Below are 64,477 nucleotides of genomic sequence, written 5' to 3' on the forward strand. Positions count from 1 at the left end.
TATTCTGATGTCTTTCCAGAAGTAGCGTTTATGTTATGTGAATGCTTAAATATAATGCAGAAATTAACAGTAAGGAAAAGTGGAATAAATTATTGTGTGGATGTAGCCTCCAGCTCTCTGCTGCTCCTTCCTTGTTAGATTTAAAGCACTGGGTGATGCCAAGTGTTCACTGTACAACCTGATGGAATATTTTATGTTCATACGGAACAAAAATTTTTAAAGGGAAAGTAAGTCTGCATACATGAAATGTCAGTGGTATAAATAAATAAAAGAAATTAACAGTTCCAGCTCACGTGTGGTCAATTTCTGAACTGATTTGTATTTGGGGGGAATCTGGATAGCTTGTTAACTAGCCCAATTCTCACCAAGGCTGTGCCACATCAGACAGTGAAGCTGTGACTAACGGCACCAGGTTATACTATAGTCACCTTTCAAGCCTCAAAAGTGTCTGCACAGGCTGGCAGCAGCCCTCCAGGGTCTCAGGCAGAGGTCTCTTGCATCACTTAAGTGTTTTAACTGGAGAGACACCAGGAATTGAACCCTGTATGAGGGTAAAGCTGCTTTAAGAGATTGGATAGAAAACACAGCCAAAATGATATTAGAAATGGGGAGTGTAGCCAAAAGAAGGGAGAATGGATGGGTGGGGGAGCAGAGAACAAGTTGGAAAGTTAACTAAGGTGCTAAATCATGGTGAAATGTTGGTTGTGAGCATACAGCTGTTTCCAGCATCACTTCATAATACAGAGATTGAGACCCAGGGAACATTCCGAGCATGTACCCTACCCAAAGGCATCTCTTACACCCTTGGCAAGGAGCTGTAACGCACACACAGCCTGAAAAAGTCACTTTACTAAAAAAGCAACATTAGAAATTACTACATTTCACCCGACTCAAGTACTCACAAAGTGTCTGGCGTGAGGGTGAGGCAAGGAGGAAAGGTGATAAAAAAATCCACAAGCCTTTCTCTTGTGCATGGTCTCACCATGACAACAGCGGTGCATCGCCACACAAACATGCACCGTAGTCTTCATGCTGTCTTGCCATTTCTCCTACCGCTTAGCTGCCAGCTCTTCTTTAAACTCATGGCCTTTACACAGATAACTGGAGACAGATTTCTGCGATGATTTTTGCACACCCGCACCCAGACCTGCACCCCTGGCAGGGGCTGATTTTGCTAACCCCTAGGTAGGCCTCTGTCTTTACCACTGCCCCTTGCCTGTGCTTAGTCCCAGCATGCTGCCGTATGGTCTGGCATAAATGTATGTACAAATGTAATTATATAGGCCTGATTCCACCTAACAGTCTAGAGATCAAGGAACTGTTTCCTTTTCTCCCCCACTTTTCTTTTTACCTGGAAGAGCTATTGCAAGGATGAGGAAGCCACGCCCCCTGCCTGGCCAATGGCCAGAAATGGTGGAATTTGTTGTCCAGCGAAATCTGGAGGGCCACGGGTACGCTTCCTCTGCTCTGTTGGGCTTGCCTCTGGTTCATTCTGACTTGATAGACACTTGCCAGCTACCTCTGAATGGCAGGAAATTCAGGGCAGCCTTTCTAGGGTCAGACATCTTTGAAATGGCATTAGTTAACATGCAATGGATGTTTAGCGAGTTTAACTGTTCTCATTTAATAATGGGGAGGGGTGAAAAACCTGGGGCTCTCCAAATGTTGGAATCCATCTCTCATCAGCCCCGGATATCATATCATGACTAATGGTCATGGAATTATGGGAGTTGTAGTCCAGTAACATCTTGATGGACACAGGTTTCCCACCCCCATGGGTTAGGGAATTTTGCTTAAGACTACACAGAGTTGTGCAAAGATTTGTATGTAGCATAGCTTTTCCAGGCTATGTACACACTCTCATTGACTCGGCAACTAGCATGCTCCCACTACTGGTTTGGAGAGCCATATACAACAAATAAATAGTCACGATCTGTATCTATCCTGTTGTTTCTGATGGAATACTTCGTTTTGAGCAGAGCTCCGAACAGAGAAAAAAGAATGGCACAGCTGCATCTAAAAACTGGTAATGTGTAAGCAGCCCCAGTCCTTGGTAAAAACAAAAACAAACAACCCTCTGCCAATCACATCATTCCTTGATTTCTCTCAATGCCAGCCACCTTGAAGGATGCAAAGATAGTAGTACAGAGAAGAACAATGGCATCACCTTCCTAAAACCCAATTTACAAAGAGCAGCAATCCCATAAAACACAACTGAACTTTCAGGACATCTCGTAACTGCTCATAGTTGTCCCATGCAAATGCCTCAGGGACATCTCTGAAGGGAGGAAACAGACTTGTTCCAGACAGTGACTAACTTGTTTGGCCATGAGGGCTCTGTCAGTGGAGCCAAAACAAGCCCCAACTTTAAAAGAATAATTAATCTGAGCATGCATTGGCCCGGCATTTGGTAATGTGACAAAGCAGTTGTTCTAATGCAGGAGGTCTGCTTCTTTTGCAAAGCAAGCATTTCAAACCCCTGGGATCAGCCTTGTGGGCCAGGGCTTTAGCTTTCCACATTCTAGAGCTGAGAGACAGCTTTACCTGTGAGCGAAAGGCAAGGGAAGTGGAGGTGGCCAGCCCTGAGAGACACTGAAAGAGGCATGACTCCATCAACTGGATGGACCCACAGCAGATTTGCTATTCTGTGTGTACATTTCAGACCATATTCACCCAATAAGAGAAATCAAACAAGTCTGGCTCTCTGAAGGATGGAGCTGGAGCAGACCTTCTCCAAAACCATTTCTCCTCCCAGAATGTTGATGCTGATTATTTCCCAGGTATTCACTGACTACTCCAGTACTGAATGATTTGGGGCAAAAATAAACCTAATTGCTTCTGGAGCAGAAATTCTAGTCAGCATACTAGTCATCTCTTGCTGAGGCTACTGCAGTCTTCTTAACATTTATAGCAGAACTTTCCAAACTGTGTATCGCGACATGTTAGTGTGTTGGCTGCAGTGTGTAGGTGTGTCGCACAAACGCTCCCCGTGCTTCTCCTCAGGCTGGAAAGGGATTGTCCCCAACATAAAAGTTTGGAAAGCTCTGATTTATAGAGTTAGGCTTGAGTTTTCAGCCCCAACTCTGTTGTGATCTCATTGGACTGACTTGGACCAACCTCTTCCTTTTGAGCCTCAGCCTACACATCTGTAAAACAGGATGAATCAGAAGCTTACTCTAAAACTTAATAAGTTGTGGATACACAGCTCAGGTCCAAGCTATCTGAAAGACCATATTCCCTCACATGAACCTGCCTGGAAACTCATATCTCAGTCCCACCACCCTCACAGGAACACTTGGTGGGGACACAGTGAATGTCCTTCTCGGTGGCTACTCCCAGACTCTGGAACTCCCTTCCTGGAGATGCTGGCCAGGCTCTCTCCTTGTTGTCCTTCCACAACCAGGTGAAGACATTCTTTTCCTGCAGGCTTTTGGGTACTGACTGCTTTTAATGATAGGACTTGTGCTGTGCTTGTTTTATTGCACTTATTTGTAAATTTTAAACATATTATATATGTGTATATAGTATTAATTAGATGGATTTTAATTATTTTTTAATAATTTTTCTTCTATGTTTCTAGCAATTCTTGCTTTTATTTGTAAGCCACCTTGAGTCCCACTAGGGGAAAAGGATTAATAATAATAATAATAATAATAATAATGCTACCCTGAGCCTTATTTATAGAACAGATTATATATCTAAATTAAAAGGGGACCATTACAGTTTAGAAATTAAAAATATTGTTTCTCCTGTGCTTTCATTTCAGTTACGCTGTCTTGTGAATATATCCTGAAACTGGGACAAATGGATCTTATTAGGGTTTTCTACAGTTAGGAACAAGCTAGCTGACACATCTCAATAAAATGGACAAACACTGACATCTGGAGGCCAGATAAAAGACTGCACAGTTCCTGGGATACATGTGTCAATTAATTGTAAGAATCTAACTTTTGGACAACTTTCCTGTTTGGGTCATTTTTTCCTCTGCTACAGTAGCAAGAAACAGGGGTGGCATCCATCTAAGCTTTATTCAGAGCAGACCCACTGAAATTAATGGACCTAACTTTGTCATGCTCATTAATTTCAAGGGGTCTCCTCTGAGTAAAACATAGTTAAATGTCATCCATTGTTTGTTGTATGTCAGTAGCCATGCTGCTGCTACTGCTACTAACTAATCGTCAATACAGACTTTCCTTCTTGAAAGTTTTGTATCTCCACAAAGAGCATTCTATTATTCTGACTCTTTCTTAGGGCAATTTTGAATTTGTTTAGGATTTCAGTGGGTGTGGTGTGTTGAGCTTAAGTTATCATTGCAAAGTGGACAAGGGTAGTGTGTGTGTGTTTTCTTTTTTCTCTCTTTCCTGTAAATGTTTCTTCATCACTCTGCAGCCTCCCCAGCTGCCCACATTTCCTGATCTGAAAAAGCCCCATGGGAGGTGTTAACTCACAACACCTCCCCCTGGACTTTGGTTTAAGTGTGGGCACCCAGAAAGAGCAAAGAGTGCAGGCCACCTGGTGAGATGCTTTGCAGAACAAAAAGGATGGACTCTTTAAAAAAAAGTGGGAGGGAATTTGGGCACAGGTGGCACTATAGTTTAAACCACTGTGCCTAGGGCTTGCCGATCAGAAGGTCGGCGGTTTGAATCCCCATGACGAGATGAGCTCCCGTTGCTCGATCCCAGCTCCTGCCAACCTGACAGTTCTAAAGCACGTCAAAGTGCAAGTAGATATATAGGTACCGCCCTGGCGGGAAGGTAAACGGTGTTTCCATGGGCTGCTCTGGTTCACCAGAAGTGGCTTAGTCATGCTGGCCACATGACCTGGAAGCTGTCTGCGGACAAACGCCGGCTCCCTCAGCCAGTAAAGCAAGATGAGCGCTGCAACCCCAGAGTCATCCGCGACTGGACCTAATGGTCTGAGGTCTCTTTACCTTTACCACTTGAGAGAGACTATTTTTATGCATTTCATTTATGAATGGCTTCCTATGAAGCACCTCAAGGTGATCTCACAACACAACATAAACACATATGAAACTATTGTTTGTTTGTTTGTTTGCTTGCTTGTTTCTCACCTTTCTCCCACAACTGAGACTCAAGGTGACTCACGCAAATAGAAACAAGTAAAAATAAAACACTCATGAATAAAAACAGATAGAAGGCTATAGGCTCAAAGGTTACTGAGCTACCTATAGCATTAAAACGATGTAAAAAAGGACAAAGTGGATGGATCCAGTCTAGTCTCCCTCGGAAAGTCATTCCAAAGTGAGGAGTCATTGGTGACTCAGAGTTCAACCGTCATGTGGCGCAGTGTCTAACAGACACAGAACTTAAACACACCCATCCATAGGTTTCAATATACAGTGGTACCTCGGTTTATGAACACAATTGGTTCCGGAAGTCTGTTCATAAACCGAAGCGTTCATAAACTGAAGCGAACTTTCCCACTGAAAGTAATGGAAAGTGGATTAATCAGTTCCAGACGGTCCATGGAGTACTTAAACTGAAGCGTTCATAAACTGAAGCGAACTTTCCCATTGAAAGTAATGGAAAGTGGATTAATCCGTTCCAGACGGGTCCACGGAGTACTCAACCTGAAGTGTACTTAACCCGAAGCATGGGTGTAATTGGTTCCAGAAGTCTGTTCATAAACAGAAGCGTTCATAAACTGAATTGAACTTTCCCATTGGAAGTAATGGAAAGTGAATTAATCCGTTCCAGATGGGTCCGCGGCGTTCGTAAACCGAAAATTCGTAAACTGAGGTGTTCGTAAACCGAGGTTTCACTGTACGATGAATACAAAGATGAAAGAATAAACATCCTCGCAGAAAGAAACAACAATCCCACAGTCACTGTGAAATAAGATGAAAAGCTTTCCTTGATTTAAAAAAATAAATAAATGAAAAAGACTTTGGAGGGTAGGACATGAACCAATCAATTCAAAATGGAGAATCTGACAAAACATCAGAAAGAACTTTCTGGTGATAAGAGCTGTTTGACAGTGGAACAGACTCCCTCGGAAGGTTGTGGACTCAGTACCAATTTATTCATACATAAGATATATAAAATTTGCTCACAGCTCTCTCACATCATTTCTACTTTCTGCTTATACTCTTGGCCACATTGGAGTGTAACAGCTTCCTGGGAGCCACTTGCTTACTGAGAATCATGGAAGATTTAGAGACAGATAAAATAATCCTCACTGATTATAACTGCACTACTTCACTATGTCCACCAGATGGAGGGCCATTTTCAAAACAGAGGGTGCTGAGGCTAAGCATTCTACACATCAGGGGTAGTTTGAGCTAGGGTTACCAGATGTCCCCATTTCCCGGAATGTCCCCAGATTTCATTAAATGTCCCTGGGAAACATGATACCCTGCTCTCTTGGAGTAATATGCAACTGGAGGGGTGGGAAGATAGTTTTTGTGCAGGCAGAGGCAGAGGTGGCGGATGGGGGATCGAAGAGTGTGAAAGAAGAGCTTTGCACCTTGCCCAGCAGAGAAACCACGCGCCTTGCGCTCCTTCCAGGAAACGGCCGCCTGCCCGTGACGCCCAAGCCTCCCCCAATCTTCTGCCCCTTCCCCCTTTGTTTTGAGAGTTTCACAGGGTGGGAAAGAAGAGCTTTGCACCTTGCCCAGCAGAGAAACCATGTGCCTTGCGCCCCTTCTGGAAAATGGCTGCCCACCCGCGACTCCCGAGCCTCCCCTGGTCTGTCAAAAGGAAGGGGAAGGGGGCAAGAGATTTGGGGAGGCTAAGGAGTTGTGGGCAGGTGGCCGTTTCCCGAAAACCCTTCTTTCGCACTCATCGATCGCCCCACCCACCTCTGCCTGCCCCCTTCCCACCCCTCACATTTTTCTAAGGATGGGTGGCAACCCTAGGCACAATGCACTCTACTGAAACATAGGGTTCGCTGCCTCCCCCAATCTGTCAAAACAAAGGGGGAGGGGGGAGGAGATTGGGGGAGGCTTGGGAGTCATGAACGGGTGGTGCACAGTTGCCCAGGAGGGGCACAAGATCTGCGGTTTCTCTGCTGGGCAAGGCACGGAGGGGTGAGATGACTTCAGACCCTCGGCCAACTGGAGTGTCAGCGGAGCTGGCACGAAGCCGGGCAGCTGAGTCTGAGAGAGAGCATGAATAAGAGCGTGTCTCCGATGGCTGGGAACTGCAGAAGTCAAATTGGAGCAGGGAAGTCTTACGTTCTTTTAAGTTGAGGCTGCTTGAGTTGAGGTACCTCCATTGCAGGGGGTTGGCCTAGATGCCCCTCAGAGGTCCTTTCCAAATCTGTGATTTTGTGATCATCCCACAGTCGTATTCTCAAACTCTGCTTCCCACTCCACCCCCCAGGTTTCTCTCCTCCTCCGGATTTCTCAAGACAGCAAAACAGCTGATGTATAGATGTAATTAGGGATAATAAAGCATGTAATTATTTTTGTAAAAAATGGGGTCCCTGGATTCATTGAAAAAAATCTGGTAACCATAGTTTGAAATGAATGAGGCAAAGGTGCACAAATGTCAGCTCATGGGGATTGAGGTGCCATGTTTGTTATGGGATGGGATGGTAATCCTAACCAGGAATGCAGACTAATAGTGTATGGCTGAAATAAAACTGTGGTTCTTCATGTTGCTCAAAATCAGTCATTATTTACCTCGGCTTCAACAGATTCCAGGTACAAACCCTACTTTTCAACTTTAAGTAGAATATCTACCCCATGTTGTTATAATCCCATAGGCAGCACCGGGGGGGGGGGGGGAGAGGGCCAAGCACCTCCCCTAAACAAGGAGCTCGCCCCACTTGTCCTTCCCCCCATTTCTGAGCTCCTGTCATTAACATATCCTGTTTTTTTCTCTCTCTTGTTCCCATCAAAATATACTTTGCCTCTTCTATGCCCTCCCCCCTTTTTTCTGGTGTAGCCACTGTGTGACTCCCATATTATCTTTCTTCCAAGGAGCTTTGCAACCAATCACAGATTTCAACCTGAGTCTCTCAAGGTCTTATCCAGCCCTCTAACCCAGGGATGGGGAATCTTTCTCAGTTTTAGGGTCACATTCCCCCTCCTTTCTGGGGGACGCATGCCACCGTGGGTGGGGGACCAGAGGCAAAAGTAGGTGGAGCAACAAATCTGATTCTTACCTTTGCAGAGTGACTTACATTCCAGTCACACAAAGACCAAAGGGCATTGCTACATCCACACAACCACAGATCTCGTCAACCCAGGCAAGCATTATCACCGTTCACACATTCACACTGAAATTCATTCCATTTGCCAACTTTCCCCTAATGGTTCATTTCCACATTATATTTGAAGTTCCACAAAATGTGAAATCCATTTCCAAAAAACCTAATGGAATATAGCACATGTTCAGTTTTCATTTCCATGTTATTTTTTCCCAGGAAAACTCTGTTTGCAGTCACCTTAATGTGGAGAATCATGGGAGTAGAGTGACAAAATTTGGGGTGCTATACCAGCATGGAGTTCTTCCCTGATGTTTCCATGGGGGTGGGGGTGTCACGGGAGAACAGAGGCACGCACAGGGCAGTCTTGAGCAGGTCGTGCACCCTGGTGCTGAGGGGCGGAGATCGCTCCGGCGTCCCCGCCCTTGCAGGGCGCAGCATGGTTTCTGCGCGGCAAAGCCCTGGTGCACCGCACCACCGGGGGTCTACCTAGAGCTGGCCCTGGGCACGCATATGCGAAAAGTTTAGGAGAGTAGTGACATTGTCCCACGACATTTGTTGATGTGTCACATCACACCTACTGGTGTGACGGAAATGTAGCACGACATGCCGGTCTATCAAAAAGCCACAGTTCCATAACAGAACGGGTGCTGCAGTGTGAAAGGGACAATAGAACATAATCAGGAAAGTAACACAATATCCCCCACACTCTGAATACACCTGCAGTCCGGAAAGGAAAAGTTTTCCCAAAACATATGTGGTCTGGGGCATAGCATCACCTGGGGACAATCCTGATTTACAGTTCTGATGTTCTCAATATTACTCTAACCACTACAATACTTTCTGGAATCTTACATTCATAGATTGGAAAGACACAACTGCTACAGGAAAGGCTATCTTGTTTATTTCATGACAGCAACAACCTGCCCAGTTACAGATAGCCTATTATAAGATTTATTCCACACAGTTCTCACTGCAGGAGCAGAGGCACGAAATCTAGTCTCTTGCCCTAGAAAAACCTTTTGGGAAACTTGCTGGAAACCACAGAAGGGGAGAGTGCTCTTGTGCTCGAATCCTGCTTGTGGGTTTCCCTTGGGGGCATCTGACTGGCCACTGTGAGAACAAGATGCTGGACGTGATGGGCCCTTGGCCTGATCCAGGAGGCTCTTACGTTTTTTTACGCAAAGACCTCTTACTGAGTAATGTGGCCAGTCAAAGAGGTGTAATACAACTGCCACTTCTTCAGAAAAGATTTATTACTGATACACCTCCCCAGCTAAGCAGTTCCTGCTGGCCATTGCTAAGTGGATGTTTTCATATGATTAAGCTTTATTTTATTTATTTGTGTGGTTGTTGTTTTTTTAAAAAAAGCCTTCCCTTTTTTTAAAAAAAATAGCAGGTGAACGGGAAATACTGTAAACTGCTTAAATATTTCTTCTTTCTTAAGCTTCGTGTTTCCTTTTCATTCTTCCTGTTTTATTTTGCTCTTGGCTTCTCTTATTGGGAGTGTCGAGCACGGCACAGCTCTTTTGTTTATCACATAAACCCATATATGGGGTCAGAAGTGGCTAGGAGTGACTTCTCAGGAAAGAGATGTGGGGTTGTGGTTGACAGCTTAGTTCTAACATCAGGTTAGAAGAGGCAGTGAAAAAAGGTTCCAGGAGCCAGGGATGGGTTTGGCTAAAAAGGGAAATATTTTCCTTCACCATCACGATTACAACAAATGACACCTGTATAAGAGACTTTGCTATCCTGGTGCCCTAAAGATGTATTGGATTACAGCTCTCATCAGCCCCAGTCAAGGGTAGGGGAGAAATTTGGTTCGGTTTGCATTTAATGGCAGGGTTACCTAAGTTACACTTTTCAAAAATGAGAACTGAAACACAGTCATCCTTCAGTTTATGTGCAAGATTGCCTTACTCCATATAAGCTCCCCGGAGCGCTCTGATCTGCTGAACTGGCACCTGTTGCAGGTGCCACATAAAACTTATTCTGCATTTGTTATAAATTGATCTTTCAGCGCGGCAACACCTACACTTTGGAAATTATCACCTGCGAAAGTCGGCAGAGGAAGCTGCTCTTAAAAGGCAGAGGAGCAGGTTCCGGTCAATAAGTTGGTAACTGTCCCAAGCAACCGCAATTTAGAGTCCTAAGACAGGTGTTCCAGCATAGCTAACCGACCTAAAATAGCCATCGCCGGCGAGAGTCCGCCGAGGAAGCTGCTGTTAAAAGGCAGAGGAGCAGGGACAGGTGGAAACGTTGGCAAATCCCCCCTCCCCGCTCCCAGGTTGATAGATTGTGCGCAGGCGCCCTGGAGATAAGGAGGAGCGAGCGCCTTTCGCCGCATCTCCCGGTTCTCCTTTCGCCCGGCCGCGATGACTCTGTGCACAGAAGCGGCCGTGGCGGCGCTGGGAGGCGGATCTGCAGCTCAGGCGGGAGGCGGCGGCATGTCGGAGCCAGCGCTGCAACCGAGGGCGGTCTTCACCTTGCCCAGGCAGCAGTCGCTCGCCTCGCCGCTGGTGATCAACCCCTTCGTGCAAGAGACGCGCCTGGATGCAAAGGATAAATCCCTGGTACAGGGGATTGACAGCCGCTGTAAACAGACCCCGGGGGTGGGGAAGGAGGATGGCTGGGGGCAGGCGGGGTGAACGGCACGGGGGCAGCCTGCGAGCTTGCTAGGGAGGGGCTTAAAGGGGCCCTTTTCAAATGCGTCTTCAATGATGATGATGATGATAATAATAACAATAATGCGCGCGCACGACGCTGCGCTTTGCAAACATTGGCAGGCGTTTTTAAAGCAAAAAGCCATGCTGAAGATTGCAGAAATTAAATCTGTTGCAGTTATTTCTGGGTCTCCATTTGGTGCCTGCCAACAGAGAAGGGGGAGACGGTGGTTTCTGGCTAAAAAGAGTCTGCCCTTCTTATTACATAAGCAGGCGAAGAATGCGTTCTGTTAGAATTCCTCAGAGCCCCACCTGCCTGGCGCTCCCTGGTCAACTTCCTGCAAAAGAAAGAGGCAGCTTCATCCCTCAGTTGATAGCAGGATGCAAACCGTTTGCACCCTTTCTCTCTCTCTCTCTCTCATTTTTTGTATAGATCATGTGAGGGTTCTTTGGGGGGTGGAGAGGGTTTGCCCTGATCTCAGCCAGGGCCTCAGCTGATTGATCCGTGAAATGGGGATAAGGCATCATTTATAAGTGAGGCAAAGAAAATACATGAGTCTGGATAGTTCATACAAATCTTCTAGTTAGCATTGCCCCCCTTTTATGGTTCTAGTGTCTTTTAATAGTTTAACTCCACATGTGCTTAATTAGACAAAATCTATTTTCCACATGTGCTTAAAAAAACAAAATCTATTTTCCTGGCCAGCAATATGAACACGTGAACTTGACTAGAGTCAGACAGTTTCGGACTTTGATTGGTGGACAATATCTGGGGTCCTCAGTGGAGACCACTCTTCAATGCACCCTTTAGCCAAGCTGGAAATGTCAGCATTGGACCCTTCTGGTTGCAAAACCTGTGCTCTGCTTCTGTGGCCCCTTCTTATACACGATAGGCTTCTCCAGGTGGGATGCTTATTGAGCATCCTGTTTTGCTTGAATGCTGTGGTTAGGTTATAACTCACTTTATTTATTTATTTATTTATTGGGGAAGTGCTATAGATAATCCATTTTGCACACAGAAGGTTCATTCTCTGGCATCTCCAGGTAGGGGCTGGACAGGTCCCCTACCTAAAAACCTAGAGAGATGCTGCCAGTCCATGTAGACAGTACTGAGCTAGATGGAAGAATGCAGTAGAAGGAAGATTCCTATGTTCCTTCTATTTAAGGGCAAGGGTGGAGCATCTGCTCTGTAGGTAGAAAGACTCGAGTTACCGGTAAGTCCCCAATGCCTGGAATGGGAGAGACTCCTGTCTGAAGCCCTGAGAAGCCTCTGTCAGTCAGTGTAAACAATACTGAGCTAGATAAGGTAAAGGTAAAGGGACCCCTGACCATTAGGTCCAGTCGTGACTGACTCTGGGGTCGCATTATTGGCCGAGGGAGCCGGCGTATAGCTTCCAGGTCATGTGGCCAGCATGACAAAGCCGCTTCTGGTGAACCAGAGCAGCACATGGAAACACCGTTTACCTTCCCGCTGTACCTTCCTATTTATCTACTTGCATTTTGATGTGCTTTCGAACTGCTAGGTTGGCAGGAGCTGGGACCAAGCAACGGGAGCTCACCCCGTCACAGGGATTTGAACCGCCAACCTTCTGATCAGCAAGCCCTAGGCTCAGTGGTTTAACCACAGCGCCACCTGGGTCCCTACTGAGCTAGATAGACCAATGTATTTTTTGTTTTGTTTATTTATCAATTCAATGTATGTACTGTCCTTCGTCTGAAGATCACAGGGTGGTATACAACATAACAATTCAAAATGAGAGTATAAAATTAATAACCAAGAACCAAAAAACCCCACCAACAAATTCAAAAGGCCAGAGATAGTTTAAACAGCCAAAGGCCTGATTATAGAGGCCTGGTTATGTTCTGACTTGATATAAGGCAGGTTCCTATGTCCACACAGGTGTGGCAGGAAATTGTTGCCATTCTTATTTTCTATGTGCAATAAATTAATTTGCTTCCTTTTGTTTCCTTACTGCTGCTGTTAGGTAAGCCACTATTCTTTCCATTTTAAAGATGAGAAACTGAGTCCATGCTTTGATGGAGGCATGCAGGCTTCAAGCCTGTTGGATCTCCGAAAAGAAAAGAAAAGAAAGAAACCTAAGAACTACCAACAGAAAGCATACTGTTAGAATTAAAGAATGAGCCTTTGAGCATGTTCTGAGCTCCAAAATTTTGTTTTCAATGCAAGAATGTGAATTGAGCTTGCAGCCCTTTAAACACAAAATAAGATCATAGCTGGTTTGCTTTCTGCATTCCTGTGGCCTAATTTAGAAGTGGGAAAACTATTTTGCTGTTACTATTTTTAAATATTTGGAAAGTTTTGCTGATCTAAGGCAGATTGCCCACAAATCTTATCAGTGGTCACTGTCCTGTTTTCTCTGCCCCCCCCCGGACCAATGTATTGGGAACAGCATAGCTCGGTATTACCAGAATATATTGCCGATTGTCCAAAGGTAAGGGTTGCAGCTGTTTTTCCATCCACTTTTGCCTCTTGCCACACCCACTACTGGCATGCAAACTTCCCTACCCCTTCCCCCCACCCAGCCTGGAATATTCAGGGGATACAGCCTTCCAGCTGACCATATGTAGATTCCCCACCCATGAAGTAGGCAGTTCTGGGACAGATGAACAAATTGTCTGACTTGATAGAAGACAGCTTCTGGTGAACTTAACTTTATAGCTAATGGGATCAGATCTAGACATGGAATCTTCATCTCATTTCACCTTAGTGTTTCTGGAATTATACTGCATTGTGGTGGGCTTTGATCATAAATAGGAGATTTTGGCTTTATGCTGACATTCTGATACAGTATTTTTCTTACTTCTGTTTCAAGCCCAGAGTTCTCGGAGTCTGGTTCAAACTTCTGCTTTCTCACTTCTCAGCAAAATTCTCTACCCCCCCCCCCAGTAAATGTTTCCAGTATTTCCGTATTGTAATTTTCTTTTAGAGGAAGAAGAAAAAGAAGTTTTATGTGAAATGTTAACCACAAGAAAAGTGCCACTGAAGTGACATTTACCACAGATAGATGCAAGCACACATTCAACTATGGTGTGGACAAGCGCTTGTAATCAGAATGAATGTTTAATAAACAGGGAACATTCGTTCAGATTTGTTGAAAGGATGAGACTATGTTCTGCCTCCACTTGTTGGAGGCAGCCAGTAGACACTACTTATGTTAGAAGATTCAGGACAGGTAAAAGATATGACATTTTCATGCAGCACATAGTTAAAGCATGGAACTTGCTCCCACAGAGGGCAATAATGGCCACCAACCTAGATGGCTTTAAAAGATTGGACAAATAATAATAATAATAATAATAATAATAATAATAATTTATTATTTATACCCCACCCATGTGGCTGGGTTTTCCCAGCCACTCTGGGCGGCTTACAACAGAAAAATGAAATAAAATAATTAAACATTAAAAGCCTCCCTAAAGATTCATGGAGAAAAGAGCTAATGATGGCTATTAGCCATGATGGCTGTACTCTGGCTCCACAACACAACAAAGAGGTGCAAAGACTCAGTTCCAGCTGAAAAAAGCCCTGCCCATAGGCATCTGGCTGTTGTTGTTGTTGTTGTTGTTGTTTAGTCGTTTAGTCGTGTCCGACTCTTCGTGACCCCATGGACCATAGCACGCCAGGCACTCTGGCTGGCCACTGTTAAAACTGAATGCTGGACTAAATGGGCCATTGGCCTGATCCAGCAGGCTCTTCTTATCTTTTTAACATCTGATGTCATATGTAACCTTACTGCAAACTTTGGATAAGCATAATGTGTTGAATGCTCAGCAAGAGAGCCATCTGGAAGTAACCTGTGTTGTTTTTAGCATTGTAGCATAGTGGATGACAGGGACGTGGGTGGTGCTGTGGGTTAAACCACAGAGCCTAGGGCTTGCCGATCAGAAGGTCGGTGGTTCGAATCCCTGCAACGGGTGAGCTCCTGTTGCTCGGTCCCAGCTCCTGCCAACCTAGCAGTTCGAAAGCACGTCAAAGTGCAAATAGATAAATAGGTACCACTCCGGCGGGAAGGTAAACGGCATTTACATGCGCTGCTCTGGTTCGCCAGAAGCGGCTTTGTCATGCTGGCCACATGACCTGGAAGCTATACGCCGGTTCCCTCGGCCAGTAAAGCGAGATGAGCGCCGCAACCCCAGAGTCGGTCACAACTGGACCTAATGGTCAGGGGCCCCCTTTACCTTTACCTATAGTGGATGATCACAAACTCTGCATACAGGAAGTCCTGTGTTCTATTGCCAAATTCTTCAAGTGGGGTAGGGAATACCCCTGCCTAAAATTATGCAGGACACAAAGACACACACACACACACACACACACAAACACACACACGGTGTCACAGAGTCTCCACCTCTGCCTTAGTGGCTTTCTAAGGTTGTTCTCATGTTGCTAGTTTGCCATGGACCTCTGAACTACACCCTGAAGAAAGGCACCCTGCCAACATTTTCTGAGGTCATTTTAATCCAAGGAAGATGACAGGTTGATCCAGAGCATCTAAATCATGGCCATGGAATGTTTTCTGCAGCATGTCCTAACAGATCAGTGCTTTACCGCACAGTTTGATACAGGTCTACACGGAAGTAAGTGCCACTGACTTCAGTGGGACTTCACGTGTCGGGGATTCTTTAGTTGTGATTCCTGCATTGCTGGCAGTTGGACTGGATGCCCCATTGTGTCCCTTCCAGCTCTACCATTTTATGATCCTATGATCCTATGTATGTGTTGCGTTTGCAGTCTAAACTGAGTAGTGGGGGCACAGGGCATGCAAACCCCGTCAACAAAACTAGACGAGCAAAGAGGAAGCTTACAAAACTGTATGTGTTTCCTTTATGCGGCCGGAAAAGAGGGCTGACACCCAGCCAGTCTTATGAAACTCCCCCCCTCCGGACCCACGTTCCGTTTCGTTGAGAAGTGTAATGCTTCTCTTCCATCTTGTAATTTCTAAACTAAAATAAACCACTTCCCTTCCAGTCACCTCCCGTACTCCAAAAATATCGTACCTGATGACTGGGAGATAACGTCCTTCCTGCTTCCTGAAATTGCTATCTTCCAGGGCATCTGACTGTTTTTTAGATGCTCTTAATGCGTTTAAGTGATTTCAATGTATTTTTAACCAGTTTAATCCAGATTTACGGTTTCTGCAGGGTTTTTTATAAAAAAAAATCTATCCAGATTAAATGGAAATACAATATGGGGTGACAGTTTGGTGAGGATGAGGTCACAATTAGACCACACAATAAGCTGCTATGTGGAAGTACCCAGAGCATATCTGCCTTGGTGGCAAAGAGGGAGACTGCAGAGTTTTCAAACCCAGGCTATCAAACCAGAGCCTGTTCTCTGCCCTGCTTCCACCCTGCAGATCTTCTGCTTTTTTCAGCATGACCTGCAGTAGGGATGTTCTCAGTGCAAATTGCATATGCTGCAGCAGCAGGTGGCATTATGTGTTTTTTTTGGGGGGGGGAACCTATCAGCATATTTGAATGTTCAAGAAAGTATGTGGGATGGTCCCTTCAGGACTAAACCACTTCCAAAATGCAGATTGAGGGTGTTTATATTCTGAGTACTCTCCCAATATATCAGAGGTGGTGGGTCTTTTATGTGTGGACCTTGGGACTCTGCCTAAGGCAGCCTGCTGTGCCCCCTAATTGAGAGTTTTTGGCTGGCTAGGATGCGTCCTTGAATGGCGATAGTGCCTATTCCCTGCCAGGATGGAAGATGGAAAGGTGTAAACCTCTGACTTTCCTGTGGCTAGAACAAGAGCCTCTTGTACAAAATTTTAAAAGTGTCCATTGTTCTACCCACTGTTGCCTCTGGCCCCACCCACCACTGGTCTTCAGCCCCCAGAATGTTTCATGGATTGAAAAAGGTCCCCCACCTCTTCATTGCAGAATGCTAAGTTTTTCCTATGCAGAGGAAAGGTTGCCCCCCCCCCCCCCCGTTCTGTGTATGGAAATTATGTTTTTGTTCTCTCAAGCAAGTTTTTTTTTAAAAAAAAGCTCTAGCAAACATTTTTACAGAGCTTTTAAAGAAATTGCTACCTCTAAATATGGTACTGAAAATGAAGAGAATCACAGGCTTTGCAGGCTTTTGGAGCAACGAGTAATGCAAAAGTGCCTTAGAGCATTAATGAACGTTTACAAGACTTCCTCAGAATGTCAGGTTATACCTGCTCTTCGAGGAAACATGCTAGTCCTGCAGCCATATGAAAAACCGGTGATCTTTGGTGGTAAATAGGTAAATAACATTTCACCTTGAACAGTATCAGGGAGTTCTGACCTCTGTAACCAACAGCTATCACCAGCTGCAGCAACAATGGCTCCATTATTGATTTCTTTATTTTTTTTAACAGCAAAAGGAAGCCAATAGCTTCTTCCTCCATAGTTCAGCAGATTTGGCCGAAAGTTGCCTTCAGGGATCTGAAGATAGGCCACTCCATGTGATTGGAGGCTTCTTCATGCACAGGTCCTTTTTACAGGGATATACGAATCTTCTCCGTGAAGACAGTCAAGTCCTTCTTTGTGATGTGTTGAAATTGGCAGACTCTTTGGCCTGGGCAGCTTCATTAATAAATACAGTTCACATTCTGCTAGAATTGATAAGTGCCTGAATATGCCGTTTCTCCAAGCTTGAATGTGGTGAATGGCAGAAGTGATCTGTGTTTGTGGCTTCACACATGCGGCTTGCTCTGTGCCACCCATTTGCTGGGAATCACAAGTGGGGAGAAGGCTGTTGCACTTGGGTGCACGGTTTCCAGGGGCATCTGGTTGGCACTGTGAGAACAGGATGCTGGATTTGATGGGCTTCTGGCTTGACCCAGCAGAACTCTTCTTAGGTTCTTATCGTGGGTGTTGAGTCTCCTGCGTGCATGTTTTAAAGTCCCATTTTTCAGAAAGGAGGTCTTGTGGATTCCACAAACAATTTCAGTTGTCTGTTTTGTCATGGAGGCAACCTGCGGTTGCATTCGTATTGCAGTTTATTCTGTATTCCTGACGTCCCCCTGACTGTTGATTTCCACATTATAGTTCAGCTTTCATATTACATAAAAGCCACTTCAGGAAATATAGTGGAATGTAGCACACTTTTAGCGTTCAGAATAAACCCATTTGCATATAACACGGAAATGAGGGCTAAACCTGCCCTATATTCCACTATATTTCTGAAAGTGGCTTTTACTTTGTGTGAAAGCTCAAATATAATGTGGGAATTAACAGTTAGGGCAAAGTTGGGAAGACAAAGTGAGCTGCCGTGTGAATGCAGCCAGAGAATGCTGATTCTCCTCCTCAGTCAGGGAGGCCCAAGCATCATCATTCACACCCAGGGAATTGGGGGAGGGAGTCTGTGGCCATCTAAGTGCTGATGGACTCCCAAATCCTATCATCCCTGACCGTTGGCCATGCTGGCTGAGGCTGAGGGGATATGGAGCCCATCACAATCTGCTGGGCCACAGGTTCTCCACCTCTGATGTGCATGACATTTTTACATCAGACACAACCTTAGGATGCCATTGTTTTTGAACATAAGAACAGCTCTGCTGGATCAGGCCAGTGACCCATCTAGGCCAGCATCCTGTTTTCAAAGTGGCCAACCAGATGCCTGTGGGAAGCCCTCAAGAAGGGAGCAGAGCACAAGGGCACTCTCCCCTCCTGCAGTTTCCAGCAACTGGTACTCAGAAGCATTGCTGCATCTGACAGTGGAGGTGGGCATGGGCCACCCAAACTTCCCCAAAGGAACACTGATGGAATAACTCGAAAATAGGAAATGAACCTGGTGATCCAAAACTGTACGGCTAACCTTTCTTGACCTTCATGAGACAATGCTACAAATGTTTTGTACTGATAGGAAATTGTGTTTATTTTTCTGTAAGCTGACTTCAAATGAGGGGCAGCCACCCCCTTGTTTTGGCTTCATCCATTAGATCATCAGCCCCAGCCTTTTGCACCAAATATCCAAAGCTTCTCTGTGAATCTGTAAACTTGTACTGAACACCTCACAGGAAGGGAATTTTGCAACTTCCTCAGAACTTCATTCTGCTGTTCTTCCTATAAACACCAAAGACACACAGTCTTTGAAGGTGAAATGCAACTGGTTTAGCTGCAAGTTAATAATAATAATTGTTACACTTGTCAGGGATACTAATTGGCCCATTATCCTATTTGGCATAAATAAACTGCATTTACCTGCCTTGCCCCTGTGTGGGTTTGCCCCTTTGCACTCGTTTTAATTTGGAGGGAAATTTGCTACTGTCTTTCAAGTTTCTCATTCAGTGTGAGGTCGGTTTGTGTGTTCCTGAGTTAGTTAAGTAACTTTGGTGTATTGTGATCTGCTAGGCTTCTACCTACGGTAATCCTATTCTGCCTTTGTCCCTGCAGACCTAGTTGCTGGGAAATATGAGAGAAGGAAATTGGCTGGTTAGAAATAGGAAGTTTGGCAAGGGTTGTGACTTGAGACTTGCTCAGATGTTACGCTGAGCACAGGTACAAACTAGTTCTACCCGTGTACAAATGTTTGTGTGAAAGCATGCAGTGGTGGTGGTACAGTGGTTAGTGCCAGGATAGAACCTTGGAGACCAGGGTTCAAATCCCTTTTGTGACCCATGAACCAGTCATCACCTTTCAACCTAACAGGGTTGTTATGAAGATCATCAAATGGAGTTGGGGGTAGGATAACGATGTCTGCCGCTTTGAGCTCCTTGGAGGAAAAGTGAGATCAAAATGCAAGGAGAAACAGAATCGTAGAGTTGGAAGGATCCACTGGGGTCTTTCACCCAATGTGGAGCTCAAACCAATGACCCTGGGATTAAGAGTCTCATGCTCTACTAGACTGAGCTGTCCAGCCTCATGGACCACAAATCAGAGTGTCTGCCAATGAAACACCTGTGCACTTCAGAACCTCCTTTTTGGGGGGGGGGGGTTCACATCAGTTTACATGTGTCAATGCTCTTGAACCCTACTTCATTCTGTGTGTGCCATCTGTGACCATAAATCCAAGTATAGGTAAAGGGACCCCTGACCATTAGGTCCAGTCGTGACCGACTCTGGGGTTGCGGCACTCATCTCGTGTTATTGGCCGAGGGAGCCAGCGTACAGCTTCCAGGTCATGCGGCCAGCATGACAAAGCTGCTTCTGGCAAACGAGAGCAGCACACAGAAACGCCGTTTACCTTCCTGCTGTATCTATTTATCTACTTGCACTTTGTCGTACTTTTGAACTGCTAGGTTGCCAGGAGCTGGGACCGAGCAACAGGAGCTCACCCCGTCACGGGGATTCGAACCGCCAACCTTCTGATCGCCAACCCCTAGGCTCTGTGGTTTAACCCACAGCGCCACCCGCGTCCCCCCTGCCACCCAATCCAAGTATACAACAATGCATAATGCTCTGTCAGTATGTCTTCAAATATTTACATTAAATTTGCTTTGAGTTATTACTTTCTTTAAAGCAACAATCCCATTCCATGTTAGAGCCAATGCCTAGTCAAATAATGCTAATCAGGAAGTTACTTTCTGTGTATTTTGGCAATTGGTCAATGATTAGGTAACCAGCAAGTTATTTCCGGAGACATCTCTGCCTGGGACATAACCAAAAGACTAGCTGGGAATTTTAAGGGTGTAGGGAGCCTAATAGCAACCTAGGCAGAGCATCTAGTTCAGTACTGCTAACAATGGCTGGCAGCAGCTGTCCAGGATTTCAGACAGAAGTCTTTCCAAGTCTGACTCGGAGATGCCAGTGATTGAACCTGGGACCTTCCGCATGAATAGCACATGCTCTACCATTGAACTGTCCCCAGCAATCTTCTGCAATGCCTAAATAAACTTGGGACTTTTGCCTGCTACATTCCCTGTATGCCTGCACGTTACTGGGTTACTTGGCCTTTGATGACTAGACAGCCTCTATTGGAAACCACAGCATTTTGAGGTTATTGTGCTGTTTTATTGCTTTATATACATCTTAGTTGCCAAAGAGTCTTCTAAGCCATTTACAGGTAGTATAAACCCAATTACAGGGGGGGGGGGGAGATAAGCAAGCATAATTAAAATACATGATGAAACTAGGCTACCCTGTGAGAAATCAGGCCCATTTCGAGGGATCTGGGCCTCGTTCAAGTCAGGTTGAGAAGGATAATGTGAATGGCCCAGGATCATCCAGTGCCCTTCATTGCTGATTGGGGATTTAAATCCTGATCTCCCAGGTCGTAGTCTGATGGCTTAAGCCATTATACCATGCTGGCTCAGATGGGTTATCAGTGGTTTGTTACTGAGTTGGTAGATGTGATCGCTGATCACCGCTGTACTTCTGGCATGTGTCCTTTGGAAACAAACAAGTGAATTGAAAGATCACTTGTGGCCTAGCTGGCTGGTTAACTCTGTCTCTTTATATATTTTCCAGGCTTTCTTGTTCGGGCTGATTCTGGTCCCTCTCCGTGTCCTATGCATGCTCTTCATTTTGCTGGTGGCTTGGCCGTTTGCAGTCCTGGCAACTTCCTGCACCCCTGAGAAGGGGACTAAGCCACTTCTGGGATGGCAAAGGTAACACAGCTGTTGAGAACCTCTGAATAGGGAAGGCTTGCTGAATACAGCAGGACTTGTCCTTGTAACTGCTCTGCACATTATTTGCAAGGACCTCTTTGTCCTCATCCTGGAAGGAAGCAACCTCCACAATCACGAGTACAGCATCTCTTCACAGACTTCCAGGAAATAAGAGTGGTTACAGTCCTAAAAAAGCAGTCCTAAAAAAGCATTGCCTAGGGAAGTAACTCACATTGAACTGAGGATTGGGTTGTGTAGGCCAGCACATTTTGCAAGGCAACCCAGTGTTTTTACTGCCTTTGTGATGTAGAACTTAATGTGGGAGAACCATTGCTGAGAATGTCCTTGTCTTTTTGAAGCACTGGGATCTGCAAGAACCTTAACTTTGTAGCATATTCATATGGCACCATCAGATCTGCCCCTTGGCACTTAACGAGGTCTTGTGTCCTTCCCAGTTAAAAATAACAAGAAAGGCTTTTTGGGGTGCCTCTTTTGCTGGGGGGGAGTTTAATATGTTTTTTGTTTTTGAACGTGTGCAGCTGTTTTCCCTGTAGTTTTTGTGTGGGGCATGTGCATTTCTGAGTATTACCAGTTTTTCATCCAATTGTGTGTATGGGATTGCTGCCTAAGTCTATGTAAGGTGAATGATGGTAATAGTCACCAACGTAATTGTCATCATAATAAAAGAATAATAACACTGACATACCTGAGAGGGGGTTGCAACAATATTATGTCTGTTGAAAGATTTGGGACAGATAAAATAAAGGACTGTTCACACAGTGAACAGTTAAGCTATGGAGCCCACTCCCACAGGAAGCAATGATGGCCACCAACTTCAGTGGCTTTCAAAGAGGGGTAGACAAGTTCATGTATGACAAGGCTATCAGTGATGACTAGCTGTGATGGCTCTGCTCTGCCTCTGCCTTTTACTTCAGGAGTAAATGCTTCTGAATACCAGTTGCTGGAAACCACAGCAGAGCAGAGTGCTCTTGTGCTCTAGTCCTGCTAGTGGGTTTCCCAGAAGAGGCATCTAGTTGGCCACTGTGAGAACAGAATGCTGGTTTAGATGGGCCATTGGCCTGATCCAGCAACCTCTTCTAATGTTCTTAATGCAGGTTAAGCACTTCATGAATTTAAAAAATGGCATATATATTTGTTTATACGGTGCTCTCAGTATATACATAACAACACAAAGCATGTGTTGGGAGCTGCAGACCCGGGGAGCTAATTGATCTTGGTGATGAGTAATGATCCTGGTGATGAGTGAAGTAATGAGGTTCTCAATTTTCTTTTTCCTTTTTCCTTAGGAGAGTATGCTATGTCAGCCTCACGCTCTTAGGCCGTGCCTTATTTTTTGTGATGGGCTTCCGAGTCAAAGTGAAGGGGGAAGTAGCTAGTCCTGAGGAGGCACCGATCCTTACTGCAGCACCACACTCGAGCTTCTTCGACGGGATCGTCTGTGTTCTGGCAGGCTTGCCATCGACGGTGTCTAGGCAAGAGAATCTCTCTGTGCCCATTCTTGGGAGTAAGTGTTGTTACGAGGCTTGAGGGAACGTAGGCTGGTTTCCTCCAGTTTAAGTCTGGTCTTGCACACACACAGGGGGGGGGGACAAATGAGGTGGTAGAGTTCTTGGATCATAGAACAAAATCCAGGATGATGCAGCATTCTGAAAAGAGATGGAGAATCCTCTGGTCCTCCTGACATTGTTAGACTCCCAACTCCCATCAGCTGCATACAGTGTGGCCATTGGTTTTGACATGCCAACTTGTTGGTAAACTCAGGACTGCACTCCAGATTCTTTCCTTTGACATAAAGTCATGTGACATCTTCTGATTGACAGGAAGGTAGCCCTTAGCCATCTATTAAAATGGCACGAGTGGGAGCTCAGGATCTGGCCCGCCTGCCAGTGTGTGGCAGCTGTGAAATAGGTGAATTCCATGCTAGGGATCTCCAGGAAAGGAATTGAAAAATAAAACTTCAGACATCACAATGCCATTACAGTGGTACCTTGGTTCATGAGCTTAATCCGTTCTGGAAGTCCATTCTTAAACCAAAGAGTTCTTAAACCAAGGTGTGCTTTCCCATAGCAGCAGGGGACTCGGTTTACAAATGGAACACACTCAACAGGAAGCGGAACATGTTCTTTTCCAAGGCAAAGTTCATAAACCAAAACACCTACTTCTGGGTTTGCAGCATTCTTAATCCAAGTTGGTCATAAACTAAGCTGTTCTTAAACTAAGGTACCACTGTATACAAAGCTATGGTTGCAACCACATTTTGAATACTGTGTACAGTTCTGGTTGCCTCACCTCAGCAAGGAAGGATACTGTTGGAAAAGGTTCAGAAAAGAGCAGCCAAAACGATCAAGGGGATGGAGCAACTCCTCTGTGAGGAAAGCTTGTGACATCTGGGAGTTTTTAGTTTAGAGAAAATGCGAGTAAGTGGTGTCGTCATTTAAGTTTGTAAAAATATGCATGGCATGGAGGAAGTGGATAGAGGACAGTTTTTTCCTCCCTTTCTCTTAACTCTAGAACTCCAACTCTGGAGTGTTGGAGGATTCAGGACAAAGTTAAACTATGGGACTTGCTCCCAACTTGGATGGCTTTAAAAGAGGAAGATAAGGCTATCATTGGCTCCTAACTTTGATGGCTGTTCACCGCCTCCATGGTTGGAGGCAGTATGCCTCTGAATACCAGTTTCTGGGAATCACAAGTGAGGCGACTTGTGTGGCTGGTAGTCTAGAAATGTTCTTAATAAATAAACCAATTTTGACTGGTGCTTAGGCTCAAGAAATAATTCCTAGATTTTTGGGGGTGGGTGGATGGGCCTTGTAAATGCTTGTACCACCCAGCAATGATAAGAACCAACCTTCCTTCCTTCCTTCCTTCCTTCCTTCCTTCCTTCCTTCCTTCCTTCCTTCCTTCCTTCCTTCCTTCCTTTTTGCTATTAAACAGGGATCCTCAGTGCTCTCCAGCCTGTTGTAGTGTCCCGTGTCGACCCTGATTCCCGGAAGAACACAATCAAAGAAATAACCCGTCGAGCAACTTCAGGGGAGCAATGGCCCCAGGTAAGATTTTTCAGATGGTTTAGCTGCTGAAAAGCTAAACCATCTTTGTGCAAATTGCTCCTCCAGGCTCTTCATGACAAATGTTGAGAAATGAATGGTGCCAGCTCTAAGGAGTCATCTGAGATAAATGGATGATGTTGTAAGCATAAATGAGAGAGCCCTGCTGGGGTCCAGGTAAACAGTTGACCTAACCCCATCTGCATTATACATTTAAGGTAGTTTCATGTAATTGTAAACAGTAATGGCTTCTCCCAAAGAATCCTGGAAACTGTAGTTTATTGAGAGTGCTGAGGGTTGTTAGGGGACCCCCTTTTTCCTTTCTATAGGTTCAATTCCCAGAGTTCCCTGGGGGAGATGGATTGGCTGTTAAACCACTCAAAGTATTGTGCTTTGAATGATAATTCATTCAAAAATTATTCATAGATGGTACCTGATTCCCTGTACTCAAGTGCTAATAGCCCACTATGCGGGAGAGCCTAAGGAGAGTCAGGTGCCTATATTCATAAGTGGTGATCTTGTGAAAAGATACAGGAATGTTGGAAAAAAAATATAGATATATATTATGAAGTGGGACTTATCATGGATCGGATACTGGACTGGCATTATTATCTATATTTGATTAATATAGGGTGGCATTATTATCTATATTTGATTAAGAAAGTCAAAACAATGGTTCATTACAATCCATGACATGCTTGACAATAGGTAGAGATAATAAGTTTCTGGAGGCAACTTGCTGTTGGAATGGTAACAGCAAATTTGGAAAACTGCATCAATGGAAAAAACTGACACCAAAGGTGAAAGACAGGAATATTTTTTTTAAAAAAAAATGACAGAAAAGAAGTTCCAAATGATATACTATTTCCTTATTAAACATGTAGCACATGCAGACTCTTGTGGAACAACTGTGTAAGATGACACTAATAAACAAAAATAATTTTGGTTATAAGTAAAGAGGCACCAATGTTTTACAGCAAAAGATAGATTCAATCAATGCTCTTCACTATATGCTCCTTACATGTTTATGATCATGTATATTGGGTAGTCCCCCCCCCCAAGCAAATAAAGTGATTTTTAAAAAACAAAACACTGCAGGTTTGAAAGGTTCAGTCAGCCATCTTATTTCAAAATGGTGCCCCATAATATCCAGACATAGGAGGAAACCTGCTCTGCCATCTCAGGAGCCACCATGCAACATTTGGTTATGGCATCTTAAGTGGTGTCCAAATGTATAGCAAACAAACACATTCCCAAAATATGTGGCAGATACAGCATATGGAAAGTGGAATGGAACAATAGAGCCTTCTGCTCTGTTAGATCAGGGTTATGGAGGTGAAAAGCTCTGACAGTGATCCATGGTTTGAGAACTGGGGTGTTATATGGGTGTTCCTGTTTTTCTTCCATCAGATTTTGGAGGATATGTATTGCAAGAAACAGGACAGTATTCCTGGAGTGTTGCTACAGGTTCTGTTATTGTAGGGTCTTCCCCGGCCACTGTTCCAAACAGCCCTCCCCAGCATCTGGTATCTCCCATCAGCCCCAGCCATTGTGGCCAGTGATCAAGGATGATGGCCCACAGATTAAGAAAGAAAGGTTCAGAAGGATGTGTACCTCCCCCGCCCCCATTGCTGTCTGAAGGAACCATTGCCAAATGAGCCTTGAACAAGAATTGCTGGATTCGTGGGACAATTTAAATTAATGGAATATGCATGTCGTTTCCTCTTTCTTTCTTTTTTGATCCCAGGTATTGATTTTCCCAGAAGGTACATGTACAAACCGTTCATGTCTGATCACTTTTAAACAAGGTGAGGAAGGCTGTGTCAGATGCATTGTTGCTGAAAAGCTAGAGGTGTGGTGGGGGGGGAGTGTGTACCGTTTGAAAAGCAGATTGAAAGCATGAATCTTTTCAGAGGAATGGAGGCAGTGTATAACCCTCCAATGCATTGCAAAGCAATCCTCCAGGCTACAGATTCTGAATTGGACCCATGAATCAGAGTTCTGGGGCTGCAAGGTAAAGGTAAAAAGTAAAGGACCCCTGGATTAAGTCCAGTCAAAGGCGACTATGGGGTTGCAGTGCTCATCTCGCTTTTCAGGCTAAGGGAGCTGGCATTTGTCCACAGACAGCTTTCTGGGTCATGTGGCCAGCATGACTCAACTGCTACTGGTGCAATGGGACACCTTGATGAGTGCCAGAGTGCACAGAAACACCATTTACCTTTCCGTTGCAGTGATACCTATTTATCTACTTGCACCGGTGTGCTTTTGAACTGCTAGGTTGGAAGAAGCTGGGACAGAGCAACAGGAGCTCACCCCCGTTGTGCGGATTCAAACTGCCAACCTTCCGATCAGCAAGCCCAAGAGGCTCAGTGGTTTGGACAACAGCACCACCCGCTAGCTGGCCCTACTCAGAGTACACCTATTGAAATCAATGGAATTATTCCAAGTCTACTCTGAATAGGAACAGCAGTGAACACATGATCTGCCTGGATCAAATCAGGAGAGTCTGCTTTGGAATATGAGTTCAATTCCTCCTTCATCACTTACCAGGAGTGAACTTTTTATGCAAGGTAGTGATGTTCTAGTACTGAAAAAAATGTATTCTTGAGCTCAAATGTGCCCTGTTAATCCCAATTGCATATCTTTTACACCTGGCTCTGGTTGGTACGGCAGATCCTTTGGGGTTCTTGTAGAAAGCTAAATAACAGTACTGGAATGTGCCCATTTCTGGAATAGATGTAATCTGACTTGGTTTAAGGCAACGTTCTGGCTTCTGTATGTGGGGAATGTTTCTTTATATGGAGAGTTTCCCCCTTGTGGTCTGAAGCGGTACAGTCCAGAAATGAGCCTAGATCTCACCAACACAGTATACAGTACTTCCAAAAGGCAATAGACAACCAAAAGAGTTGGTGTGCTTTTCTGCCTAGGGAGGTGAAACCGATCTGCACTCGGTTGTTATAGGGCCTTTAGAACAAAACAGAAAGGGGATTTAGGTGGCAACTGTATAGCTATGTATGCTTTATCTGATGAATTTCATTCCCCCCATTGCAATCTTTAAAATAGGAATGGGGAACCTTTGGTTCCCAGATGTTGCCAATCTGCACCTCCCATCAGCCCCAGAAAACTTGGCCCAATAGCCAGAGGTGCTGGGAGTTCAGCAACATCTGGATGACCAACAGTTCCCGACTCCTACTTTAATGCCCAGGCTTCAGTTCCGCAGACTTCAGCTGCCTATTCCAGTGAACATTGAATCCCTCCACTCTTCTGCTGACAGCCACCCAGCTCCAAGGTAGTGGTGAAACTGAAACTGACCCGGGACAGGATCCCATACTATCAAATTTGCCTAGGTTGGTGGTCTTCATTCTTCAACCTGGGATGCACCTTTTAACCATGACATGGTTTAGGAGACCCAATTCATTTTAGACCACATATTTGGTGATAGCGCTTCAGTTGTGATCTACCTTAGATCAGGAAACTGGTCCAGTAGTAGATCCACCAACATGTGGATCTCAATAACAAGTTTGTTAAGGATGTGGCTCCTAACATCTGTGATTTCCTGGGATTTGGGAGTCTGGGTGAACATGGAAAGCCCTTAACTCAACATGTTAAACATTAGGAAGAACTTCCTGACAGTAAGAGCTGTTCGGCAGTGGAATTTGCTACCAAGGAGTGTGGTGGAGTCTCCATCTTTGGTGGTCTTTAAGCAGAGGCTTGACAGGCATATGTCAAGAATGCTTTGATGGTGTTTCCTGCTTGGCAGGGGGTTGGACTGGATGGCCCTTGTGGTCTCTTCCAACTCTACGATTCTATGATTCTATGTTAAACTGAATGGTTCTTGGTGGTAGTGTCCATTGATTATTATTCCTGAGTATGGTTTTTTCTCTAGGCACAGACTATAGTCCATGTAATTTCTCCCCATGGTGATTTTTCTTGCCTGGCTTGCATTTCCAGGGGCCTTTATTCCTGGCGTTCCTGTTCAACCAGTGCTGCTTCGGTATCCAAATAAATTGGTAAGTTCCCTCCCAATTATTTTATTGATAGAAAAAGTTGGGTAGGGAACCTCAGACCTGGGGGCCAAATGTGCCCCCCTGAACTCATTATCTGGCCCAAAGAAGTCTTCACAGGCCACACCCCTCATCACCCATGCTGTACATCCCTCTTGGGTGTTTTTACCCAGCTGGAATGAGTCCTTGAACTCTGATAATGCCCCTCGCTTGCCTGTATAGAGAATAGAAAAGAGCATATTAACACATTTCGCTTTGCTTTTGGTCCACCTACCCACTCCTGGCATGTAGCCCTCAGAAAGTTGCCAGAAATATGGCCCTTGGACTGAACAAAAAAGATTCCCCACCCCTTTAAGAAATCAAAAGTCTTGACTTGTTGCAATCCCTCTAGAATGATACATTTCCCTGATACAAACTATGGCCACATCTGCACTATACATACATTTAGAGTTCTGCTTTGTTCTGCTTTTAACAGTTGTGGTTTCCAAAAAAACAATAAAATAAAAAAACCAGAAAGTGTATGTAAAGAGTGCTTAGTGTTATTAGGAGACCCCTTTTCTGCTCACAGAACTACAATTCTCAGAGTGCCCCTGTGAAGAGTGATTGTTAAGCCACTCTGGAAATTACAGCTCTGTGAGGGGAATAGGGGTCTCCTAACAACTCGCCACACCCTTAACAAACTGCATTTCCCATGATTCTTTGGCAGATGGCATGATACTGCTTTAAATGTATAGTGCAGACAAGGCCCCTAAAAGCATTGTTTGCCTGAGGTGATCTGAATGTTCTGCCTGTGGTTCTGAGTCTGGGATGGCCCATTCACACATGCAGACCACCATTTGGGTGTGCGAACTATCCCAAGATAGGCTCCCTCTATGCATTCAGTCATGCTGACTAAGAAAACTCCACCTGAAATACAGCTGAGAGCACACTTCCATCCTCTCACCACAGACACCACCGTCACCAAGGGTAGGAAACTGGTTAAGGTTTCCCACCCGTGGTTTTTGCAAGTTAAACCTCTTGGCATTTCCACATCTAAGTAAATGACATTTATTTGCTCCTGTGAGGGAACATAACAGGCCTGTGTGGTCTTGCCTCATATCGTGTTAGGGTTGAGGAACCTTTTTCAGCCTGGGGGCTGTGTTCCTTCTGCAGGGTCAGAGACAAAAGTGAGCAGAGCAGTGGGTGCAAATGGGGGGTGGAACCCATTGTTCAGGCAGGCAGGCAGGCAAACAGATTTTTCAGAGTTCAAGGACACATTCCAACCCAACAGAAAGAGTCAAGGAGGGTTCAAAGCAGGGGTCAGATAGAAAGACTCAGGGGGCTGCATTTGCCTCCCTGGGCCAAAGTCTCACCACTCAAATGTTATGGTTTGGAAATTTTGGTTCTGATGCTCTATATCTTGTCTGTTAGCTCACAGTAGGGATGGGAGGATGAGCCAGATCCAGCCCTCTCAGCTTCTCATTTATCCATTCTTGAAGTAGGTTTTCTACATTTCTGCACCAATTTATGTTTTCTTTTTAAAACATTAATCCCCGTGAAAATTCTTCAAAGTGATAGTGTGAATTTCTCCGCTTGAACACACTTTTATAATGTGGTTTTGATGAATGTACACATTTCACCAGCAATTTTTCTTAACATAACACCTTTTTTGCATGTCATTTCCACCAGCACATTTTAATGCACAAATTTTCCCTCTAACACATGCATTCTTGCAAACATTGACAGGGACCGCAAAATTCAGATGAGTGCAAATTTTGAAAGATGCCTGTATTTCGGTCCTTGTGTTGTTTTGGAGAGTGAAAATGTGATAAATTTTGCTTTAGGTGCAAACAGAATCAGATTTTCTCCACCATTCCTTCTCAGGAGCCACAAACCAATTGCTGTTTGTTTCTTTGTTTGTTTAGAGCATTTTTACCCCTACACTTCAACCAAAAAAGGCTCCCAGACTGACTTATATACAAACAGTTAAAACAAGACAGCCTCTGCCTACAAGCTTAGAAGCTAGAAAAAACACCACATACTGTAGAAGGAGAAAAGCACAGGGAAGGGATGATGGGTGGGGAGGTCAAATTCTGGCACCAGTTCTAAAATGGTTGTTCTTATAATGGCTAGTTGGCACAGTTCAGGGGCAGGAGGTGTCTGATGGAGGTGGGCTAGTGGCAAAGCTGATGGAGTGAGTGATTCCTGTTTGCCACCTCTCCCACTGAGGTAGGCTAGCGAAATTGCTGTCCCCATGTGACTGCTGAGGGAGAGGAGGCCTGATGAAGTGAGTTCTGCGTCTTCCCCTCTGTTACATCCTCCAGGTGTTGCTAGATTCCAAGTCCTATGAGCCCTGGCTAGTGTAACCAGTGGTCAGGGATGGTGAGACTTGGTCCACAGCCTCCGGAGAAGCACAGGTTTCCTGCTAGAGACTTGCTAGTGAATCACGCCCACTTCCTGGTCTCGGCTGTGCTTTGCTTTCCATTTGTCTAACGAGCTGTTTATAACTATTCATTTATTTTGTTTGCTTTCCTCTAGGATACCGTGACGTGGACTTGGCAGGGCTACAATTTGTAAGTGGCACCACCCTAATGACAAACGTTCTTATCGCCGGCGGCTGTTGACAATACTAGTTGCAGCATCTTTGTATGTGCTGCATATACAGATCTTTAGATATGGGTGCCATGTTCAGAAGGTTCAGAAGGTTTATATCGCAGCAATTGTATACTAATGGGGCAGCGGTGGGGAACCATTCTCATCCCAAGGGCCGTGTTCCCTTCTGAGCAACCTTTGGGCTAGGGGTGGGGGACATGCTGGTAGTGAGCAAGGCAAGAAGCAAAAGTTGATGGAGCAACACATTAACTTGGTCACTCATCCCTCCCTGTCCTCCCTCCCTGTCCTCCATCCAGGTAAGCCAAAAATTATCCAAGTTCAAGGACAGGCAAAAGCAGCATCTTGATTGTCAGCCAATCTGGAAAGGCCTTGCATAAATTGCATATATTGTTAAAATGTATTAAATAGCCTATCATCTCAAGGCTGTAGCAAGGATTACTAGCAAGGATGTGAAAAACTTCATTGCAAAGCCTACTTATCATTACAAGGGCCTTCTATTTTTTTTTTTTAGATCTGCTTTATTTGTGATGTCCATTTGAAAACTTAGCTGTTTAAATGTCACATTTAAATGGATTGATTTGAAAATGGTTTGCAACCTTTGTTTTATTTTAATTCTTTTCCAGCAAAGAGGCATTAGTCTTGACTTTGTGCCAGCTGTTTACAAAAGTTGAAGTGGAGGTGAGAACCAGAGAAATGCTGCTATTTTAAACCTGAATGTGTTGATTAGTTTACAAGCAATTGGTTTGCAAATGTTTGAGAACTGACATTGAGCAATGATAGAAAAGCTTCCTTTCTCTTCTTCCCTGCTAAATTGGACCTAGAGGGTTTGCCCCTCTCCCCAATCCTGTGCTTTAAATAATATCTCTTTTTATTTTTATTTTTAAAAAGCACGTACAGCCCTACACTAGTGGATAAATTGTTGTTGTTTAACCCTTGGCGTTTGCCAAAATAATTGGAAATACTTGGTTTGAGAAAGATACATTGACTGGGAGCACTGGTTACAGAGGTTTTTAGTACAGCTAATGTTTGCCATTGAGCAGTTTGCTTTTCTAATATATATGGATGTGCTGCCATCTACTGGCAGACCTGCTTATCTTCCCCAACAGATTTCATCAAGTTTGTATATTGCATGGATGCATACACACAGAGGCCCTATACTGCACTATACTTTTGAAGCAGCATCATACCACCTGAAACAGCCATGGCTTCCCCAAAGGAATCCTAGGAGGTGTGGTTTGTTAAGGGTCTTCAGTTGCTAGGGGACTCCTGTTTCCCTCCCAGAGCTACAATTCCCAGAGCTCCTGGAGGGGGGGATTGATTGTTATACCACTCTCGGAATTGTAGCTCTGTGAGGATTAGCAAACTAGAGCTCCCAGGATGCTTCAGGGGAATCTATGACTGCTTAAAGTGGTATGATATAGACTCATTGATAGATTTTATATAGGTAAAGGTAAAGGGGCCACTGACCATCAGGTCCAGTCGTGTCCGACTCTGGGGTTGCGGCGCTCATCTCGCTCTATAGGCCAAGGAAGCCGGCGTTTGTCCGCAGACAGCTTCCAGGTCATGTGGCCAGCATGACAAAGCTGCTTCTGGCGAACCAGAGCAGCACACGGAAACGCCGTTTACCTTCCCGCCGGAGCGGTCCCTATTTATCTACTTGCACTTTGATGTGCTTTCGAACTGCTAGGTTGGCAGGAGCTGGGACCGAGCAACCGGGCTTACCCCATTGCAGGGATTCGAACCGCTGACCTTCTGATCAGCAAGCCCTAGACTCTGTGGTTTAACCCACAGCGCCACCTGGGTCCCTTAGATTTTATATATGCATACATAAATAGATATACAGGTGATAGCCAACAATTGACATACATTAGACCTGTTGAAATAAATGGATTCAAAGTCCATTGATTTTTGTGGTCCTGAAATATAACCTACCCAGGTTATTAAGACTCTACTGGCTTGTGTAACTGCTTTTTTTAAAATTATTATTTCAGTTTCTTCCAGTCTACATTCCATCCGAGGAAGAAAAGAAGGATCCAGTCCTTTTTGCCAGTGGAGTCCGTAACAAAATGGCAAGGTGATGTGGGAATCCTTTTGCAAGGTTACCTTAAGGCGGCAGGTGGCTGGTGTAAAATTATATCAGGCTTGAATCCTTCCAGCCTGTGTGAGTGCCACCACATAATTGGTGGAGAACTCCTGGCTGGGGGCCAAACATGGCTCTTCAACCCTCTCTATCCAACCCTCAGGACTCTCCCTAAGCCAAACCCCTTCTCTCCAGGGCACACACAGAGAGGTCTCCTAACTGTCAGCACCCTTAATAAACTACAGCTCCCAGAATTCTTTGGGGGAAGCCACGGCTGTTTTACGTGGTACAGTGCTTTAAATGTACAGTGTGTCAAACATTCCTCAGCCTCCTTGAAAGGGAACATGAGCACATCAAAGGCCCTGCATCACACTCAAGAGATGGCCATCAAAATGTTTACTCTCTTTGATGATTTTTCAATGTAGTTTTGTTTCTCATTAACTGATGGCAAACAATCAACCAAAATGTGGGGAAATCTTTCAGCATAGCGCTAGTTTATACAGTCAGTGCTTTTACTTTGCCTAGAACAAGAAGATGAGCTTACCTTCTAAAGTGGTGTCATACATATGTTTAATTTCAGGGCTTTGGATGTGGCCACTACGGACCACACGTATGAAGACTGCCGCCTCATGATCTCGGCTGGACAGCTGACCTTGCCCATGGAGGCCGGATTGGTGGAATTCACCAAAATCAGCAAGAAACTGAAGTAAGTGTTTTGCTTTTGCTTGGTTCAGATGCAAGATTTGTTGGCTGTTGGATGCTTGACTTGAAAGATGCTCTGCTTGTATCCAACATCTGGAAGGCCACAGGTCCCTGCTGCATATGGATGGCAAACTCGAATGTGGCTCCTTGGATAGCTAATCCATCCATGCACAATAAAGAACTCCAGGGTTTGCAGATGTACAAGGGAAATAATGGGGCAGGGGGATAATCCAAAATAGCTCAAGCAGGATTGAGTGTGTTTAGTGGCCATGGGATGTTGGCTGACTGTAGGAAGAGGGAGACAGAACCATAAGGTGAAGGGGGAATGGAATGGAATGGAGCATGGAATGGTTCTGGCTGGCTGGCTGGCTGGCTGGCTGGCTGGCTGGCTGGCTGGCACCGTGAACAGGAGCACACTACTTTGCTACTTTTCTTTTACTTTTGAGCTCTCAGTGGCCTTTACTAATGGCAAGTGGGGCCTCTGGACTCTTTCTTCCCTTTCAATAGTCTTAAATGGGACAGCATCAGAGAGCAGTTGGACCAGTTTGCTGCGGTCGCCAGCACCTCCAAGGGGGGCAGGATTGGAATCGAGGAGTTTGCCAACTACCTGAAGCTGCCCGTCTCAGATGCTCTCGAACAGCTGTTTGCCCTATTTGACAGGGTAAGCATGCTCCCCCACTCCCCCCCATAATCCTTTCTGCAGAAGCTGTGCTTGCAATTCAATCCTCATGCAGTCTTCTTCTTCTTTTATAAAAAGAATCCAAATTTACCATAAGGAGGAGAGATGATGGGTGAGTAGGGGAACAGCATAGAATCAGTGCAAGGAAGGAGGCACATGGAATGAGGTTAAAAAGAGTCTGGTGTCTCCAGGGAAAGGGTTTGCAACTCCAAGTGCACAGTAAGAAGCAGCTGCCTTTGTTCATGTGCAGCAGAGGGTGGAGTTCTGCAATACCCATGAATTCCAACTGTGAAATATGACATGTATGGGCATGGCAGGCGGTAATTGCTTTGACAGATCAGTTGCTCTTGTAGCGCACACCCAACTGTGCTCTTCTCAGACGCCCTCGGAGCTTTTTGGAAGGTGTTTGGTTCTCTCCGAATCTTCGCCATGTTCCTCGTTCAGGCTTTGTTGGACACCGCTACCGGTGGCAGTGGTGGCGGTGGTGGTAGCGCTGGAGGAGCCCTGCTGAGAAGCATTGCAGGAGGAGGTGGGGGTGGGGGTGCTGGCGGAGCCCTTCTGAGAAGCATTGCAGGAGGAGGTGGTGGCGGTGCTGGCGGAGCCCTCATGAAAGGCCTCGGAGGCGGAGGTGGTGCTGGAGGAGCCTTGGTGAGAGGCCTCGGGGGGCTCTTGGCAGGAGGAGGAGGAGGAGGTGGCGGAAGCAAAGCAGGGAACATTATGGGGATCGTCGGGGGGATCGTCAACATCATCAGCGAAGCGGCAGCTCAGTACACTCCTGAGCCGCCACCGACCCCCCGCAGCCATTTTGCGAACGTGGAAGCCAACGAGAGCGAGGAGATGCGCCAGTTCCGCCGCCTCTTTGCCCAGCTGGCTGGCGATGACATGGAGGTGTGCCCCACGGAGCTGATGGAGATCCTCAACAAGGTGATGGCCAGGCACCAGGACCTGAAAGGCGGGGGCTTCAGCCTGGACACCTGCCGGAGCATGGTATCCGTCATGGACAGTGACACCACGGGCAAGCTGGACTTCTACCAGTTCAGATACCTGTGGAACAACATCAAGAAGTGGCAGTGCGTTTTCAAGCAGCACATGGGCCCGGCGGGGACCATCGAAATGGCCCATCTGCCTGACGCCTTCAAGGCTGCCGGCTTCCACCTGCACGAGCAGATCTACGCGCTGATCATCCGCCGGTACGCCGACGAAGACGGCAGCATGGATTTCAACAACTTCATCAGCTGCCTGGTGCGCCTGGATGGCATGTTCCGAGCCTTCAAGTCCCTGGACAGGGCTGGCGATGGCAAAGTACGGATGAACGTCCAGGACTGGCTGCAGTTGACCATGTACTCTTGAAAGCAAGTCAGGGGGCGGTTTCTAGCTTCAGACTGCAAGCGCTACTTTTTAGTTACATAACTGGACTCTGTTCCTTTCTGGAAACGAGGCTGACTCTCTTGCACCATCGTTATGTTTTAGGCTTGCCAGGGAGATAGGCAAGGTAGGGGAGGTTGTAAACTTACATCTAGCTTTACTCAAGGTGCTCGTTTTAGCTTTGTTGTCTATGATTTTCACCTTTTTCCTTTAAGTGCTTTTGTTTAAATAATGAGAATGGCTGGTGTGTTTTAGAAATGCATTGTTTATCATTTCAGCAGCATGCATACACATTGCTTGTGTAAGCTGTACTTATGTCTAGGACCAAAACTGTGTATTTTAAAAAGTGCCTAAATTGGGCAGAAAAGAATGTTGCTTTTCACAGGCAGCAATAGTGTGTTGAAGGGTGTGGGGTGCCTCTGATATATAGTGTAGTTATACTGCAGCAAAATGCATCGCTGTGTGAAGGCAGAACTCCTGCCCCCTCCCAAAGAAACCTCCTCAAATCTTTCCCCTCCCTCCGCAGATGTTTACTGTACACCATCAGGGTCTTGCAGAGACCAGTTCCCATTCCCATGCCACCTCCCATTTTGGTCCCTCCCCCCCCCAACAGACACCTCATCATTCTGTAACTGCTAGCTTGTTTTTGGGTGGTGCTGTTCTTCTGAAACGTGACTGGCACTCAGCCACCCAAGTCCGCTGTTAGCTGGAATGCTGTAAACTTAGACACAGGAATGGGTACTGGGGGGAGAGCGAGTTGCAAGCTGAGTAAAGTTGTAGTCCGTAGCTTTTCGTTCGGTGTTTTCCATCATTTTGCCCAAGGGCACTTTTGAATCCCAAGCAAGCACTGACAAAGTAGATATTCGGCTAATTCGTGGTCATGAAGGGGTGAAAATAAGGGCGAATAAACTTGGGTCAAAACAACAAAGAAGGAGATTTCTGCCATTTATTTGATCATGTTGCAGCCCCAGGGAGGGGGTGAGAGAAGCACCGGAGCGATCTCCACCCTTCAGCACCAGGGTGGCCAACCTGCTCGAGACTGCCCTGGTCTTATACCAAACGAGGTCCTTTCTCCATGGCACCACACTGGCATTGCAATATGCAGCAACATCGCCAGTCTACATATTTGACGTTCTGCTTTTGAGGATTGGGGAGAAGGAAAAAAGGTGCACAGTCACAGAGAGATAACACACACAGAGAGAGAACACTGAACTCCACATTGTAAACTCTCTGCTCCCTTTCTTGTATGTGCCCCAGGTTTGCACCTCTTCTAAAACCACCTCTTCATGTTTCCACCATGTTACCAGTTCTGACTTTATGTTGAATCCTGGCTCCCTTCTTTTTCTTTTTCAGACCTAAACCCAGGTGTTTGCGTGTTTAGTAAACGGAGTGTGCCGGGATGATTCATATTTTCTTGGCAAGTCCTTTCTCAAATTTAAAAACCCAGACACCTATTTTTGGCATGGCTCATCTCCCCACCCAAAGTGGGAACGCCCTGCCATGTCCATTGTTCATATCGGTTTTTGGAATGGTGTTATTTGAATAGCTGCAGCTGGTCTGGCTGGGAGGGCCTCTGTAAGCATTGTATGATGTGCACAGCCAATCCTTGCTGGCTATTTTCCTCTTCTTTTTGTAAAAAGAAGCTGGTTTTTTTGGGGTGGGGGGCATTTGGAACTGGAAAAGTAGGTGATGGTGGAGTGGGGAGATAATCACTGACTTAGCTGTCTTTGCAACAGGTGCTCCATCTCTAGGAAGTTCCAAATTTATGTTTGCTCTGTCAAAGGTGCTAAAAGCTACAACATTCAAAATAATTTTAATTATGATTACTGCTCACTCCAATTGCCAACCCTGCCTGCCCACCAAGCTCTTTGTCAACTCACTTCCATTTACACATCACCCACCCCTCCCTCCAAGCCCTCCCCTGACCACTTGCTGCAACCCCACCCCTTTTTAAAGGAGAGGGGCAAGATTCAGAGAGCAGTTTGCCATATCACGCTTTGAAGTGTGTCCCCCTTTCTGTTAAAATGATCACCTGGGCCTCCTGCTACCCACACAGCTTGCTTCCTCACCTGCCTGCCACCTGTTGGCAGGCAGGTGAACTGCAGCGTGACAATTGCCTTACATTTATATGCATATAGGAGGAATGAAGGTTCATTGTGTTTTCAGTTTTGACTGTTAACCTCTATCTTATGAAGCTTCACTGGGCACTTTCTGCATACTTTCTCTGCAGCTTTCGTATTTGCATCCTTGAGGACATAAAAATGCAAGCATTATTGAAGATAACACATAAAATTGCATGTTATTATTCCATTGCCTGTCAGGATTGCCTATATTAGTCAAAACTGCATGTTTACCAGGAGACATTCACACTAAATGCTGGTGAATTTCTAGAAGGTTTGAAAAGGAAATTTGCAGATTGCTGCAGTAGTGTGGAGAATTTCACTTTAAGACTGAAAATAGGAGAAAATATTAACTATTTCTTCGTGATGGTAATGGCAAAAGGGGTTTGGCAGGTATCTACCAACATCGGCTTTTGATGCCAACTCAACACACTAGTACCAGTATGCTACAAATCTATCCTTTATTTTAGTACAGGAGGCAGAAAAGAAGAGAAATCAAGGCTTGTGATCTTTGCTACATTAACAAATAAAATAACTTTTATTTGTCTTTGCAAGCCAGTTCCCCCCCCCCCCGAGGATCCCCCCCCTTACTGGGGATGCAGATGGGGGGGAGGCAGTTAAATGTGCTAATTCCAGTTTGCACACATTCCATTCTTTTAAGGCAGAGCCCATCCCTTCCTCTGCCTTAAAGTCTGGAAACTGGCCAGTCTCCTGAGGGCTGGTATGCCAGCCTCTTTCAGATGATGTGTATAGCCAGTGGCTTGAAATGGAGCCTGCCCCTTGCACTTGAATATTGTGTGTGGGTACACACACACACACACACACACACACACACACACACCACATATAAATGTTTACATAAAGGATATATTTTGTAAGAAGAACAAACAAATAAATAAAAGCCTAATAAAGCAAAATAAACAGAAATGTTAGGCTTGCCATACGTCCGGGAATTTCTAGACATGTACTCATTTGGGGGTCCTTCATGCACATCCAGGGGAATTTTACATTTTAAAGCAAATGTCTAGGATATGGGTTGTGTGTGTGTGTGTGTGTGTGTGTGTGTGTGTGTGTGTGTACGTACCAGCAGCTCTGGTTCAGGCTCTGGCACGGACACAATTGCCCTAAAAAAGTTCAACAACTTTTTGTGTCCAGATTTTTTACCCCTTGAAATATGGCAACCCTAAGAAATGTATAAGACCCAAAACATATTAAGCAGTCCAATCTTATGGGTCAGGGAATCATCACAAGATGTCTAAGCAGTTGGTGGTTGCAGCTTTATGTATATAACAGAGGGGAGGGCATTCCACAGAAGAGGGGCAACAACAGAAAACACCCATTTTTGCGTCACTGCCCTGTGATATTCTGTAGGGTGTGGTGTGACAAGTAGAACTCGCTGTGAAGATGAATTGATGGTTGATCATTTTTTTGGAACTATAGCTCTGTGAGGGGAATAGGGGTCCCCTAATGACTCTCAGCACCCTCAACAAACTGCGGCTTCCATAATCCTTTGGGGGAAGCCATGGCTGATTAGAGTGGCGTCATAGTGCTTTAAATGTATGCTGTGGATGTGGCCCAACAATGTCAGGGCGGAGAGAGCAGCACATACCCTTTGAATGTTGCCCTGCATTTCTTACAGAATGGAGATGGTACCATAGACTTCAGAGAGTACGTTATTGGTTTGACCGTAGTTTGCAACCCTGCCAACACAGAACAGACCATTCAAATGGCATTTCAGGTAAGTCCTCAAGCTTAGCATCTTAACTCCAAAAAGAGTTCAGCTATACATAAAAACTTTCAAAATCCATGGGGGGGGGGAGTGTCTCTAACAAAGTACTGCTCAGAGTAGACCCATTGAAATCAAGGGACTTAGTAGAGTAGCCATGGGCATTATTGTTAATGGGTTTAATGTTTTTTAAAAGATAGATTGCTGCAAACTAAGGGGGGGGGAGAGTTTTTAAAATCTAAATTATTGCACAGAAACTGCAGTGTGTAGATACAGCCAGAGTTTCCTGATGAAATAGAAAATGCCTAATGCCTCCATATGGCACTGTTTTCCTTTAATTTCTTTAAAAAAATATTTACCTTATTGATTAAATGATTCCTTTCAAGAAAGCTCATGCATTAAATGAATTATCAAATGCTTATATTTATATAGTCTGTTGATCTAGTCTATTTATCTAAACTGCAGCCTTAACAAAAATGCCCAACTCACATTAAACAGTGATGTATGGTTTGCTCAAATTCCTAACCCTCCCTTGATGTGCCATGCCACCAACCTCCATCTATTGAGGGTTCCTCTATAATTCCCTTGACTTATTTAACAGTAAAGCCCCTTTGGCTGTTCCCAATGTAACAACGGTTCCCATTGCAAAACATCAGCACGTGCCTCTTTTCTACAGCTCTTTGACGTTGATGAAGATGGCATCATAAATGAAGACGAATTCAGCTTAATTATGCGTTCAGCACTTGGGCTTCCAAGCCTTGACGTTTCTAATCTGTTCAAGGAAATAGACGCTGACAACTCTAAAAAGCTCTCCTATGGTAAGTGTCTAAACAAGCCTAAACTGTCATGGCTTCCTTGGGAATTGTTGTCTGGACCTGAGATTGCCGAGTCCCTTAGGTGAATCCTTAGGTCAGGCATAGGCAACCTTGGCTCTTCAGATGTTTTGGAACTACAACTCCCATGATCCCTGACCACTGCCCCAGCTAGGGATCATGGGAGTTGTAGTTCCAAAACATCTGGAGAGCCAGGGTTGCCTATGCCTGCCTTAGGTTTTGCCTACTGTCCCAGTGGTTCTGTGCAGAAACCAATGATATCTCAATAAGGTGGAGCTCCTTTTACATTTGTAGTATAACTATGCATTTATTGTTGTAAGTATGGTGCCCCCTAAAAGTTGTAATTAACTTATCATCTTTGGATATCACGTTTCCAGCGCTTCCAGTCTGTTGCTCTTTTCAGGTGGGATTCGAGTTGTACATTTAGAGTGGTTTTGGTGGTATTGAGCAACCAACTCCCTTTTGCAAAAGATTGGACTTTTTGTGACATGGAAAGTGGTGGGGAAATGCTCTGGAAAGTGTGGGGCAACACCCACAACGTCATCTAACCTCCCTACAAGCAAATGAGAACAAAGGCTCTTTAAAGAGCCAGTGGTGTCTAATCTCCTTGCAAACAAATCAGATTGAATGTGCAGAATGTCTATCTGGACGTACCCTTAATCCTAGTTTAGTGCAGGGGGAGGAACCTCCGGTCCAAATTAGTGTTCTCAGAGGTATTTATTTGCCCTGCAAGGCTGCTTTTCCCCCAGCGAAGCCAAGCTACCCCACATCTGATGTCATGGGGAGTCAGGTGGGGGGGGGGGAGGTTAAAGCTGCGGCTGAAGAAGAACAATTGGAAGACTTAAAGTGCAATCTCAAGTGTTCCTTAACAAGTAGAGCTAGCATTCAGCAGCTTTTGAATTTAGTGCCAAAAGGAAGGCCCAATCAGATGGGTTTCACCCAGAAGCTCCTAACTGGAGCTCCTGAATGGAGCCAGTTTACCCTGACATGGAAACAGGGACAGTAGCCTTTTGTCTGAGCCTAATGCTGTGGTTTAATATTAACTGTGGTTTGTTTAAACAATCCAATTTTCTGGTACAGTACATGTTTTGAAGTTGGCTAGTCTCAGTCAAAACACAGGTTATCAGTCCAGACGACATGATGAGCTGCACTCAGGGCCGGCTCTAGGTAGAGTCCCGGTGGTGCGGGGTGCCAGGGCGCCGGGCCAGTAGGTGGGGCACTGCGCAGCAAAGCCGTGCAGAAGCCATGCTGCGCCCTGCGAGGGCGGGGGTGCCAGAGCGATCTCCGCCCCTCAGCACCAGGGCGCCTGACCTGCTCGAGACTGCCCTGGCTGCACTTCAGCAAAAGCAGAAGCTCATGCTAAAGCTATGGTTTAATGCAATGTCCAAACTCCCCCAGTGTTAGAAATAACTTCTTGTGTTTCTCGATTTTCAGAAGAGTTCAAGGATTTTGCTCTGAAACATCCCGAATATGCCAAACTGTTTACAACGTACCTCGAGCTACAGCGTTGCCAAATATTTCCAGAGACAGAATTTACTTGCAGCACGCCGACTGTGAAAACCCCAGTTTCAGAAATTGCCTCAGTGCCAAGGAATAAAGTTTGTCCTCAGGCCAGTGATGATGACCATTCCATTGTCAGTGTCTCTGATAAAAAAGAAGACTGAATCTAAAAGGCTGAATATATTTGAGTCTGTGTTGATGTTTTGTATTTTATTTTTAATATAAAGAGAATACGGATTTTCTTCTTTTTTTAAAAAAATGCCGTTTTTACATTTTTATCAGAGAAGGCAAAGAGAGAGAAAAATAATTGCTTAAAAGTTATCCAACTAGTTTTAATGAGTCAATTATTTTATTTATTATTTTTATCACTTAGGCTGCATTAATTGCAACCCTGTTTCATTGGGCTGCTTGCACTGAGGCAAAATGCAATACAATGGTTACTCTCTTGGAAAGAATGCCATTGATGTCCCCACCCCACCCCCCGGATTTGTGGCAAAATGTTTCCAAACAGTTAAAAACTATTTCTGGAGTAGCAAACAGATTGCTCTAAGCTAACTTGGCCTTCTGGAGCAGAAGTGGAAATGTAAGATCATAAATTAATAGGGTTGGACCTTGCATTTGGGGTGACCTATGTATCGGAACGCGGGTGGTGCTGTGGGTTAAACCACAGAGCCTAGGGCTTGCTGATCAGAAGGTGGGCGGTTTGAATCCCCGCGACGGGGTGAGCTCCTGTTGCTCGGTCCCTGCTCCTGCCAACCTCGCAATTCGAAAGCACGCCAAAGTGCAAGTAGATAAATAGGTACCGCTCCAGCGGGAAGGTAAACGGTGTTTCCGTGCGCTGCTCTGGTTTGCCAGAAGCGGCTTAGTCATGCTGGCCACTTGACCTGGAAGCTGTACGCCGGCTCCCTTAGTCCGCGTCTGGACCTAATGGTCAGGGGTCACCTTTACCTTTGCCTATGTATCAGAACTAAGATTATGATGTCTCATTCTTTTGTAGTTGTCCTTGTCTACCCCCTTCATTCTACCCCCAGAGTCTATGCCTTCCTCCACCTTCCTCTTCCCTTCTCTGAATTAGTATCTGATTTCAGTTCTGCGAACTGATTGGTCTATTGGATGACCACCTTGATTGACCATCCCCCCTTTCTTTGGAAAAAGGAAAGCATATCATGGATGCAATATGGGAGAAATCTGGTGGACTGTACTCTTTTATCCCTCGGTTAAGCAGGAAGAAGGTAAGAGAAGGCCCTTGCTTGGAAACCGCCTCACTCCCATGATAAAACAAGCAGTAAGTCTTCCTTTTGGACACTTGACGTGTTGGCTGATCAGATGACACCCTCAACGTTCTGAGACAGCTGTACAAGGACTGTATCAGTCCCAAAAATAGTCATAATTTTGCTCCTCACTGTTATTCCATTTGCGGCCCTCTTGAGGGTCATTTCCCAATTGACTGTGTCTGCATTGTACCTACTGAGAAACCAGGTGGGCATGGTTTCTCTGATATCTTTCTTGGCCTGTGTCCTGGGGTTAACTTCAACTGGGGAAATGGTAGAATAGGAGAGGAGGGTGTATAGATTGAGAAGAGAAAATCCTCTATACACTGATATGGATCTGTAACCCCATCCTCAAGGAGCTGCATTTGTCTTTCTTTATTTCTTTAATGCAGGAGATCTAATCACCACGTCACACTAGCTGGTCTGATAGTATCCTCACAGGCTATCTTACCAGCCAGCTAACTATTTTTGAAGGTTCGTCAGCAGAGTACATCTGTCTATAGAATAAATGTGTGTGTATTGAGAAAGGGGAACGTGCTCACTCAGGGGATTTTGGCCTTGTAACTATACTGAAAAGCCATTTTACAATATGTTTGCACTCCACAAAATATTGCCTAGTGTTGTCTATCTTAGCCTAACAAATGCCTGTCTTGTCCTTATCTGGCCACCTTGGTTGGAAGCGGTCTTCTGGAGTAGAAAAGATGTGAATATTATAGGAAGTAAATTAAAAATAAAATAATATGGTTTATTTGCACATGATGGTGTATGTGGTTGGCTTTGTGCTTAAAATAAGAGCTGGATCTGCTGCTATAGGCTTTCGTGTGTGACTGGCACTAGTTCGGTGTTTTAAAAATTAGAGCTGTAGATTCAGCAGCTGTGTAATGAATGTTTACTCCTAGGATGTCATGAGAGAAAGTGGACTGAAGGTGTATGGATTGGTGCAATTTTTGAGCTAATTAGGGTCTGGCTACTTTATTTTAAATCTGTGGATGCTGCTCCAAGGTGGAAAAGAGGGATATAAATGTATCAGATACAAAAACTTAAGTGCTCTTGAGTAGAGATAAAGGAGAAATTCAATTCAATGCACATAAGAAAAATTGATCAATCTTTCACTTTCCAAAACAATATCCAAACCAAAACACAGCTTTCCTTCAAATGCCACTCTTACCTGAATTTTACAATGCAATTTTCCAACCAATGTTTTTTTTAAAAAAAAAATGCATGTATTTTCAAAAGATTGGGTCCATGTTGCGCAGCATCCATTAAGCAAGACATCCCCTTTGGATTTAAACATAGTGGGTGATGCTCATTGGGGCTGGTAGGGTGTAAGACAGGAGCCCAACAGTAGGTGGAGCCAGAGCCAATGATAGCTAGAGCCAGATAAGTCTAGTGTTGTTTCCATCCACCTCCCTGATGAGTTCTGCAAGAGGCAACACTGAGACTAAGGAGGAGGAAGCTGGTGGTCATTGGACTAACTCTGGACTAACCTCTGGACTAACTGCAAGAAGACAGACAGACAGACAGACAGACAGACAGACAGACGGGGCTGGCTGAGGGCACACTGTGGCTGGTAGCACAATGACTTAATGGACCAGGGTTAATCTTGCATTGGACTGTGGTCCAATGCTAAGTGCAAGGAAATAGGGCTGATAGCCACATGTGTGCAAAGCAAGCAAGAATTCAGTGAAGGAGGAAATGTACTTTTACTAAAGTTATGTCTATAATTGCAGAAGTGAAGCTCCTTACATTTCTGGAATTGCAGGTGGGAAAGCATAGGGGTTCATTCTTGGAAAGAATATCCGAGTTTCTGGATCCTAAACAATAAATATCAGGAAAGAACACCCAAGTTCTAAATAGTAAAATGCATTCTATAAACCATAGGTAGGATATTGCCTTTCAGATTAACAAATAAGGTTGCTATATTGTTTCCATGTGCTTTATGGTTTCCTGTTTATGTATGGTGTTTCCTCTTCAAAGCTTGTGGGTTTTATGTGCTTTTTAAATAAACATTGAAATGATGCGGTGTCTCCATATATGAAAAACGTGATCATCGAAAAGCTCCAAATGGTTTCTGAATCATTTTTTGTAATTGTTGAAATGAGGTGTTTCTCTGTACTGTATTTGGGAACCAAAGACAGAGTGAGGGACCTCCATATTCCCAGACTGTCCCTGTCCTCTCAGCTGACCTCCCTATCTCTTTGATGTTAGACTGATATGTCTTAGGTTGCATCCTGTTTACAACTTCCTCCTCCTTCTCACACTTCTCTCTCGGACCTCAAGATGAGAGGTGGCCTTGGAACTGCCCTCTAAGAGCAAAAGAGGAAGATTAGCTAGGTTAGAACTAGAAACAATTCTATCCAAGTTCTGCACTTCCAGCAATTATTTTGTTATTTTTTATTACTTTCAAATATCTCTGTGTGTGTGGTTGCAACAGGTAAAGTCTATTCTGTAACCAGGTTCAATAGCTGTACGCTGCACACTTAGCATACCAAAAGTGCTCCATTAGGTAAGTGGGGTCTTGCTTCCAAGAACATGCTCAACAGCCAGGGAAGGGGAATTCAATTTGGTATGCATTTAAGGCTGAATCTGTCAAATTCACACTTTGCAGGACAGTCTGTGAACCGAAACACAACTAGCCATTGAAATTCACGTGTACCAGAATTTTGCAATGCAGTTCTCCAGCCAGCTAAGGTTTGCAAAAAACGTGTAAGATATCCTAACCAAATTTTGCCTGATGGTCAGCTGCCCTGCCAATAGAGGTGCTATTTCATTTCAATGACCTTTTTTCATCCATTTCATCCATTACTTTAAAAGCCAAAGTGAAAAAAGCCAAAGCTGTAAATAATAATAATAATAATTTTTTCTCCCTCTCGGGTCACATTGTAGCAGGCTGTGAGCGCTTAAGAGTCTCACCCTCAATTACTATTTGCAGGAAATCAGAAGCCAAACCTCTTGTGACATTAAGGAGGTGTGTTCGCCATCTGCTTGAAAATGTGGATATTTCATTAGGAGGGAAGTTAACCTGACATTTCATTAAGCCAAAATGCAAACACAGTCATTTAATTTGATCAAAAGGCAGCCGGTATGCTTTGAAGCCTGGTCCTGCATGTGTTTACTCGGAAGCAAGGCTTACTGAGTTCACTATGACTTGGTCCTTGGACTGCATATTTCATCGGGGGGGGGGGGAGCCTGCAGTAGGGGGCTTTAATTGCTTCTTGTTTCTTGAGATACAAAAGAACCTGCTGAGAGAAATATTTTTACATGATAAACAGACAGCAGTCACTAAGGTAAAGGTGAAGGACCCCTGGACGGTTAAGTCCAGTCAAAGGTGACTATGGGGTGTGGCGCTCATCTTGCTTTTCAGGCCAAGGGAGCTGGCGTTTGTCCCATAGCTGCCAAGTTTTCCCTTTTCTCGCGAGGAAGCCTATTCAGCATAAGGGGAAATCCCTTAAAAAAAGGGATAACTTGGCAGCTATGGTTTGTCCGCAGACAGCTTTCCAGGTCATGTGGCCAGCATGACATCTGCTCAACAACCAAAGCTAATTTCCCCCCTCCCACTCTTATTTCAAAGCTATTTTTGTCTTTGTATCAGAAAGGCACCAGGCCAATTTGGTTGCCAATAAATATTGCTGCAAACATTTCTGAGATCATGGCCTTTCCAATGAGTGGCTCCTGTCTAGGTTTGTTTATTGTCTTACTTCAAATGTTGTGAGGATCCTATGTCCTTTTAAAAATGTGTTTTTGGGGGTGGGGTAGGGTTATTGGGTTGTTGTTTTTATTTTGATTATGTATTTTGTGGTTTCCTATTTTGATTTTATTCTGTGAACCGCCCTGAGACCTCCAAGTATAGGGCAGTATATAAATTCTAACAACAACAACCGCTTCTGGTGCAACAGGACATTGTGACAAGTGCCAGAGTGCATGGAAATGCTGTTTACCTTCTCACCACAGTGGTACCTGTTTACCTCCTTGCACTGGTGTGCTTTTGAACTGCTAGGTTGGCAGGAGCTGGGACAGAGCAACGGGAGCTCACCACCGTCTCACGGATTCCAACCACTGACCTTCCAATCAGCAAGCACAAGAGACTCGGTGGTTGTGGCGAGGTACACCGGACGTTTAACGGTCTATTGACCCAGTACCTCCCTCACCTATGTTCTTCCCTTACTGCTACCAGCCAGTAAGTCTGTGTACTGGTACACAAATATTGGATTCCAGTCAGGTGAAAAGTAAACCAAACAATTAATTTTATTTAGGTGATGATCTTACAAGCATATAAATTCTTAATGGTTTCTCAAGTACTTTTACTTAAACTTAACCTTTAGAATTAGTTCCCCCCTTTTCCTCCCTGACTGAAGTTCCCTTCTTATTACTCTTTCAGATTCTGCACCACAGCTCACCTCACTAGCTTTTCTAACCCTCTCTCTATCTCAAAATTCTCTCCACCTCTCTCATCAACTCCCATCAACTCCCCCTTCTGACTGACTGCTTCTCCTTATATACCCCTGCTTCTGCCTATTGGCTATTTACCTCCCTTGCAACTTAACTCTTGCTAGACCCCTAGAGGTGAAACGCCACAGTGGTTGACACACACACCCAGTTTGTAGAGGATGGATGAACCTAGATTACTCACTTTTATCTTAAATTCAAGGTTGTTAAGAGACCCCTATTCCCTCAGAGGTACAATTCACAGAATACATCAAGAGTCAATCCCTCTTCCCAAGGAATTTAGGGAATTGTAGCTCTTGGAGGAAAATCATGGCCCTTTAAAGTGGTGTGCTACTGCTTTAACAGTGCAGATGAGGTCTTATAGCATGTGAATCAGGCTGCTGAAATCCTTGAACAAAGAATGAAGGCTCCTTATCTTCATTCCCCCCACCCATAATTTTTTATTGAAACTTTAGGCTCCTTCTCTTCAGATGTTCTTGCTGTACATCCAGATTCCAGGGGGCGTGGCTCCCCACTCATGCTTTGTGGACAGCAAAGCCGCCCTCATCAGATTATGGTTTTGTCACAACTATGGAATCTGAGAGGTGTTCAACCTCTGAGTCAAGATCACTTGATCCCAGCTATGCGAGAGCCAGCTGAGATGTGCTTGGCGATGAGAGAAGGGCAATCAGAAATACTCTTTTAATTCTTATAATAATAATAATAATAATTTATTATTTATACCCCGCCCATCTGGCCGGGTTCCCCCAGCCACTCTGGGCGGCTTCCAACAAAACAGAAATTCTAAAATACAGAGATCCATCAAACATTAAAATACAGAAATCCATCAAACATTAAAAGCTTCCCTAAACAGGGCTGCCTTGAGATGCCTTCTAAAGGTCTGGTAATTGTTGTTCTCTTTGACCTCTAGTGGGAGGGCATTCCACAGGGTGGGTGCCACTACCGAGAAGGCCCTCTGCCTGGTTCCCTGTAACTTGGCTTCTCGTAGTGAGGGAACCGCCAGAAGGCCCTCGGAGCTGGACCTCAGTGTCCGGGCAGAACGATGGGGGTGGAGACGCTCCTTCAGGTATACCGGACCGAGGCCGTTTAGGGCTTTAAAGGTCAACGCCAACACTTTGAATTGTGCTCGGAAACGTACTGGGAGCCAATGTAGGTCTTTCAGGACCGGTGTTATGTGGTCTCGGCGGCCGCTCCCAGTCACCAGTCTAGCTGCCGCATTCTGGATTAGTTGTAGTTTCCGGGTCACCTTCAAAGGTAGCCCCACGTAGAGCGCATTGCAGTAGTCCAAGCGAGAGATAACTAGAGCATGCACCACTCTGGAGAGACAGTCAGTGGGCAGGTAGGGACTCAGCCTGCGTACCAGATGGAGCTGATAAACAGCTGTCTTGGACACAGAGTTGACCTGTGCCTCCATGGACAGCTGTGAGTCTAAGATGACTCCCAGGCTGCGCACCTGGTCTTTCAGGGGCACAGTTACCCCATTCAGGACCAGGGAGTCCTCCACACCCGCCCGCCTCCTGTCCCCCACAAACAGTACTTCTGTCTTGTCAGGATTCAATCTCAATCTGTTAGCCGCCATCCATCCTCCAACCGCCTCCAAGCACTCACACAGGACCTTCACCGCCTTCACTGGTTCTGATTTAAAAGAGAGGTAGAGCTGGGTATCATCAGCATACTGATGGACACCCAGCCCAAACCCCCTGATGATCTCTCCCAGCGGCTGCATATAGATGTTAAAAAGCATGGGGGAGAGGACAGAACCCTGAGGCACCCCACAAGTGAGAGCCCAGGGGTCTGAACACTCATCCCCCACCACCACTTTCTGAACACGGCCCAGGAGGAAGGAGCGGAACCACTGCATGACAGTGCCCCCAGCTCCCAAACCCTCTAGACGATCCAGAAGGATGTTATGGTCGATGGTGTCAAAAGCCGCTGAGAGATCCAGCAGAACAAGGAAACAGCTCTTACCTTTGTCCCTAGCCCGCCGGAGATCATCGACCAGTGCGACCAAGGCAGTTTCAGTCCCATGATGAGGCCTGAATCCTGACTGGAAGGGATCTTATCTTACAGGTTTCCAGGTTATGGTTACTGGTGTTATCCTGAAAGCTGGCAAGGGAGAGTAGAGAAAGGGTGCCCTCTGGTGGTTTATGGCTTATTTTGCATAGGACATGCCCCACAGTGAGAAGACAAGTGGGCTCCTCCGTGCAACCCATCTTTGAGGATTCATGATAATTTTCTTACACAGAGGTTAGATTATACCCAGGCATTCATTTTGGTTGTTTTGTGGGCCAGTTATATGACAGTAAACAAATATGATTGGCTGGTGTGGTATTTAAACATCTTCCCTTTAGTCATTTGTTCATTCCAAACTTTTCACTGTCACCTTCTGAAACTGAAAAGGCCTAGTTGACATGATGATAGATGATATAGACAGACAGACAGACAGACAGACAGACAGACAGACAGACAGACAGACAGACAGACAGACAGATATGGCCTTTACCATTGTGTGTGTGTGTGGATGTGGATGTGGATGCGTTGTGCTAGAGTGACAGAGTGCTTTAATCCACTTTAAATGAGCAATCCCACATCACTCCCTCAAAATACTGACAGTGTCCTAATGAGAGGCTTCCACATGTTGCATTCTGTGAGTGCATAATCTGTATACCTGTGTACAGAAACAGTAGGGCCATATACCTGTATCAGTTATTCACATGTAACACTTAGCGAGCTTACAGTCTTTGAACATAGTAGTTGAATTTTACAAAGCAACAAATGTGCACCCTGTCACAGAAACACTTGTCCACGTGCAGAGAGATCTTGCACCTCCCTCTGTTCCTGGGTAACGTGTAAATGAGCCTTTGGCACTGGAAGGCCAATATCTGAAGCACCCCCTACCCCACATACTACTAAGGTATCCACAAGATCTGTGCCCACCAATGTCACTTCTTCCACATCTCTTTTGTTTATGAGCCATTGAACATGGATCATGCCTCTTGCTTGCCTGGATGGAAGGAATTATGACTTAAAAAATAAACAAAATAAAACTGGTTGCCTTATAATATAGTGTGCCTGAATCTTACGCAAGAGAGCTGGGTTTCCAAGGCTAATGTGTCTATGTGAAAGTCGTGCATAGTCAAAATTGGAGCCGCCCCACAGCTAGCCAGCTTGGGGTGAAGAGAGAGCTGGTGTGCCAAGCAAGCCTTGGCTGGGAGGCAAGGCTGAGAGCTTAAAATCACTTTTTGCAGCAGGTCTGCTTGGGGTTACCCAGCACCAGGGCCGTCTTAAGCGTATCTGGCACCCTGGCGCCGTGGTGCGAAGATTCCTCCGGCGGTGCCCCCCGCCCCATTTCCCAGCGTTGCTGCCACAGGCACAGCAGCGTGGCGCCCCCCGGTGGCCCGGCGGCCTGTCGCATTGCGCCACCCAGCCTTGCCTTAGAGCCGGCCCTGCCCAGCACGAAGAGCACTTTTAAGCTCTCTGCCTTGCTTTTGGGGGCAAGGCGCACAGATTCTTCGAGTACTAGGGATGCTCTTGTGAGATGCCATGGGGCAATCTCAGTTCCTGTGCGATGAATCCGTACCCGTCCTGCATATAGTTGAAAACATGCAAGTTAAATGGGCGTCAGATGTGGGTCTCTCTCTCTCTCTCTCTCTCTCTCTCTCTCTCTCTCTCTCTCTCTCTCTCTCTCTCTCTCTCTCTCTCTCTCTCTCTCTGAAGTTGGAGCTCCCTGGAGTTCCCCAGATTCACCACCTGTTATGTCCCATTCACATCAAAAAATCAAAAATAAGAACACACTGAAGTCCAGCTGATAAGGAAGAAAGGTCCTTTACTTACTGTTGCTTCATATTCACAAGGACAGCTTCAGATTCTAAACCACATGGCTGGAGCTACTTTCATGGCATCCTCGTGCCAGGAAAGAGGGAGAAGAAAGAGAGCGAGCAGGAGGAAGGGGCAGAGGTTAGGTGTTCAGTGGGAACCACACATTCCATATTCCCTGACTACCTGTTCGTCCCATCCCTGCCTCTTACTGGCTGGTGGCCTGCAAGGATGCTTATGCCCAACAAGATAAAGGTTCTCACAAATTTATAGCCTAAGCTGTACAAGGCTTCATAGGCAGGACCAGTCTGTCCACGGGGCAAGGTGACACCGCCAGGCAGCTGACACTTGCCACTGTCAGGCTGCTGTCAGATGCTTGCCACCCCTTCCTGCTCAACCATGACACCAGCCCCACTGCCGCACCTCCTCCTCTGATGCCTGGAGGTGGCCCAGGGAAGCCCCCTTCCAATGGTGATGCTCTGCAAGCACTTTTCCTCTAGGAAAAGCACTCATGGGGTCTCACCCCCTGCTTTCCGACTGTGGTGATCTGCAGGCACTTGTGGAGCCTTGCCTGCCCTTGAATGCCTAGCCCCACTCCCGATGATGCTGATTTTCACACTCCTTCCTTTTCTCATCCCAGTGCTGCAGCCAGCCTGCCATCTCATTAAACTGGTAGGGGAGTCATTACCGGCACCCTGAATTGGGCCAGTTGCCAGTACAGCTGCTATAATGAGTGAGTCGTGTCAGAGGTGGTTTTAGAGTGGCATGCCTGGTGAGCTGCAGGGGGCGCCAAAACAATGCTGTAGAACCGAGTGTGAGAGGCAGGGGGGGGCACACCGAATGGCTAGCATTGCACAGGGCACCGCTGAAATTTGAGAAACCCAAAGTCTTCCACTGGTCATGTGCTCCCTGTAACCAGCCCAGGCGGCAGCTCTTTGGGCCAGTTGCAGTTTCTGATATTCAAAGGCATCCCCACATAGAGCACATTACAGGAATCCAAATGGGATGTGTCTCATTGCGGCTACGTAAGTTTTCGTGGTGGCTGTAGAAAAAGTTCACAAGCTGATACATGCATGTGGCAAACTGAACTGAAGATGGGCCACATCAGAAGCTGAAATGCATGGATTTTTCCTTTCTTTACCCACAGGAAGGACACAGCAGGCCAGAAGTTTCCTCCTACCTCATTCTGCTGCAGCATCTCATTTCCCAGACCAAATGTGCTTCAATTAAGCTCCTCTCTTCTAACCTTTTTGCTTATCGGTTCAACTTTATCTAATATAAACTACTAAGGCTTCTTTGGATCAATTATACCTCCTCCCCTATGTAATTTCTAAAGCTTAATATCTCTGTTACTTGTCAGCCCCTGGGGCAAAGTTGTCCGACTGACTCCTATAAACAATCTCAAGCCTTTAATTCAATTGGATCTTCTTCTCTTTCTTTTTTTACCGCAGCCCAGGCAATTAACGTAACTCTTTTATGGGCAAGGAGCCTCTTTAGAAATAATCCAATAGCTCATATTAAAATATAGGCCCTAGCAAGAGCTGCCAAACAACTTGTCATAACTTTCGAGGGTGGAGTTTCCAGCTTCTTTCATTTTGAAGCCATCAGCTCAAGAAGCAGGGTTTCCAAGCAATGCAGATGACAGGAGAACACACCCTTGGGGGCAACTGGAGGTTCCCCTGGGGCCAGTCAGTGAAACATCACTTTATGTACCCTTAGAGAGAGATTTGTAAGAGGCAACTGGGTCAGGCCAAAGGCCCATCTAGCCCAGGATCCTGTTCTCACAGGGGCCAACCAGATCCCTCTGGCAAGCAGGACCCCTAAGCACAAGAGCCCTCTCCCTTCCTGCAGTTTCCAGCAACTGGTATTCAGAAGCATTGTTGCCTTTAACTGTTGCAGCAGAGCACAGCTATTATGGCTAGTAGCACTCTCCTCCATAAATATATCTTAGCATTGCATAGTCAATGCTTTTAAAAGTACATAATTTGTTTTTAAACTGCTTCTAGTGCTGTATTTTAAACTGGCCTGACCCACCCCAACACCTCAAGGTGAAGGGTGGGATAATAATAATAATAATAATAATAATAATAATAATAATAATAATGCATGTATTAAAACTGCAGCTATAAAAACAATTTTAAAATATTACTTATATAAAAACAGGTAAAACAACCATTCCTTAAATATTGAGTGACAGTAAAGGATATATAATGTGAGCCTCATCAGCAAGAGGATATGTTTTCTATTATACAAATCCTTTTACAGGATGACCTAAATGCTTTAAAAAAACACGATTCTCTCAAAGATGGAGAGCCTAAAATGACAGATGTTCTCAATCTTAAAATTTCACATTATGCCACAGCAGCCAAAATTGGCTCTCCCCACAACCCAAACCTCCCCAGTCAGAACTTCTGCAACAATAAAAGTTTCCACTCATCCACCGAAACTTCTAACATACAGAAGAAGAAAAATCGGGATTCTTTTGTGAATAATTTGATATGTTCAACTGCTTTTGAGAGTGGGATATGCAGAATTGAGAGCCTATAAATGCTGACAAACATGAAGATTTGGACACAAACTGACACGGTATGGGCAAGCTCTCCCTTGGAGATGATGGGGGTGGGGATTAGCTTAGTAGTGCTTGGAGTAAGGACATGGCTCTTTGGCAGAATATCTGCTTTGCATGCGGAAGGTCCTAGATTCAAATTAAGACAATTGAATCCCACAAAAGAATTAAAATCACATACCCTCAGAGATGTTAATTGCACAGTTTTCATGTCCAGTATCAGCAATGAGTGAGGCAGATGCACCTCACCAAGAAGAGTATTCCACAAACAGGGAGTCACCACCAAGAATGCCCTATTATGGGTCAATGCCAACTGGGCAGCAGCTGGAGGCAAAGGCACCAAAAAGGGACCCCCAGCCAAGCACAGGGCCTCAGATGGTTGTGATTGGTTTTGGCTAATATTAGTAAAGCATCCCTGCTGCATTTGGGAGTCCTTGTGCACATTCTGCTGAATGAGGTCCTGGACATCCACCCCAAATGTCTGTCCTGCCACAATCAAGAGTCTGCTGCAAGCATGCTCCTCTATTTGTCTGTAATAGGGTGTGGAATAGGGTATGGAACAGGGAATGACTTCTGGCACAGGCCTTGCAACTTGGGTATGCCGGGAGTAACCAAGTCAATGCCATCTATATGTTGTTGGACTCCCAACATTCATCAATCCCAGCTGGCATAGCCTGCAGGTACTAAGGTCCGGTGAGAGTGCACAGAGCGCTCTCTCTCTCTCTCTCTTCCCCTGCCCCCATGCATTTTGCCCATCAGGCTCTCTTTGCAGGCTTTCAAACTAAAGGTAAAGGTAAAGGGACCCCTGACCATTAGGTCCAGTCGTGACCGACTCTGGGGTTGCGCGCTCATCTCGCATTATTGGCCGAGGGAGCCGGCGTACAGCTTCCAGGTCATGTGGCCAGCACGACAAAGCCGCTTCTGGCAAACCAGAGCAGCACATGGAAACGCCGTTTACCTTCCCGCCATAGCGGTTCCTATTCATCTACTTGCATTTTGACGTGCTTTCGAACTGCTAGGTTGGCAGGAGCTGGGACCAAGCAACGGGAGCTCACCCCGTCACAGGGATTCGAACCGCCGACCTTCTGATCAGCAAGCCCTAGGCTCAGTGGTTTAACCCACAGCGCCACCTGGGTCCCTCGCTTTCAAACTAGACAAGAGCAAAAATGAAGAGTGCTGTGTAATTGCAAATCTGCTGCTGTTTTTTGAAGGGGGGGGCAAAGGTTTTATAGGATCTGGTGAAAAGGCAGAGTATAAGCTTGCTTATTTTAAAACCCAAGGTACCTAGTGGAAGCTGATGCGTTGGGGCAAGTGGGGCACTGACCCACCAACCTGAATCAGCCCTCAGCCAGCCTTCACCTGCCCGCCTTCTTCATGACAAATGGCCCTGGGCTGGCAGCTTCCTCTCTCCTTAGTCTCAGCATTACCCTCATAAAAGTCAGCAGGGATGAGGAGGAGGAGGACAACAAGACTGGAATGATTAGCTCCACCTCTTGCTTGGGCTCCCTGCCTTTTGCACTTTTTCTGCCCCTCATTGATCCCACCCAAAGGCAACATCTTTCCTTAGGCTGTGCCTCTGTTAAAGAAAGAAAAGAAAAGCTTGCCTATCTATGCACGAGTTTTAAGGCTTCTTTCAGCCTGTAGCTTCTGTGTTTAAACAGCTGCTGCCTATCCAGCCAAGAGCTCGTTGAATTTATCGCCCATGTCAGCTAATGTTTGCAAAGCAGTACAGCAGGTCTTCCTAGACTGCAATAGTTTCTGGACCTCATTCTCTCTGCTGTGATATTCATTTCATATTTCAGCTTGAAAACATCACTGCTGAAGGCTTTGAAATGGTTTGGGCACCTTCCATCATGGCTGCGGAGCAAAGGAGGTTGTTAATCCTTACAAGGCAAAAGGTGTGATTTGCAGAAAATTGGGCTCATACTATAATTCATTCCATTTTTTTCCTTCTCTCTCTACTACTTGCCATGCCTTATCCCAAAAAATTCTGGGCATTGCATTTGGGCTGCCTTCACACAGCTGTTTGGTCCACTTCCCTGACATTTCTCTAGCTGTTAATTTCTCTAGTATTTTTGAGCTTTCACAGGACATAAAAGCCACTTCTGGGAAGCCAATGCTGAGGACTCATTCCTGTGTTATTTGATTCCAGAAAAAAACCCTGTTTGCAGCTCCCTTAACCTGAAAAACAAGGGGAATAAAGTGACAGAATTTGGACCAGTATACTGGCAGACCTTTCTTTCCAGTTGTTTTCATGGGGGAATCCTGGGGGAACAAGCACACACATGTATGAAAGGGTGGGGGAACAGCCATGTTGTCCAATGATGTTCATTGTTGTGTCACACCGTGCCCATTGGTGCAAATGAAATCTAGCACAACATGCTGGCATATTGATCAAAATGCTCCGGTTCTATAAAAAAAACAAGTACTGGAGAATAAAAGGAATGTTAGAAAACAGAACAGAAGGGCATACATTGCAACCAGGGAAACAAATGTGATTATTTCCGAGGAGTGAATGCACCCTTGGTGAAGATATCCTTGGGCTGTGTACACATTCCTACTTGCTCTGTCTCTAGTTCACTGGTGCTGGAAGCCAAGTAAACAAGGTGTTCATTACAATTCAAAGGTGTCCTATAGAGCTTCTTGAGAAACACTCCTACTGGATGCCCTTTCCCTCCAACCACTTGCCATTTGATCTGAAAATGGAAGCTGATGTGTGTACATTCCAGGCACCAATGGCACATGCTCAGATAACAGCACATGCACAAGCAACAGCTTCAGTGAATAACAATAACAATAACAATTTATTATTTATACAATACAAAATTCAATAATCTATTAAACATTAAAAGCTTCCCTAAACAGGGCTGGAGTTCAGGGCGAGGAAACAAATCAGGTAATGGGCTTCAGGTGAAGACATCCCTGCCCATCTCTGGTACGTACAGCAAGGTAAGATTGTGACTTGAAACACAGTTGGAGGGTAAACAATCTCACTGCATTTCAAGCTGCGTCATACTGGCTGGGGCTGATGGGAGTTAACTTTGGGAGCACATTGTTAAACTATGGAAGGCATTGATAATCAATGGTGGTTTTAAAAGATTAAAGGTAAAGGTAAAGGGGCCCCTGACCATTAGGTCCTGTCGCAGACGACTCTGGGATTGCGGCGCTCATCTCGCTTTATTGGCCGAGGGAACCGGTGTACAGCTTCCGGGTCATGTGGCCAGCATGACAAAGCTGCTTCTGGAGAACCAGAGCAGCGCACGGAAATGCCGTTTACCTTCCCGCCAGAGCGGTTCCTATTTATCTACTTGCACTTTTATGTGCTTTCGAACTGCTAGGTTGGCAGGAGCTGGGACCAAGCAACGGGAGCTCACCCTGTCGTAGGATTCGAACCGCCGACCTTCTGATCAGCAAGCCCTAGACTCTGTGGTTTAACCCACAGCGCCACCTGGGTCCCTAAAAGATTAGACAAATTCATAGAGGCAAAAGTTCTCAATGACTGCTAGCCATGATGGCTGTGCTCTGCCACCACAATCAGATGTAGTCATGCTTCTGAATATGAGCTTCTGGAAACGGCAGGGGAAGAAACTGCTCCTGTTCTCAAGTCCTGTTTGCAGGCATCTCATAGGCACCTGGTTGGCCATTGTGAAAAACAGATGTTGGACTAGATGGGCCATTGGCCTGATCCAGCAGAGTCTTCTTATGTTCCTATATTCATATGTTCTCATCCAGCAGCAGGCTCTCCTTATATTCTCTTGAGGATGCTCATGTGTTACATTGAAAGCAGGTGAAACCTGTCTCTACGCATGTATAAGTGTTTGTGTGAAAGGGATTTGTTGAATTGGGCAGCTCAACTATTCGTGAACACATGTACTCAGACTGTACATCAGTTGGATGCAATGTTTGAAGACCACTTCTCTCTCCACCCATGGCCCACCTCCTTTAAGAGAGCCTGCTGTGTCTCTCCCCATCTGCTTTTGCATTTGTAAATGTAGCAAGCATTACAAAAATGTCCTACTTTCTCCAGTGGCAGTGGCAGTGAGGCAGGGAAAGGCAGGGATGAAACACAACCACTTGTTTCACAGCAGGAATTATGACACCATCTCCTGGGGTGCTATCTGCCTGTTTTCTGTATACCAAATAAATAAAGTTCCCCGCCCTCTCGAGAGAGAAACCTACTCAATAAGCAAAGTGAAGGTAGGCTAATATGGTTAACTACTAAACGCCTCAACTGTCTATTTATACGTTACCTTTTCATAGTTAAAACCATGGTGGTAAGAGTTACATAAATAGAATATATACACACACACACACACACACACACACACACACACACACACACACACACATATATATATATATATATATATATATATATATATATATATATATATATATATATATATGAACACAGTCATAAGCAATATATTGAAAATAGCAACAATTATGCAATGAATCCAAAAAATCCACACACAATGAAAAGGAGGTGTGGAGCGGCTCTTCACTTACATGCATAGCTGCCAAGTCTCCCGTTTTTCGCAGGAAACCCCTAGATTTTAATCCGTTTCCTGCTGGTCTCCCAAATTGAAAAAAATCCTGGAAATCCCCTGGATTTCCTACCTGCCAGGGAGGCTCCATTTTGGGTGCTGGCGCCGCTTGTTTTCCGGTGCCCATACATGGGTAGCGCGGCACCGGATGTTGCTTCTACGCATGTCCGGAAATGCATAGAAGCAACTTCCGGTGCCCCTCCGCCCATGCCTGGGCACCAAAAATCGGGTAGAGTGGCACCGGAAGTTGCTTCTACGCATGTCCGGAAGTTGCGTAGAAGCGACTTCCGGTGCCGCGCTGCTGCTGATCCCTCATTTTTCAGCGGGAGACTTGGCAGGTATGCTTACATGGTGGCTGAATGCATTGAAGAACTGAGTGCTGGTGGGACCCCAGGCATTTGCCACCTTAATTTGCCCAGAGCCATCTATATCCATTTGCAAATATTTTGCAATTTGTTGCAATTTGCCTGTGCCCTGCCGTAGAGTCTTTTAAATAGCAACACTACTGGAGGTCAGAAAGAAAGCGGGAGATGTATAGATTTCACCACCCAAAAAGAATTGTCTTTCCTCTGGTCTGATCCAGCCTCTCTTCAAAGTTTAAAGCATCTCAAGTCTCGGGGTGATCAATGCCACCAGCCAAAGGCACCAGATTTTCCTTACCGACTCCCCACCCCACCCCACCCAAGCAAAAGCAAAAGCAAACCCAGCCAGATTGTTTTCTATATCCTCTTTCTCCCTTGCCTGCAACTGCTTCAAGTGCTGTCAAGCCCCATTAGGCGCAACGTGGTCCAGACTGATTCAAGATTAAGCCCTTTTTTGGTGAAATCCAATTGAGCACTTTTCTTACCTTGAGGGGGCAGCTGATATTACATTAACTAAGGCTGCCCACACTTTTCCACCCAGAAACTCCGCAGAAAGAGAGAGGGAGAGGGGGAGAGAGGATCAAATTCTTCAGGGGAAACAACTATTGGGGGAGGAGAGAGAAGGGGTTTCTGGGGCACCCCCTCCTTAATGCACTGCAGATCAAACCCGCTCCCCACTCCAAAGTCTTGAGGCTTCAGGAGAGAAAAGAATCCTTCCAGCTGCTCCAGGCTAAACCTACTTTCTCCAGTAAGGGAAAGCGATCAGGATGCTCCAGGGCAAAACATCTGGGAGGTTTTTATTAATACAGTAATTCAATCACGTGGAAAGAAGAGAGACACAGGGGTTTAAAAAGCTCTCTGGTGCCTTGCCTACAGCTTTTCCTCTGGTCCCAAAGGAGAACCGGGTCTGCGACACTCATCCTGCCCTGCTGGTCCTGTATATGTCTCACCCACCAAGCTCTGCAACCTTTGGGGCATGGGACATCTATCTTGGTTGAGTGTCATCTTCTGCTAAGAGAATTAACCTGTCTGCTGGTGAGTTTTCATAAGACCTCTGTTAAAGCAGGGGCTGGTTTTGTGGGGGTGGCGTGGATTAAACTATGCCGGGTTTTGAAGAAGCAAGGTGTGACCTCTGTCTCTATCTGAGTATCTGAGTACAAACACAAGAATATTTTCTACTTTGTGCAGTACAGAGGAGTGGGTCTGGTGTTTTCAGTTCCTCTTTCTTTCTCATTTTTCCAATCTGAAATTCAATTCTCCACATTGCTACATAAGGTTGTGGTTTTCTTATGTCCTCATGAAAATTTACCTGCTAATTTCTCCCATTTTCTGTATGCCATTTTGCCTAATACTTTTGCAAAACAATATTCCCGGCTGTGATGCATTTTTGTATGTTATTGTCATTAATATAGGCTCTCTCTCTCTCTCTCTCTCTCTCTCTCTCTCTCTCTCTCTCTCTCTCTCTTGCACACTTTACCCTAGTATATACATTTTGTACACATTACTTGGATGGAGAACTGCATCGCAAAATTCAGAGAAGTGTATATTTCAAAGACTGCCTGTGTTTTTGGTCCTCATACTATTTTGGAAAGTGCCAATTTGATTTGCCTTTAAATGTGAAATGAACTGAATTCCTGCTCCATCTCCATCTACAGCATGCAGGTGTGTGTGTTGATGTTCACAGTATCCTCACGGCACACTGTGTCAGTCTGCTGCACTGCCTGTGCACAAATATGTGTCTTCCGTGTAAAAGGTGTGAAATTTGTCTCAACAATGGGCCTGGCAAAACCTTAACAGTGTATATCTGAAGCACAGTTGCGTAAGACAGTGCTGGTTTTGTTTGGGGTTCTCTCTTGTGTGTCTGTGTGGTTGTGTGAACAGTTCCTCGGCAATAGCTTTGGCTAACCCTGGTTCTGTTTACACTGTGATTGTAGGTAAATCCTGAGAACCCCCATTTATCTCCCATTTCATGCATATGCATTCTAGGAACTATGCAGAACAGGAGTGGGGAATCTTTGGTCCTCCAGAGGTTGCTGAACTTCAAGTTTGAAATCCCATTGATTTTCATGAGAGGGGAAAACATGTGCTTAACATACTTCTTACCCTGAAATCAATGAAGTAAAAAACACACACCAAAAACTCTTGATTTGGGCTAGATTGCCCCTGGGCATGAGATGGGTCACTGTTGCCCACTGCCTAGAAGGTGCACAGATTGGTTAGGCAGGTGTTATTTTTTAAAATGCATTATTGAAACTGATTTCCCTACCCTTTATTGTTTCCTACTCTGTGATTTAAAGCTGAATTTGGCTTGTTTTTATTCTTTACCCTTCACTCCAATAAGTGGAGCAAGGGCAAACATTTTATAGCACAGATTGAACCACTATTGGATTGCAGTTTGAGCTTGTGAATGTGTGTGTGTGTGAATGTGAGACAGACAGACAGGTGTCTACTAAAAACATGGGAAGAGCACAAGAACTATGTTGGATGAAGACTTTGAAGGGATGGAGCAGGGAGAGGAATTCACTTCAGATCTCATTTAAAGATGAAGATAACTTCTCAAAACAATATGCAAACCAAAATGCAGCTTTCTTTTAGACTTCACTCTTCACCATATTTTGAAAGGCACTGCAAGTACTGGGGGGAAGTGTGTGTAAAAATGTACATATTGCTGAAAATAACACATGAAGATACATCATACTAGGTGGAATTACTTGCCAAATATTCCATTAGGCAAGATTGCATACCCCCAAGTAGGAGAAAGTTGCACTAAACTGTTGATGGGCTTTCATTGGGGCTTTTTTTTTAAAAAAAAAAGCAAACTGATGTGGAAATGTGGAGAACTGAACTGAAGATTTGAAAAATGAGACACTAAGAGAAACTGAAATCGACATATTTGCCCATTCATACCAACATGACATAACTATTCCAGAAGGAATTAAAGCCACCCTCTGGACTATGTTTTGATTTTGTTGTTTGGGGACGGGTAGTACTTCTGCTGGAGGACATGTCGTGCTCCTTCTTGGGGTAGTTTGTCCAACTTTGGTCCCCGCATTGCATTCAGCTCTCACCTGTGCCTCCTAAAAGCTGTCAGCATGTGACAGTGGCCACACCCCAGGAATGGCTTCGACTCATAGCTGTCAAGTTTTCCCTTTCTTTAAGGGACATTCCCTTATGCTGAATAGGCTTCCTCACGAGAAAAGGGAAAACTTGACAGCTATGCTTTGACTAGCTGGCAAAATCAGGTGAGGGTAGCCAATTGGTCTCAAAACACTTGGCGAGTCAGGGACTTCCCCTGCCTGCAAAGACAGGCTCTGGTGGGTTGAGTGGATGAGACCAATAATCCATTCAACGGTCAAGAAGACAGTTTCTGAATGTGCTGTAGAGGGAAGTGAGGCGCAGATGAGGCTCATTAACTTGGGAAGGTAGCCCATCTAAAGGTAGGAGAAGGGAAACTCTGATCCTAAAACTCCGCTGCCTTGTGGGATATCTTTGGGAGAAGAAAACGCTAAGGAGTAAACCCTACACAAATCCAGAGTGGAATCCTTAAGACAGTTGGATGGCACCTTGTATGCCTCTGTCCAGCAACTCCTGCAGCCAAGCTGGTGCCAAATGTACTGCTCTGCTTTCCTTTGGACCATGTCAGTGAGGCAGAGAGCCAAGTATTGTCGTCTGAGCAGCCCAGGACCTCCATACTCCATGCCCATGCTTGCCCCCTGGGTAGTTCCCTTAAGTAGGGGTTGGCAAGGTTTATCTCGCCTGGGCTGGTTCACTCCAGCGGAGATCCCTCCGTAGGCCAGATTGTGTGTCTGTGTGAGAGAGAGAGCAAGTGCGCCTGCGATTTCCGGCATCTGTTTCTGTGCTGACATGATTTCTGGGACTGCAGAAATGAGTTTCCGCGCCACACCAGTTTAGTGCAGTGTGGGGGGACTCGCCGAGTGGGCGGCTCAGTTCGGGGATGGCTTGGGGGCCGGCTAAATAACCCCCGTGGGCCACTTGTGGCCCATGGGCCTTAGGTTGCCTACCCCTGACTTAAGTGCTGCTAATGCAGCGATTTGACTTAACCCACAGAGGTGCACTCCATTCTCTCTCAAGACAGACAAATGCCAACAACAGTTATTGTATTTGCTGTGAGTGTTCGTAAGCCGCCCTGAGAATATTTTTCTTTTTATTCCTGCAATTGAAGGGCAGCATAAACATTTTTAAAGTAACCACAGGCAAACAAATAAACACACAAGGCATGCATGGATGGCCCTACCCCAAGACTGGCAGTGTTGCATTGTAAACTGTGACTCTTGGGAACAGCAATGCTGATTTCTCTCCATAAATATGCCTTGCTTCTTCCACAATTTCCTAACTGCACCATTGCTTGAGGATGGAGCATTTGCTCCAAATGGAGCAAATGGAGAAGCAATTCCGAAATACCGTGTTTCTCATATTATAAGACATGTCTTATATTTATTTTTTCCTCAAAAAAACACACTATGGCTTATTTTCAAGGGATGTCTTATTTTTTTCCTCCTCCTCCTGCCGCAGCCGGCATTGCTGCTGCGCCTATCACTATGTCTTATTTTCGGGGTATGGCTTATATTCCTTGAATGCTTAAAAATCCTGCTATGGCTTATTTTATGGGTATGTCTTAAAATATGAGAAACAGGGTAGTAATTATCATAATTATTTATTGATTTTATTGATCACTTTTTTAAAAGTAACTCAAAAGCAAACTTACAAAAATGGCACATACCATAAAACCAGCATAAAACTAAAACAAAGTAAAAGCTAAAAACACTTTCAAAATTATGAAAAGGCAGGACAAAAACGTCCAACTCCCTGAAAGAGGCCACAGGTATTTTATAACCAAAGACCTGGCAAAAAAGAAGCACCCAAGGACAGGTAATGAAGGTGACAGGTGGGCTTCCTTGGGGAGAATAATCCATCCCTAGTTCATCTGCAACAGTGGTGGAAACCTGTGGCCTTCCAGGCATAGGTACCAACTCCCTGGGGCCCTAGGTGCCCGAGCACCTACAAAATTCCCCATGAAGGGGCCAAGTGCCCACAAATTTCAGTGTCAGGACCATGCACGCTGCATGGCACCCACAGCCCCGGGCACCCATGATTGCGGGGCCAAGTTGGCACTCCTGTTTCCTGACCAAACTACTATCCTGACCATTGACCATGCTGGCTGGGGCTGATGGGAGTTGGAGTCCAGCAACAGCTGGAGGACTGCAGGTGCCCCATCCCTGATCCAGAAGAAGTGTGCAGTATGTGGGGGCTGGGACTGGGAGGCAACGAGATATCCCTGCGCAACAGGGGGGAAATCTCGTCTGAAGGCAAGAGTAGGCAGTCCGAATTATATCTATAATTCTACGTCCAGGATTCTAGAATCCACGCTGAACATTCTACCTGTGTGCCTAAAGAATCTCTCTCTCT

The 64,477-nt window shown here is 45.3% G+C and overlaps 2 protein-coding genes across 3 annotated transcripts; both read left to right on the plus strand.

Moving 5' to 3' along the window:
- Nucleotides 1–10,497: 10,497 nt before the first annotated feature.
- Nucleotides 10,498–45,333, plus strand: LPCAT2 (lysophosphatidylcholine acyltransferase 2). Of its 2 annotated transcripts, none has more exons than XM_060276062.1 (14): nt 10,498–10,745; nt 21,237–21,376; nt 22,684–22,901; nt 24,332–24,444; nt 26,189–26,249; nt 28,393–28,451; nt 30,963–30,997; nt 31,661–31,715; nt 33,029–33,111; nt 33,698–33,823; nt 34,327–34,480; nt 39,623–39,721; nt 40,386–40,618; nt 40,759–41,946. In XM_060276062.1, the coding sequence occupies exons 1-13, from the start codon at nt 10,548–10,550 to the stop codon at nt 40,608–40,610; spliced, it is 1,566 nt and encodes a 521-aa protein (XP_060132045.1). In that variant the 5' UTR covers nt 10,498–10,547; the 3' UTR covers nt 40,611–40,618; nt 40,759–41,946. The 2 variants fall into 2 exon arrangements, with proteins under 2 accessions (XP_060132045.1, XP_034975254.2); XM_035119363.2 differs by lacking the exon at nt 40,759–41,946 and adding an exon at nt 41,977–45,333 and having other exon boundaries at nt 10,501–10,745; nt 40,386–40,527.
- On the plus strand, nt 34,495–36,794 carry CAPNS2 (calpain small subunit 2). The gene has a single exon (XM_035119364.2). The coding sequence runs from the start codon at nt 34,928–34,930 to the stop codon at nt 35,846–35,848; it is 921 nt and encodes a 306-aa protein (XP_034975255.2). The 5' UTR covers nt 34,495–34,927; the 3' UTR covers nt 35,849–36,794.
- Nucleotides 45,334–64,477: the final 19,144 nt, after the last annotated feature.

Source organism: Zootoca vivipara, chromosome 6, assembly GCF_963506605.1.
Source record: "Zootoca vivipara chromosome 6, rZooViv1.1, whole genome shotgun sequence".
Classification (NCBI taxonomy): domain Eukaryota; kingdom Metazoa; phylum Chordata; class Lepidosauria; order Squamata; family Lacertidae; genus Zootoca; species Zootoca vivipara.

Bases quoted from the DNA above. Each gene is read 5' to 3' on its own strand.
- CAPNS2 (XM_035119364.2), top strand. From the start codon at position 34,928: ATGTTCCTCGTTCAGGCTTTGTTGGACACCGCTACCGGTGGCAGTGGT.
- LPCAT2 (XM_035119363.2), top strand. From the start codon at position 10,548: ATGACTCTGTGCACAGAAGCGGCCGTGGCGGCGCTGGGAGGCGGATCT. The intron at 33,824-34,326 runs GTAAGTGTTTTG...CCCTTTCAATAG, and splicing joins AAAATCAGCAAGAAACTGAA to TCTTAAATGGGACAGCATCA. The intron at 34,481-39,622 runs GTAAGCATGCTC...CATTTCTTACAG, and splicing joins TGTTTGCCCTATTTGACAGG to AATGGAGATGGTACCATAGA.